Here is a 72089-nt window from a genome sequence, read left to right on the forward strand (position 1 = left end):
ATTCAGAGAAGATTCAAATATTATTCATAGATAGACTTGATCATAAACCCACAATTCATCGGTCTCAACAAACACACCGCAAAAAGAAGATTACATCGAATAGATCTCCACAAGAGAGGGGGAGAACATTGTATTGAGATCCAAAAAGAGAGAAGAAGCCATCTAGCTACTAGATATGGACCCGTAGGTCTGAAGTAAACTACTCACACTTCATCGAAGGGGCTTGGATGATGATGTAGTAGCCCTCCGTGATCGATGCCCCCTCCGGCAAAGCTCTAGAACAGACCCCAAGATGGGATCTCGTGGATACAGAAAGTTGCGGCGGTGGAATTAGGTTTTTGGCTCTGTCCCCGATCGTTTGGGGGTACATGGATATATATATATAGGAGGAAGAAGTACGTCGGTGAAGCTTCGAGGGGCCCATGAGGCAGGAGGGCGCGCCCTAGGGGGGCGCCCCCTACCCTCGTGACCACCTCGTGGCTTCCTTGACGGAGGGTCCAAGTCTCCTGGATCTTATCTAATGAGAAAATTACGTTTCCGAAGGTTTCATTCCGTTTAGACTCCGTTTGACATTCCTTTTCTTCGAAACCCTAAAACAGGCAAAAAAACAGCAATTCTGGGCTGGGCCTCCGGTTAATAGGTTAGTCCCAAAAATAATATAAAAGTGGAAAATAAAGCCCAATAATGTCTAAAACAGTAGATAATATAGCATGGAGCAATCAAAAATTATAGATACGTTGGAGACGTATCATACCGGAACCCCCCTCGGGAGAAATAGTGGGCCTTATGGGCCTTAGTGGAGAGAGAGAGGGCTGGCATAGGGCAGGTCATGCGTCCCTGCCCCTCTGGTCCGAATTGGACTAGGAGAGGGGGGGCGGCGCCCCCATTCCTTCTCCCTCCCCCTTCCTTTCCCCCTCCTAGTAGGAGTAGGAAAGAGGGGAGTCCTACTCCTACTAGGAGGAGGACTCCTCCTCCCGGCGCGCCTACAGGGGCCGGCCGGCCTCCCCCTTGCTCCTTTATATACGGGGGCAGGGGGCACCGCTGTACACACAAGTTGATCTGTTGATCTCTCCCAGCCGTGTGCGGTGCCCCCGTCCACCATAATCCACCTCGATCATATCATAGCGATGCTTAGGCGAAGCCCTGCATTGGTAGCATCATCATCACCGTCATCACGCCGTCGTGCTGACGAAAATCTCCCGTGAAGCTCTGCTGGATAGGAGTTCGTGGGACATCATCGAGTTGAACGTGTGCTGAACTCGGAGGTGCCGTGCGTCCGGTACTTGGATCGGTCGGATCGTGTACGACTACATCAACCGCGTTGTGCTAACGCTTCCGCTTTCGGTCTACGAGGGTACGTGGACACACTCTCCCCTCTCGTTGCTATGCACCACCATGATCATGTGTGTGCGTTGGAAAATTTTGAAATTACTGCGTTCCCCAACAGTGGCATCCGAACCAGGTTTATGCGTAGATGTTATATGCACGAGTAAAACACAAGTGAGTTGTGGACGATACAAGTCATACTACTTACCAGCATGTCACACTATGGTTCGGCGGTATGGTTGGATGAAGCGGCCCGGACCGACATTATGCGTACGCTTACGCGAGACTGGTTCTAGCGACGTGCTTTGCACACAGGTGGCTGGCGGGTGTCAGTTTCTCCAACTTTAGTTGAATCGAGTGTGGCTATGCCCGGTCCTTGAGAAGGTTAAAACAGCACCAACTTGACAAACTATCATTGTGGTTTTGATGCGTAGGTAAGAACGGTTCTTGCTCAGCCCGTAGCGGCCACGTAAAACTTGCAACAACAAAGTAGAGGACGTCTAACTTGTTTTTGCAGGGCATGTTGTGATGTGATATGGTCAAGGCATGATATAAATTGTTGTATGAGATGATCATGTTTTCTTAAAGTTATTGGCAACTGGCAGAAGCCTTATGGTTGTCTCTATATTGCATAAGATGCAAGTGCCATGTAATTGCTTTACTTTATCGCTATGCGATAGCAATAGTTGCAAAAGCAATAGTTGGCGAGACGACCATGTGACGACACATTGATAGAGATCAAGATGATGGAGATCATGGTGTCACGCCGGTGACGATAGAGATCATGACGGTACTTTGGAGATGGAGATCAAAGGCGCAAGATGATCATGGCCATATCATGTCACATATTTTGATTACATGTGATGTTTATCCTTTATGCATCTTATTTTGCTTAGTTCGGCGGTAGCATTATAAGATGATCTCTCACTAAATTTCAAGGTATAAGTGTTCTCCCTGAGTATGCACCGTTGCGACAGTTCGTCGTGCCGAGACACCACGTGATGATCGAGTGTGATAACCTCTACGTTCACATACAACGGGTGCAAGCCAGTTTTGCACACGCGGAATACTCAGGTTAAACTTGACGAACCTAGAATATGCAAATATGGCCTCGGGACACTGGAGACCGAAAGGTCGAGCGTGAATCATATAGTAGATATGATCAACATAGTGATGTTCACCATTGAAAACTACCCATCTCACGTGATGATCGGACATGGTTTAGTTGATTTGGATCACGTGATCACTTAGATGATTAGAGGGATGTCTATCTAAGTGGGAGTTCATTAATAATTTGATTAATTGAACTTTAATTTATCATGAACTTAGTCCTGATAGTATTTGCATAACTATGTTGTAGATCAATAGCTCGCGATGTAGCTCCCCATTTATTTTGATATGTTCCTAGAGAAAAACTATGTTGAAAGATGTTAGTAGCAATGATGCGGATTGGATCTGTGATCTGAGGATTATCCTCATTGCTGCACAGAAGAATTATGTCCTTGATGCACCGCTAGGTGACAGACCGATTGCAGGAGCAGATGCAGACGTTATGAACATTTGGCGAGCTCGATATGATGACTACTTGATAGTTTAGTGCACCATGCTTTACGGCTTAGAATCGGGGCTTCAAAGACGTTTTGAACTCCACGGAGCATATGAGATGTTCCAAGAGTTGAAATTAGTATTTCAAACTCATGCCCATGTCGAAAGGTATGAGACCTTTGGCAAGCACTTTGACTATAAGATGGAGGAGAATAGCTCAGCTAGTGAGCATGTGCTCAGAATGTCTGAGTACTACAATCACTTGAATCAAGTGGGAGTTAATCTTCCAGATAAGATAGTGATTGACAGAATTCTCTAGTCACTATCACCAAGTTACTGGAACTTCGTGATGAACTATAATATGCAAGGGATAACGAAAACGATTCCCAAGCTCTCCGTGATGCTGAAATCGACGAAGGTAGAAATCAAGAAAAGCATCAAGTGTTGATGGTTGACAAGACCACTAGTTTCAAGAAAAGGGCAAAGGGAAGAAGGGGAACTTCAAGAAGAATGGCAAGCAAGTTTCTGCTCAAGTGAAGAAACCCAAGTCTAGACCTAAGCCTGAGACTAAGTGCTTCTACTGCAAAGGGACTGGTCACTGGAAGCAAAACCGCCCCAAGTATTTGGCGGATAAGAAGGATGGCAAAGTAAACAAAGGTATATTTGATATACATGTTATTGATGTGTACTTTACTAGTGTTTATAGCAACCCCTCAGTATTTGATACTAGTTCAGTTGCTGAGATTAGTAACTCAAAACGGGAGTTGCAGAATGAACAGAGACTAGTTAAGGGTGAAGTGACGATGTGTGTTGGAAGTGGTTCCAAAATTGATATGATCATCATCGCACACTCCGTATACTTTCGGGATTAGTGTTGAACCTAAATAAATGTTATTTGGTGTTTGCATTAAGCAGGAATATGATTTGATCATGTTTATTGCAATACGGTTATTCATTTAAATTCAAAGAATAATTGTTGTTTTGTGTACATGAATAAAACCTTCAATGGTCATACACCCAAGGTGAATGGTTTATTGAATCTCTATCGTAGTGATACACATATTCATAATATTGAAGCCAAAAGATGCAAAGTTAATAATGATAGTGCAACTTATTTGTGGCACTGCCGTTTAGGTCATATTGGTGTAAAGCGCATGAAGAAAATCCATGTTGATGGGCTTTTGGAATCACTTGATGCTTGCAAACCATGCCTCACGGGCAAGATGACTAAGACTCCGTTCTCCGGAATAATGGAGCGAGCAACAGACTTGTTGGAAATAATACATACTGATGTATGCAGTCCGATGAGTGTTGAGGCTCGCGGCAGGTATCGTTATTTTCTGACTTTCACAGATTGAGTAAGATATGGGTATATCTGCTTGATGAAACATAAATCTGAAACATTTGAAAAGTTCAAATAATTTCAGAGTGAAGTGGAAAATCATCGTAACAAGAAAATAAAATTTCTACGATCTGATCATGGAGGAGAATATTTGAGTTACGAGTTTGGTCTTCATTTGAAACAATGCGGAATAGTTTCGCAACTCACGCCACCTGGAACACCAAAGCATAATGGTGTGTCCGAACATCGTAACCGTACTTTATTAGATATGGTGCAATCTATGATGTCTCTTACCGATTTACCACTATCATTTTGGGGTTATGCATTAGAGACAGCTGCATTCACATTAAATAGGGCACCATATAAATCCGTTGAGACGACGCCATATGAACTGTGGTTTGGCAAGAAACCAAAGTTGCCGTTTCTTAAAGTTTGGGGTTGCGATGCTTATGTGAAAAAGTTTCATCCTGGTAAGCTCAAACCTAAATCGGAGAAATGTGTGTTCATAGGATGCCAAAGGAGACAGTTGGGTACACCTTGTATCACAGATCCGAAGGCAAGACATTCGTTGCTAAGAATGGATCCTTTCTAGAGAAAGGGTTTCTCTCGAAAGAAGTGAGTGGGAGGAATGTAGAACTTGATGAGGTAATTGTACCTTCTCCCGAATTGGAAAGTAGTTCATCACAGAAATTAGTTCTAGTGATCTCTACTCCAATTAGTGAGGAAGCTAATGATGATGATCATGAAACTTCAGATCAAGTTACTACCGAACCTCATAGGACAACCAGAGTATGGTCCGCACCAGAGCGGTACAGTAATCCTTTCTGGAAGTCATGTTACTAGACCATGACGAACCTACGAACTATGAGGAAGCGATGATGAGCCCAGATTCCGCGAAATGGCTTGAGGCCATGAAATCTGAGATGGGATCCATGTATGAGAACAAATTATGGACTTTGATTGACTTGCCCGATGATCGGTGAGTCATTAAGAATAAATGGATCTTCAAGAGGAAGACGGACGCTGATATTAGTGTTACTATCTACAAAGCTCAAATTGTCGCAAACTGTTTTCGACAAGTTCAAGGTATTGACTACGTTGAGATTTTCTCACTCATATCGATGCTTAAAAGTTTGTCCGAATCATGTTAGTAGTTGCTGCATTTTATGAAATCTGGCAAATGGATGTCAAAACTGTATTCCTTAATGGATTTCTTAAAGAAGAGTTGTATATGATGCAACCGGAAGGTTTTGTCGATCCTAAAGGTGCTAACAAAGTGAGCAACCTCCAGCGATCCATCTATGGACTGGTGCAAGCATCTCGGAGTTGGAATATATGCTTTGATAAAGCAGTCAAAGCATATGGGTTTATGCAGACTTGCGGTGAAGCCTGTATTTACAAGAAAGTGAGTGGGAGCACTACAACATTTCTGATAAGTATATGTGAATGACATATTGTTGATCAGAAATAATGTAGAATTTTCTAGAAAGCATAAAGGAGTGTTTGAAAAGAATTTTTCAAAGAAAGACCTCGATGAAGCTGCTTACACATTGAGCATCAAGATCTATAGAGATAGATCAAGACGCTTGATAAGTTTTTTGAGTACATACCTTGACAAGATTTTGAAGTAGTTCAAAATGGAACAGTCAAAGAAGGAGTTCTTGCCTGTGTTGCAAGGTGTGAAGTTGAGACTCAAAACTCGACCACAGCAGAAAATAGAAAGAGAATGAAAAGTCATTCCCTATGCCTCAGTCATAGGTTCTATAAAGTATGATATGCTGTTTACCAGTCCTATTGTATACCTTAGCATCTTTCTGGAAAGGGAGTACAACAGTGATCTAGGAGTAGATCACTGGACAGTGGTCAAAATTATCCTTAGAGGACTAAGGAAATATTTCTCGGTTATGGAGGTGATAAAAGAGTCCGTCGTAAAGAGTTACGTTGATGCAAGCTTTTTACATCGATCTAGATGACTCTAAGTCTTGATCTGGATACATATTGAAAGTGGGAGCAATTAGCTAGAGTAGCTCAGTGCAGAACATTGTAGACATAGAAATTTGCGAAATACATACAAATCTGAATGTTGCAGACCCATAGGCTAAACTTCTCTCACAAGCAAAACATGATCACTCTTTGGGTGTTAATCACATAGCGATGTGAATTAGATTATTGACTCTAGTAAACCCTTTGGGTATTAGTCACATGGAGATGTGAACTAATCACATAAAGATGAGAACTAGATTATTAACTCTAGTGCAAGTGGGAGACTGAAGGAAATATGCCGTAGAGGCAATAATAAATTTATTATTTATTTCCTTATATCATGATAAATGTTTATTATTCATGCTAGAATTGTATTAACCCGAAACTTAGTACATGTGTGAATACATAGACAAACAGAGTGTCACTAGTTTGCCTCTACTTGACTAGCTCATTAATCAAAGACGGTTAAGTTTCCAAACCATAGACATGAGTTGTCATTTGATTAACAGGATCACATCATTAGGAGAATGATGTGATTGACTTGACCCATTCCATTAGCTTAGCACTTGATCGTTTAGTTTACTACTATTGCTTTCTTCATGACTTATACATGTTCCTATGACTATGAGGTTATGCAACTCCCGATTACCGGAGGAACACTTTCTGTGCTACCAAACTTCACAACGTAACTGGGTGATTATAAAGGTGCTCTACAGGTGTCTCCAATGGTACTTGTTGAGTTGGCATAGATCAAGATTAGGATTTGTCACTCCAATTGTCGGAGAGGTATCTCTGGGCCCACTCGGCAATGCACATCACTATAAGCCTTGCAAGCATTGTAACTAATGAGTTAGTTGCGGGATGATGTATTACGGAACGAGTAAAGAGACTTGCCAGTAATGATATTGAACTAGGTATTGATATACTGACGATCGAATCTCGGACAAGTAACATACCGATGACAAAGGGAACAACATATCTTGTTATGCGGTTTGACCGATAAAGATCTTCGTAGAATATGTGGGAGCCAATATGAGCATCTAGGTTACGCTATTGGTTATTGACCGGAGATGTGTCTCGGTCATGTCTACATAGTTCTCGAACCCGTAGGGCCCGCACGCTTAAAGTTCGGTGACGATCGGTATTATGAGTTTTTGTGTTTTGATGTACCGAAGGTAGTTCAGAGTCCCGGATATGATCACGAACATTACGAGGAGTCTCGAAATGGTCAAGATGTAAAGATCGATATATTGGACGACTATATTCAGACACGGGAAGTGTTCCGGGTAGTTTCAGAGAAAACCGGAGTGCCGCAGGGTTATCGGAACCCCCCCGAGAGAAATAGTGGGCCTTATGGGCCTTAGTGGAGAGAGAGAGGGCTGGCCTAGGGCAGGTCGCGCGCCCCTCCCCCTCTGGTCCGAATTGGACTAGGAGAGGGGGGGGCGCCCCCATTCCTTCTCCCTCCCCCCTTCCTTCCCCCCTCCTAGTAGGAGTAGGAAAGAGGGGAGTCCTACTCCTCCTAGGAGGAGGACTCCTCCTGGCGCGCCTACAGGGGCCGACCGGCCTCCCCCCTTGCTCCTTTATATACTGGGGCAGGGGGCACCACTGTACACACAAGTTGATCTGTTGATCTCTCCCAGCCGTGTGCGGTGCCCCCCTCCACCATAATCCACCTCGATCATATCCTAGCGGTGCTTAAGCGAAGCCCTGCGTCGGTAGCATCATCATCACCATCATCACGCCATCGTGTTGACGAAACTCTCCCATGAAGCTCTGCTGGATCAGAGTTCGTGGGACGTCATCGAGCTGAACGTGGGCTGAACTCGAAGCCGCCGTGCGTTCGATACTTGGATCGGTCGGATTGTGAAGACGTATGACTACATCAACCATGTTGTGCTAATGCTTCCGCTTTCGGTCTACGAGGGTACGTGGACACACTCTCCCCTCTCGTTGCTATGCATCACCATGATCCTGTGTGTGTAGGAAATTTTTGAAATTATTGCTTTCCCCAATACTTATGTGTGATAGACTATATCATATCACGGGGTTTGGATGCACCGGCGAAGTTTGCACCAACTCTCGAGGTGACAAAGGGCAATGCACGGTACCGAATAGGCTAGCAATGATGGAAGGGTGAGAGTGCGTATAATCCATGGACTCAACATTAGTCATAAAGAACTCACATACTTATTGCAAAAATCTACAAGTCATCAAACCCAAAGCACTACGTGCATGCTCCTAGGGGGATAGATTGTTAGGAAAAGACCATTGCTCGTCCCCGACCACCACTCATAAGGAAAGCAATCAAAGAACACCTCATGCTTCAAAATTGTCACACAACGGTTACCATACGTGCATGCTACGGGACTTGCCAACCTCAACACAAGTATTTCTCAATTTCACAATTACTCAACTAGCACGACTCTAATATTACCATCTTTATATCTCAAAACAATTATCAAGTATTAACCTATTCAATACACTTTATGAAAGTTTTTATTATACCCATCTTGGATGCCTATCATACTAGGACTAATTTTATAGCCAAAGTAAATTACCATGCTGTTCTAAGAGACTCTCAAAATAATATAAGTGAAGCATGAGAGATCAATAATTTCTATAAAATAAAACCACCACCGTGCTCTACAAAGATATAAGTGAAGCACTAGAGCAAAATTATATAGCTCAAAAGATATAAGTGAAGTACATAGAGTATTCTAATAAATTCCAATTCATGTGTGTCTCTCCAAAAGGTGTGTACAGAAAGGATGATTGTGGTAAACTAAAAATCAAAGACTCAAATCATACAAGACGCTCCAAGCAAAACACATATCATGTGGTGAATAAAAATATAGCCTCAAATAAAGTTACCGATAGACGAAGACGAAAGAGGGGATGCCTCCCGAGGCATCCCCAAGCTTAGGCTTTTGGTTGTCCTTGGATTTTACGTTGGGATGCCTTGGGCATCCCCAAGCTTAGGCTCTTGCCACTCCATGTTCCAAAATCCATCAAATCTTTACCCAAAAACTTGAAAACTTCACAACACAAAACTCAACAGAAAATCTCATGAGCTCCGTTAGTATAAGAAAACAAACCACCACTTTAAGGTACTGTAATGAACTCATTCTTTATTTATATTGGTGTTAAACCTACTGTATTACAACTCTCTATGGTTCATATCCCCCGATACTAGCCATAGATTCATCAAAATAAGCAAACAACACACGAAAAATAGAATCTGTCAAAAACAGAACAGTCTGTAGCTATCTGAAGGTTTCGAATACTTCTGTAACTCCAAAAATTCTGAAAAATTAGGAAGCCCTAAATAATTTGTATATTGATCTACTGTAGTTGGAATTGGTATTTTATCGCTCTCTGGTAAAAAATGAAAATTATACTCGTGAGCGCATACTTTCTAGTTTTTCAGCAAGATCAAACAACAATCATCCAAGAAGATCCTAAAGGCTTTACTTGGCACAAACACTAAATTAAACTTAAAAACACAATCATAACATAGGATAGATGATTTATTTATTACTAAACAGGAACAAAAATTAAGTAACAACAATAAAATTGGGTTGCCTCCCAACAAGCGCTATCGTTTAACGCCCCTAGCTAGGCATAAAAGCAAGAATAGATTTAGGTATTATCATCTTTGGTATGCAATCCATATGTGGCTCTCATAATAGATTCATAAGGTAATTTAATTTTCTTTCTAGGAAAGTGTTCCATACATTTCCTTAGCGGAAATTGGAATCTAATATTTTCTTCTTTCATGTCAATAATTGCACTAATCGTTCTAAGTAAGGTCTACCAAGAATAATAGGACATGTAGGATTGCAATCTATATCAAGAACAATGAAATCTACGGGCACATAATTCCTATTTGCAATAATAAGAACATCATTAATTCTTCCCATAGGTTTCTTAATGGTAGAATCCGCAAGGTGCAAATTTAAAGAACAATCATCAAATTCACGGAAACCTAGCACATCACACAAAGTGTTTGGAATTGTGGAAACACTAGCACCCAAATCACATAAAGCATAGCATTCATAATATTTAATCTTAATTTTAATAGTAGGTTACCACTCATCATAAAGTTTTCTAGGGATAGAGACTTCTAGTTCAAGCTTTTCTTCATAAGATTGCATTAAAGCATCAACGATATGTTTAGTAAAGGCCTCATTTTGATCATAAGCATGAGGAAAATTTAACATGGATTGCAACAAGGAAATACTATCTATCAAAGAGCAATATCATAATTAAATTCGTTGAAATCCAAAATGGTGGGTTCATTGCTATGTAAAGTTTTGACCTCTTCAATCTCATTTTTATCAACTTTTGCATCAACATCTAAAAACTCCGAATCGTTGGGACGCCTTCTAACTAAAGTTGACTCATCTCCAGTCCCATCTTTATCAAGATTCATATTGGCAAACAAAGATTTACTAGGAGACACACCAATCACTTTTAGATCTTCATCATTATTATCATGAAAACTAGAAGAACACGCTTTCACAAAGCAAACTTTTTTAGCATGCATCCTAGCAGTTCTTTCTTTACACTCATCAATGAAAATTCTCATGGCTTTGAGAGACTCATTGATGTCATGCTTAGGTGGAATAGATCTAAGTTTCAAAGAATCAACATCAAGAGAAATTCTATCCACGTTCCTAGCCAACTCATCAATTTTACGCAATTTTTCTTCAATCAAAGTATTGAAATTCTTTTGCGAATTCATAAATTCCTTAACACTAGTCTCAAAATAAGAGGGCATCTTATTAAAATTTTCATAAGAGTTGTTGTAGGAATTGCCATAATTATTAGAGGAATTACTAGGATACGACCTAGAATTAAAATTTCCTCTATACGCGTTGTTGCTGAAATTGTTCCCACCAACAAAATTCACATCCATAGATTCATTATTATTCTCAATCAAAGTAGACAAAGGCATATCATTAGGATCAGAAGAAACACTCTTATTAGAAAACAATTTCATAAGTTCATCCATCTTTCCACTCAAAACATTAATCTCTTCAATAGCATGAACTTTTTTACTAGTGGATCTTTTGGTGTGCCATTGAGAATAATTAACCATAATATTGTCTAAGAGTTAGTAGCTTCTCCTAAAGTGATTTCCATAAAAGTACCTCCCGCGGCCGAATCTAAAAGATTTCTAGAAGTAAAATTCAATCTAGCATAAAAATTCTGTATAATCATCCATAAATTCAAACCATGTGTAGGGCAATTACGTATCATTAATTTTATCCTCTCCCAAGCTTGTGCAACATGATCATGATCAAGTTTCTTAATATTCATAATATCGTTTCTAAGAGAGATGGTCTTAGCGGGAGGAAAATACTTAGAGATAAAAGCATCTTTGCACTTATTCCATGAATCAATACTATTTTTAGGCAAAGAAGAAAACCAAGTTTTAGCACGATCTCTAAGTGAAAACGGAAATAGCTTCAATTTAACAATATCATTATCCACATCTTTCTTCTTTTGCACATCGCACAAATCAACAAAGTTGTTTAGATGGGTAGCGGCATCTTCACTGGGAAGGCCGGAAAATTGTTCTTTCATGACAAGATTCAACAAAGTAGCATTAATTTCACAAGATTCGGCATCGGTAATAGGAGCAATCGGGGTTCTAATAAAATCATTGTTGTTTGTATTGGAGAAGTCACATAATTTAGTATTATCTTGAGCCATCGTGACAAACAATCAATCCAACACACAAGCAAACAAGAAGCAAGTGAAAAGAGGCGAACGAAAAAGGGCGAATAGAACGACAAAGGTGAAGTGGGGGAGAGGAAAATGAGAGGCGAATGGCAAATAATGTAATGCGAGGGATAAGAGTTTGTGATGCGTACTTGGTATGTCTTGACTTGAGCATAGATCTCCCCGGCAACGGCGCCAGAAATCCTTCTTGCTACCTCTTGAGCATGTGTTGGTTTTCCCTTGAAGAGGAAAGGGTGATGCAGCAAAGTACCGTAAGTATTTCCCTCAGTTTCTGAGAACCAAGGTATCAATCCAGTAGGAGACTACATGCAAGTCGCCTAGTACCTACACAAACAATCAAGAACCTTGCAACCAACGCGATAAAAGGGTTGTCAATCCCTTCACGACCACTTGCAAAAGTGAGATCTGATAAAGATAATAAGATAAATATTTTTGTTATTTTTATTGTATAGATTGGAAAATAAAGATTGCAAAATAGTAAACGAGATGCGATAATAAAACAGATGCAATATAATAAGAAAGGGACCCGGGGGCCATAGGTTTCACTAGTGGCTTCTCTCATGATAGCAAATATTACAATGGGTGAACAAATTACTGCCGAGCAATTCATAGAAAAGCGCATAGTTATGAGAATATCTAGGCATGATCATGAACACAGGCATCACGTCCGTGTCAAGTAGACCGAAACGATTCTGCATCTACTACTATTACTCCACACATCGACTGCTATCCAGCATGCATCTAGAGTATTAAGTTCATAAGAACAGAGTAACACATTAGGCAAGATGACATGATGTAGAGGGATAAACTCAAGCAATATGATATAGACCCCATCTTTTTATCCTTGATGGCAACAATACAATACGTGCCTTGCTGCCCCTACTGTCACTGGGAAAGGACACCACAAGATTGAACCCAAAGCTAAGCACTTATCCCATTACAAGAAATATCAATATAGTAGGCCAAACTAAACAGATAATTCGAAGAGACTTGCAAAGATATCAAATCATGCATATAATAATTCAAAGAAGAATCAAATATTGTTCATAGATAAGCTTGATCATAAACCCATAATTCATCGGATCTCGGCAAACACACCGCAAAAAGGTATTACATCGAATAGATCTCCAAGAACATCGAGGAGAACTTTGTATTGAGAACCAAAGAGAGAGAAGAAGCCATCTAGCTCATAACTATGGACCCGAAGATCTGTGGTAAACTACTCACACATCATCGGAGAGGCTATGGTGTTGATGTAGAAGCCCTCCATGATTGAATCCCCCTCCGAAAGATCGCCGGAAAAGGCCCCCAGATGGGATCTCACGGGTACAGAAGGTTGCGGCGGTGGAAAAGTGGTTTCGTGGCTTCCCTGGATGCTTTCAGGGTATAAGAGTATATATAGGCGAAAGAAGTAGGTCGGTGGAGCTCCATGGGGACCACGAGGATGGGGGGCGCGCCTACCCCCTGGGCGCGCCCTCCTGACTCGTGGAAGCTTCGCGGACTTCCAGACTTGTACTCCAAGTCTCCTGGGTGACGTTTGTTCCAAGAAAGATCCTCGCGAAGGTTTCGTTCTGTTTGGATTACGTTTGATATTCCTTTTCTGCGAAACACTGAAATAGGCAAAAAACAGCAATTTGCACTGGGCCTTCGGTTAATAGGTTAGTCTCAAAAATAATCTAAAAGTGCATATTAAAGCCCATTAAACATCCAAAACAGATAATATAATAGCATGGAACAATCAAAAATTATAGGTACGTTGGAGACGTATCACGGAGCCTTTTGGCAAGTCCACATACTCAACCATCATATAGCCCTCTACAATTGCTAACACTCACCACATACACATGAGCAAAAAGTTTCAATTGGATGATACGTCTCCAACGTATCTATAATTTTTGATTGCTCCATGCTATATTATCTACTGTTTTGGACATTGTTGGGCTTTATTATACACTTTTATATTATTTTTGGGACTAACCTACTAACCGGAGGCCCAACCCAGAATTGTTTTTTTTGCCTATTTTAGGGTTTCGAAGAAAAGGAATATCAAACGGAGCCAACACCCTAATTCCACCGCTGTAACTTTATGTATCCACGAGATCCCATCTTAGGGCCTGTTTCGGAGCTCCGCCGGAGGGGAAATCGATCATGGAGGGCTTCTACATCAACACCATAGCCTCTCCGATGAAGTGTGAGTAGTTTACCTCAGACCTACGGGTCCATAGTTATTAGCTAGATGGCTTCTTCTCTCTTTTTGGATCTCAATACAAAGTTCTCCCCCTCTCTTGTGGAGATCTATTCGATGTAATCTTCTTTTGCGGTGTGTTTGTTGAGACCAATGAATTGTGGGTTTATGATCAAGTTTATCTATGAACAATATTTGAATCTCCTCTGAATTCTTTTATGTATGATTGGCTATCTTTGCAAGTCTCTTCGAATTATCAGTTTGGTTTGGCCTACTAGATTGATCTTTCTTGCAATGGGAGACGTGCTTAGTTTTGGGTTCAATCTTACGATGTCCTTTCCCAGTGACAGTAGGGGCAGCAAGGCACGTATTGTATTGTTGCCATCGAGGATAACAAGATGGGGTATTTATCATATTGCATGAATTTATCCCTCTACATCATGTCATCTTGCTTAAAGCGTTACTCTATTCTCTTGAACTTAATACTCTAGATGCATGCTGGATAGCGGTCGATGTGTGGAGTAATAGTAGTAGATGCAGGAAGGAGTCGGTCTACTTGTCTTGGACATGATGCCTATATACATGATCATACCTAGATATTCTCATAACTATACTCAATTCTGTCAATTGCTCAACAGTAATTCGTTCACCCACCGTAAAATACTTATGCTCTTGAGAGAATCCACTAGTGAAACCTATGGCCCCCGAGTCTATCTTCATCATATTAATCTTCCAACACTTAGTTATTTTCATTGCCTTTTATTTTACTTTGCATATTTATCATAAAAATACCAAAAAATATTATCTTATCATATCTATCAGATCTCACTCTCGTAAGTGACCGTGTAGGGATTCACAACCCCTTATCGCGTTGGTTGCGAGGATTTATTTATTTTGTGTAGGTGTGAGGGACTCGCGTGTAGCCTCCTACTGGATTGATACCTTGGTTCTAAAAAACTGAGGGAAATACTTACGCTACTTTGCTGCACCACACTTTCCTCTTCAAGGGAAAACCAACGCAACTGCTCAAGAGGTAGCATTGGACACATAGAAAGATAGGGGCTTATAGTTTCACCTCCCAACGTATTCACCTCAATGGTGATGTCAACAATAATAAGTCATGCTCACCCATATCCAGCTGGATATATGTGCCTAGATCTTTCCTCGTCACATGGTGCTTGCCAAAAGAGAAAATAAAAAGGAATACAGAGAGATACTTTGACTCTTGCATAAAAGTAAATACATAAAAGTAAAAGATAGGCCCTTCGCAGAGGGAAGCAGAGGTTGCCATGCACTTTTTGGTTGTATGCTCAATCTCTTAGTGCAAAAGAATGTCGCGTTATATTGCCCCTTATGATAGCAACCTTTATTATGCATTCTGTCACTTTTATTATTTGCCATCACAAGTGTTGGGGAACGTAGTAATAATTCAAAAAAATTCCTACGTGTCACCAAGATCAATCTAGGATATGCTAGCAACGAGAGAGAGGGAGTGCATCTTCATACCCTTGAAGATCGCTAAGCGGAAGCGTTACAAGAACGCGGTTGATGGAGTCGTACTCGCGGCGATTCAAATTGCGGAAGATCTGATCCAAGTGCCGAACAAATGGTGCCTCCACGTTCAACACATGTACAGCCCAGGGACGTCTCCTTCTTCTTGATCCAGCAAGGGGAGAGGAGAAGTTGAGGGAGAACTCCGGCATCACGATGGCGTGGTGGTGGAGCTCGTGGTTCTCCAGCAGAGCTTCGCCAAGCACTATGGAGGAGGATGAGGTGTTGGAGGGGGAAGGGCTGCGCCAGGGGCTGAGGTGCGGCTGCCCTCCCATCCCCCACTATTTATAGGGTGAAGGGGAGAGGGGGCCGCCCCCCTAGATGCATCTAGAGGGGGGTGGCGGCCAAGGGGGGAGACTTGCCCCCCCAAGCAGGTGGGAGGCGCCCCCACCTCCTAAGGTTTCCAACCCTAGGCGCCTTGGGCCCTTGGGGGCGCACCAGCCCACTAAGGGGCTAGTCCCCACCCATATTCAGCCCACTAAGCCCTCTGGGGCAGGTGTACCTACCCGGTGGACCCCCGGACACCTTTCGGTGGTCCCGGTACAATACCGATAACTCCCGAAACCTTTCGGCGACTGAAACTGGATTTCCCATATATAAATCTTCACCTCCGGACCATTCCAGAACTCCTCGTGACGTCCGATATATCATCCGTGACTCCGAACAACTTTCGGTAACCACATACAATTTCCCACTACAACTCTAGTGTCATCGAACCTTAAGTGTGTAGACCCTATGGGTTCGGGAGCCATGCAGACATGGCCGAGACATCTCTCCGGCCAATAACCAATAGAAGGATTTGGATACCCATATTGGCTCCCACATGTTCCACGATGATATCATCGGATGAACCACGATGTCGGGGATTCAATCAATCCCGTATACAATTCCCTTTCTATCGGTATGCTACTTGCCCGAGATTCGATCGTCGGTATCCCCATACCTTGTTCAATCTCGTTACCGGCAAGTATCTTTACTCATTCCATAATGCATGACCCTGTGGCTAACTCCTTAGTAACATTGAGCTCATTATGATGATGCATTACCGAGTGGTCCCAGAGATACCTCTCCGTCATACGGAGTGACAATCCCAGTATCGATGCGTGCCAACCCAACAGACACTTTCGGAGATACCTGTAGTGCACCTTTATAGTCACCCAGTTACGTTGTGACATTTGATACACGCAAAGCATTCCTACTGCATCCGGGAGTTGCACAATCTCATGGTCTAAGGAAATGATACTTGACATTAGAAAAGCTCTAGCAAATGAACTACACGATCTTGTGCTATGCTTAGGATTGGGTCTTGTCCATCACATCATTCTCCTAATGATGTGATCCCGTTATAAACGACACCCAATGTCCATGGTCAGGAAACCACAACCATCTATTGATCAATGAGCCAGGCAACTAGAGGCTCACTAGGGATATGTTGTGGTCTATGTATTCACACATGTATTACAGTTTCCGATGAATACAATTATAGAATGAACAATATACAATTATCATGAGCAAGGAAATATAATAATAACCATTTTATTATTGCCTCTAAGGCATATTTCCAACAGTCTCCCACTTGCACTAGAGTCAATAATCTAGTTACATTGTGATGAATCGAACACCCATAGAGTTCTGGTGCTGATCATGTTTTGCTCGTGAAAGAGGTTTAGTCAACGGATCTGCGACATTCAGATCCGTATGTACTTTACAAATATCTATTTCTCCATCTTGAATATATTCACAAATGGAGTTGAAGCGACGCTTGATGTGCTTGGTCTTCTTGTGAAACCTGGGCTCCTTGGCAATGCCAGTAGCTCCAGTGTTGTCATATAAGAGAGTCATCAGGCCCGACGCATTGGGAATTACTCCTAGGTCGGTGATAAACTCCTTCATCCAGACTCCTTCCTGTGCTGCTTACGAAGCAACTATGTACTCCGCTTCACATGTAGACCCCGCCACGACGCTCTGCTTGCAACTTCACCAGTTGACTGCCCCACCATTCAAAATGTACATGTATCCAGTTTGTGACTTGGAGTCATCCAAATCTATGTCAAAGCTAGCGTCAACGTAACCCTTTATGTTTGTATTAGGGATGCCCAGTCCCGAAATGCAAAAATGATTTTACTTTATGTTGTCAAATAATCAATTCCTTGGAAAGTGTTGGTATGAAGGGCACCCGTGGATACGGTTAGCCATGGAAAGTGAAAGTATGGTGGAAAAAGGAATAAACTTTATTTTCTGTTTGGGAACCGCCTATGATATATCTATGCATGGAAAGTATTGGGAACTCTAAGTCATTTTCGTTGGTGGGATGGATACACCTCCCAAAATGTTTTTATCTCTAAGTTTTTCGCTTTAAGCTCTGGCACCTCTACAAATCCCTACTTCCCTCTGCGAAGGGCCTTTCTTTTACTTTATGCAATTTTTATTTTGAGTCTCCATCTTCTCTTATAAAAGCACTAACTAGGAGGCAATATGATCGTACTTAAGTATTGTGTATAGCTAATATTCGAATGTGTTTCATTGAATGGATCAATGGTTGAGCATGACGGGCTAGGGATAACTGATTTTTAGCGTTGATATTTTGAAAGACATGGTTGCTTGTTGATATGCTTGAGTATCTAAATTATCATGTCAAAACTAGACTATTTCTTTGAATAACTAGAAGTCCAAATGTCCATGCTATAAAGAAAAGAAATATGATATGACATGTTAGGCAGCATTCCACATCAAAAATTCTGTTTTTATCACTTACCTACTCGAGGACGAGTAGGAGTTAAGCTTGGGGATGTTGATACGCTCCAACGTATCTATAATTTTTTATTGTTCCATGCTGTTATATTATCAATCTTGGATGTTTTATAATCATTTTATATCATTTTTTGGTACTAAGCTATTGACATAGTGCCAAGTGCCAGTTGCCATGTTTTTTACATAGCAGAAAATCAATATCAGACGGAGTCCAAATGCCCCGAAACTTTACGGAGACTTTTTATGGGCCAGAAGGAACACAATGGGCTCTGGCTGTGCTTAGGGGGTGCCTCGAGAGGGGCACAACCCACCAGGGCGCGCCAGGAGGCCCAGGCGCGCCCTGGTGGGTTGTGCCCACCTCGGGTGCCCCCCGGACTGCCTCTTTGCTCTATAAATACCCTAATATTTCCAGAACCCTAGGAGAGTTGACGAAATATTCATCCAGCTGCCGCAGAGTCCAGAACCACCAGATCCAATCTAGACACCATCTCGGATGGGGTTCACCACCTCCATTGGTGCCTCTCCGATGATGCGTGAGTAGTTCTTTGTAGACCTTCAGGTCCGTAGTTAGTAGCTAGATGTCTTCCTCTCTCTCTTTTGATTCTCAATACAATGGTCTCTTGGAGATCCATATGATGTAACTCTTTTGCAGTGTGTTTGTTGGGATCCGATGAACTTTGAGTTTATGATCAGATCTATCTTTTTATATCCATGAAAGTATTTGAGTTTCTTTGATCTATTTTATGCATGATTGCTTATAGCCTCGTATTTCTTCTCTGACATTTGGGTTTTGGTTGACCAACTTGATCTATTTATCTTGCAATGGGAAGATGTGCTTTGTAGTGGGTTCAATCTTACGGTGCTTGATCCCAGTGACAGAAAGAGAAACAACACGTATGTATCGTTGCTACTAAGGATAAAACGATGGAGTCTATCTCTACATAGATAGATCTTGTCTACATGATGCCATCGTTCTTATTGTATTACTTCGTTTCTCCATGAACTTAATACACTAGATGCATGTTGGATAGCGGTCGATGTGTGAAGTAATAGTAGTAGATGCAGGCAGGAGTTGGTCTACTAATCTTGGACGTGATGCCTATATAATGATCATTGCCTGGATATCGTCATGAGTATTTGAAGTTCTATCAATTGCCCAACAGTAATTTGTTCACCCACCGTTTGCTATTTTTCTCGAGAGAAGCCACTAGTGAAACCTACGGCTCTCGGGTCTTCTTCCTCATATATTTGCCTTTGCGATCTATTTTTCCTTACTTTTATTTTCAGATCTATTAAACAAAAACCCAAAAATACTTTGCTGTAATTTATTCTTATTTATTTATTTGGCGTTCGATCTATCAATCTACTACAAATTTACCTCACGTCTGTTTGCCTATCTTGAGGCGCGGTACTCCGGAAGGGATTGACAACCCCTTTAACACGTCGGGTTACGAGAAGTTGTTATTTGTGTGCAGGTGTTGTTTACGTTGTGTTGCTTGGTTCTCCTACTGGTTCGATAACCTTGGTTTCATATCTGAGGGGAATACCTACCGCCGTTGTGCTGCATCATCCCTTCCTCTTTGGGGAAATACCGACGTAGCTTCAAGCGACATCAAGGAACTCCGAAGTTATTACGTTGGATTATATCCAAACGTCGAAAAACTTGACAGATCCCTTCATAAAGGGTCTATCACGTAATGTAATAGATAATGCATCGATGAGATGGGTTTGAGACCCACCGCATGAGTTGTCCATAGTGGTAACCCACTCTATGTGATCGGAGATCCCGTGAAGTAGAAGTGGGAGATAAACTGTTGGCCAGCTGGAAGGAGAGTATCCCTATATTAATTATCCCACTCCGTGAAGATGCAATACTCTCCTGAACTGCATGGCAGGTTGATATTTATCTTAATGTGTTCCGACTGGCTTATTTGAGTAAGCAGAGATGTTGTCCTGCAGAGTATTTCCTGAGGAACACACATATATGAATTTGACAGTTAACGTCACAGTCTATGAGAATTGGGTGTTATCTAATAAATTTATGAAAGACCCTGGAGTATGACGTATACACTCCACCTACGGGGAAGCCTTGCGGCATCCCAGTATCGGTCAAGAATTTGTGTGAAACTAGTCTCGCGAAAAACTTGTAGTTTAAGGCATAGTTCACTATTCAAGTTGTGATCTAGTGTAGCATAAATCTCTGAGTGGAAGTTCAACTTTATAGTATCCACTGAGCACTGGCATACAAACAATGTTTTGGAACTAAATGATGAGATGTGCCAATGAGACTTTGTGAGGGATTGTTGGAATTTTGCTAAGTAGGCCTTTGGCCCAAAGCCCAACTAAAATTCTGAAATTCTCTTGACTCATTCATGCACACGTGTGAGTGGAGTGAGTGAGACTTGCATCTCTTTACAAGGTGAGCTCTTCTACCACTTACAAGGTGAGCTCTTCTACCACTTGTATGAGCATGAGAAGAGGAGACCTACACGCGCGTTCCTCCTCCTCGCTCGCCTCGCCACACCACGCCACGCCTCGTCACGACGCGCCGCACCGTGGGTTGCGGGGTTTACTCCCATGACCTACCCGGCCCGCACTATATAGTCAGGCAGACGTTTACCCTAGCTGCCGCCACTTCGCATGGTTTCGCACCATCGTTCCAGATCATTGCGCCGTCACGCAAGTCTTCTCCATCCCTCCTTTCGGCGTGCACCACGAGAAGGAACAACAGGCCTCCGGAACCCCGCCTCTCGTGATCCTGGAGAGGGACGATCAGGTTTTTGGGGAGTGCACTCGCGCGACTGCTGGCAGCGACGACTTCACCAACGACGACTTCTTCCCCGACCTCGGCAATCTCATCCTCGACGACATGGGCGATAACGTCAACGCCGGCGGTGCTGCTCCCGCTGCACCGTATGTGATTCTATCCTTCTTGTTCGAGATCGTGGTAGAATTTATATTTCTAGTATGTGCCCTAAATGTGATTTGTTCATCTACTATGCTACTTCGCATGATTAGTTTAATCTCTGCTATTGATGTCATGATTTATTTTCTGCTTATTCGGATTAAATCTCGTAGTAATTTACTCATATTTTCAACAATATAAGAGAAGATAAACATCATTTTTATTTCTCAGTATTCCAACCCGTATTCATCCTTTGTGGCGTTACTAATTGTATTGTACGTGCTTTTACTTTTTTGTGCATGGATAGGTTAGTGGCGGATCCACCATTAGAGCGAGCAGTGGCGGCTGCCCCATGTCTCCGGCAACAGAGCATGCTACCTCCCTTGCATGTCGACCAGCGGGCGCAGCATCATCGAGCTCCATTGTTCGACGTCGCCCCGGCAAATTTTGATCTCTGGGCCCGTCATGGGTTGGGTGACAACAGGGAGATTGATGTTTGTTTAGTGAACGAATACAAAGTGAAATCACCATTGTTAGTGCTTTCGTGCTAGTACTTTCATGCTACTAGTACTGATGCAATCTCGTTAAATTGAAAAAAAATGTGAACAAATAGTGACAAAAGGACTGCAATTAATAGCGTTTAATTTAATATATGATAAAACAAAAGCAAGACATCAAGAATCATAGAAATTTTTATGCCCTGGTGATGTGCTCATCCTCCATCACCCCTTTCTGAAAAGGAACAAACCAGTGCTAGAATAAGAACTAATTAAAGCTGGAGGTTCTGCTAAAAGCCGGGAAGTGCCAATATATAAGCGGTCGATCCTTGTGTAGGAGAACAATAAAAAGGTGGTTAGGCAACTGGTTCAAGTTGCAACAAATCTAGAGCTTGGCTCCTTTGAGTGCTTATGTGGCTAATCGGGTGGCCGAGCAAAAGCAGGCGCATGGTGGCTGGCATGGTCCCCTGATATTGTAAGAGATCTCATATTATAACGAGCAGCACCGCCGGCCTCATGGGCTCGAGCTCTCCATATTCTATGTGATTTCCCCCCTTCTCGGAGCCATTGGTGTTCTGGTTACTACTACTGGTAAGCAAACCGTTTAGAATATGAGTGATTTGGCTTGTAGAACTCAGTCGGCTCCTTGTCTTGTTGCGGTTACATGCATTGTGCATGACTCTAAACAACGCGTGCATGGTAGCATTGGCAACTGGAAATTTGGAATGCTTGCATTGCTTGATCTTTTACCAATGCTGTTGAATTAGCGTGCAAATTGCAGGTTAAAAACTTGTTGTAATATGTAGTGGGGGTTTAGTCAAACGTGTTGTATCAACCATGTCATATAGAAAGGGATTTCATCAAGGTCAAACACTCGATGGAGGGTATCTCTCTGAAATTTAACTTCAACATGTATAAATCCACAACGTGGTGAGTTGCAGGGACTATGGAGACAAACCTCCTTGGAAACGGGGTGATTTTTTGCCTTTGTCGAAGTCAAGGACTAGCCATGCAAATAGAAAGAACGCCAAGGTTGCATACACACGTGCATTTTTTCGATGGACTTGTGAGCAAAATGCACCATTATAGCAGAATACAGTGCCTGTACATTATACAGAAGACATGTCCTTGTCTTTTATTTTATTTATTTATTTATTTTGAGGGGGAGGACATATCCCTGTCGATTGGTCATTTTCACACCAAATACATTGCGCCAATTTTTCTTCTTCCACAAAAAATACATAATGAAGTCGAGCACATTAAAGAGACCGGCCCCGGTACCGACATACAAACACCAACCAGGTTGCAGTTTTTCTTAGATTTTAAGGAGCAACTAGCGAAGCAGCGCTGCTTCGGAAGCCTCCCAAAGAGTCACTTAGGGGTGGCTGAGAGCGCGCCACTTGGCACGCTCCCTTCATTTCTCTTTCGCACGCGTTATCGACTTTTTAGATAGTTTTTTTTTGAGGTTTTTTCGGCTTTTAGGTTTTTCATTTTTCCCCGTTCTTTCCTAACTTTGAAAAAAAAAAGTCAAAAGGAATTGCGAGGAAAACACGTATTTTTGCTTCCGCGGGAGGCATGGTCGTGCCTCTCGGAAACGAAGAAAACGTGTTTTTTTTACTTTTGCCAGAGGCACCGAGTTGCTTCCGCAAGAAGCACGACTGTGTCTTTTGGAAACGAAAAAAAAATGTATTTTTTCTTCCGCGAGAGGCATGATTTTGCTTCCGTGAGAGGCATGGTCATTCCTCTCGTAAACGGGAAAAACATTTTTTTTTCTTTCTTTCATGAGAGGCACGGGTTTGCTTTCGTGAGAGGCATGATCGTGCCTCTCAGAAACTGTTCTCTTCTTCTTTTCCTTTCGTGAGAGGCACGGGTTTACTTCTCGTGGAGGTACAGATTTGCTTCCGATACAGGCACTATCATGCCTCGTTTAGAAAGGAAAAAGCATGCTCTCGATTAGGATTATTCGTCCTGTTTCTTTCATGCAAAAATAGTTCCTCAAAAGCTATCACCATGGGATTAGTTTTAAAGATCTCGACTCGAGGAATCTGACGGAAAAAATGGTTTGAGATTTGGACGCACAATTTAAGAGATAAAATATTTTGAATAAACGGATTTCCGAGAAAGGGAAAACTCTCAGGTTACGACAAGTGGCACACCGTGAGAGTGACCTTTGCATGCTCCTTAAGAGCAAGTATAATAAGATGACATAGACGGGATATAAGACTTACAATAATAAATTTGTGCTTAGTTGGAAGAGAGAGAAGAGAAGAGAGAAGACAAACGGGCTACAACTAACAACCGGTTATAGCACGTGCTTCTAGAGATTTTATGAGTGTGAAATGGGTCATGTATCAAAGAAATAGTATTTATTTACATCTAACTATTATATTTGTCGGCTATAAACTTAACAATAGGACATAGCAACCCTTATATAGCCAGCAGTCGGTTGTACTATTAACGATGCTTTAATTAGTTTTTTTTGAGAAACACGATGCTTTAATTAGTGATTTCGCATCACCTTGCACGCGTTCGTTTGGGCCGGTTACAGTTTTCATGGGCGTCTCCTTCGTTGGGCACTTGGGCCACTTGATTTTTACAGTCGCCGTTTACCTGGACGAAACGAGTTGGGACAGCGGGCCGGCATGGGCTGCGACGTTGTGGTGGGTTTGCAGCAACTAGCGTGTCATGCTAGGCGAGATCGAGAGTGGCAGCTATGTCTTGATAAATGATGATCTCTTAAAACAGGTTTTCGCCCGTTTTATAAAGAAAGTGAAATGTTTACAATCAGCAAGCCGATCAAAACTTCGGCCGGCCGTCTCGCTGCTATGCGTGTTGGAGTTGCGCACACATGCCAGGTCATGCTGGCCAAGCTGCATCGCTTTTTTTTTCTTTCCTTATCTCTTATCTTGCAACCTCATCCACTTGTTCCTTTATCTGACTTGCGTCTCTGATTTCTCCACCGAGCTCGCCTCCTCTTCTTTCTTCAGACCTCCCCGTCTCCTCCGCGTCGGCGCACCTACAACAGTACAGCTCATCACCATGGCAGCGCTGCTACATCACCACACCCCCATCTAGTGCTAGTATGCGGGAAACCAACAATGTGCGGCGTTGAACTCCTCCAGTGGGATTTTTTGCTTCAGTCGGCGATGATGGTGGTTGGCGGCAATGGCGGTGGCGGAGAATAATAAGTTGCAATTTTTTTGATTTGTTTTTGCTGGAATTATGTTTGATTTTTGCTGGAACCTAATTGCATTTTTGCCGCAACAGGGAGATGATAGTGCTCGGCGGCGACGGCATGGCCGCTATGAATTGTTTTTGCTGGAATCAATCTTTGCTCTTGCTACATGGGAGAAGACTATGTGATGGGAATCAGCTGTATCCAGTGAAATTTTTTGCTACATCCGTCATCAATTTTTCTTGGAACCAACACGAGCGTCGGCTATGACCGTCGCGCGGCGGAGCTACAACTAGGAGAAATGCTACAACCGGTGCTTCAATTTGCTATTGTTGGCGTTTTTTTGTTGGAATCAGTCGAAAGTAGGCGCGGAGGAGCTGCATCCAACGACATAATTTGCTATATCCCACATCAATTTTTGCTGGAGCAGGTTGCGGCACAATACATCAATGGCCTGAGATACAGGAACTGTTTGTACCGATGCTACAACCATGCTTTTTTTTGCTAGAGCCGGCTGCGGTGTGCTACAACTATGGTTGCGCGGGTAGCGCGTGGTACTGGAAGTGGGGACAGCCAGTTGCTGGCAACGATGATGGCCGGAGTTGGGTATGCTGCAGTGACAGCCGGGCGGGGGGGGGGGGGGGGGGGGCGTGCTGCGCGAGGTATTTTTTTCTGCAAGAGGCACAACCGCCGTGCTGATCTGGCGGCAAGTTCGGTAACATGCACCGGATGAGCTAAACATCCCCACACTACAACCTGGCATATCTAAGCTCCACGTCAACACCCTCAAAAGGGAAAATGACGTATAGCATCGGCGCCGCCGAGTCCACCGGACAAAGGTCTTCATCTGGAGCCCTGGCACGACGAGAAAAACCATAACGACTTCTTTAGAAAGAGCACAGCACCCACGGATGTCGCCAGCGTTGGCGCCAACGTACAGAGCTTTCGCTCAGCCACTCAACCTTGTCACTATGAGGCCGCTAGGAGGAGCACGACGATGTCAGCTCCCCATATCCGGATCAGGACGCCACCCTCCGGGAGAGAGAGAGAGAGAGAGAGAGAGAGAGAGAGAGAGCACATCTGGGCTACCCGTCGCACCATCTTCCGTTGCCCCCACAACCCGGGAGGTGAGCCACCATCAGCGCAATGCTGCCCGACAACGAGCGAGCAAGCATGTGAACCGCCATCCGAGGCCGCCGCCCCGGCATCCCTGTCGCCAGATACAGTTGGTCGCGCACCTCACGCCGCACACAACCACGATAGGAAGAGCAACACCAGTCTGTCAACTCCTAGCCCCGCATCAGTCCCTGAGTCTGGGTAGGCGCCTCCACCGTAGGAGGCACCCACACCTGCGTCCCACGCCAATACCTAATGGACTGGGAGGACACAACTCTGAGACTGCCGACGGCCGTCGGCGAGCCTACCCCATGCCCATGGCCAGGCAAGCTCACACGACCCCATGTCCGTGGTCACTAGCGCCGATCAATACTAGTAACACGACCACCACCATTGAGTACCATACCCGCGAAGGGAGCCTGCACATCCCCGCGAGCACATCCCTGGCCACACCCAACCTCTCCTACCCGAAGCAAGAGCTCCGATCCGCGCTGGGCCCCGACTAGACCTGCCTGAGCACAAACTCTAGATCTAGTACATTCCCGAAACACGTGCGGCTGGCACCATCGGCGCTTGCCCAGCCCCACACACCGTCGAAACAGATCCAGGAGAAGAGGGCCGACACCGCCGCCCCGCGCCGCCTGAAGAGACCTGGCCGCCGCGCTACATGCAGCCCCTCCATGTGCGCTCTGCCGCCTTGCCCAGGTGTCGCCCAGGATGAGCTCGGACGCGGGGCAGAGCACCACCACCGCCCACGTCATCTGCCACCGGAAGGGGAGCAGAGTCCACCGGCTAGCACCGCCGCGGCCCGCGCCGCCTGCCAGCCAGATCGGTCGCCGCGTCGAGGCGCGCACCTCCGCCTGCAGCCGTCCATGCCACGACACGCCCGCCAGGAGGCTGCACGCCGCCACACCGCGGCACCCCGCGCCCGCACACAATGGGCAAGCCCACGCGGCCCCAACGCGCCGGAGGAAAGGAGCCCTTGCAGCGGCGAGGGAGGGGGAGCCTACGACGGGATCTGGAAGCCCTCCCGGACCACCTCGCGGGTGGCGGCGCGGGAGAGCGTAGGGTTTTGGTGAAAAAACACGATGAACACAAAGCAAACTATTCTTTCGCCTCGGTGAATTGTGATGGTTAATCCAATCTAAGCTAAGAGCATCTCCAACTCTAACCTGTATATCTGTAGCGTAAATGTTCATTTTTACGTCCGAACACTAATACAGAAGCATGCAATCCAACGCTAGCCGCAACCGCTGGCCTTTATTTTCTCAATCGAACACTTGGTGCGCGGCGGGGCGACCCGGGCAGGGCACGAGCCGGCGCTGCCCGGCCAGCTCAAGAAGCGGCGGGCGCGACCAACACATGAGTCGGGCGCGGGCGCCGTTGACTCCGGCAGCGGTCAGCTCGTGGGCCAGATGTCAGGCGGGGGCAGAGCTTGACAGCGTGACGACGGCGAGGTGATGCTCCCTATTCCCTAAGGAGACCGATCTTCACGGCGCCACCGAGGAGAAGGCCGCGCAGCTGGGGCAGCCACGGGCGCGGAGCTTGATAACGTGACGACGTACGGCGAGGTGTAGCCGCCGCACACGCTTTTCGTTGGCATCACCGGTGCGTAGCTCGCCTACCGGGGCGTGTCTGCGCCGTCGCCGGCCGGACCTTCTCGCACCACTCGTACTCCGGGAAGTGGCGCGCGGTCAGGCGCGATGCGATCAAACATGTGCGAGCGTGTGCCGACTGCCGAGTCCTCACGTGTGCCCCCCGAACAACCAGCAACCTGCCTCTGCATGCTACTTTTGAAAACAATTCGGCGTGCTTAGATGTCGTAACGTGTCAAGAATCTGGCGCCCGGTGGACCTCCCGATACTAGCAAGTGTGCTCTTTGTTTACGGGCCTCCGAGGCTGCCTAGAACGATTCTCTCGCCCTCGGAGCGTGCAATGTGCCCACATGCATGGTTGCAACTTGCGAGCATCAACCATACCAAAATGTAATCGCCCAGCCAACAATTTCGTTGTTCTTTATCGAAAAAATAATTTCGTTGTTTTGCTAAGAGTAGTATATTGCGTGGTGCTTTTGGTTGCGAGTGAAGTTTGGACCTTTGGCCGGTTTGTTAACTCCAAAGTCCACTTTGATAAGTGCTCCGATGGCGCTTTTAGGTGCGAGCAAAGTGTAGTCGTGCAATGTTGCGGATTCCGATGGTGGTGTGCCCTCCGTACTAATCACACGGGCTTTGCCCCGGTCTTGCTTCTAACCCGTCCAGTCCAATCAAAGGGTACTTTTCAGCTAAATCGCAGTGATGGATTGTTGCTGAGAAATTATGTGCTATTCTCACTCGTCTGTATCCTGATACGAAGTATTTTCAAGTGAACTCGTGGAACGCCTGAAGTGACATGTATGTATTCTTTTGCAGAAAATCGACATATATGTGTATATATATGCCAGCCAGGCTGCTAGCTTAACAACACTGCAATGATTCGCAAAAAAATAAATTAAAATAAAATAATAACACTGCAGTGGACATGAATCATACGGTTATATACAGTGTAGAATAATGCGAATAATACGGCTAGATGATACGGCCCTCCTGTGCGTATACAACGACCATGAGCTTCGGCATGTTCGTTGAGTGAAAAAAAAAAACACTAAATCCAGTCTGGACATGAAGGTGACACATGAGAGGGAATAATGGTTGGATTTCTTCAACTCTGGTGGTACAGTTACTCGTTGCAAACCTGTCTCCCTGTAAATTCGTCATGCATGTGACACGGAACTAGTAAGTGAATTAAAAAAATAATAGTATTTCAACATCAGACCGGACACAATCGCCATGGATGGGAGCCTCGGTGATCTTATTTCTTCCATGCCAAAATTTTGGACTACATGGGGATCGCACACAAGGAAGAAAGCATGTTAATCACACATATAATGAGCGTTTCCAGACGAGACGATCTTCTTTTGCCTCCAAGAACTGTATTCCAATATGGAATATAACCAGCTCCCTCAAGCTGCTCATATCACGTCGGTCCGCATACATCCACAATCCTGAAGCCTATATGGACGGAGGAGTGTCGAGCACAGTAGGCCATTTGATCCATGGACGCTTCTACCGAGCCCAGACGGGCACTCTGTGCGGGCTCTGCCGCTGCGACTGCTGCTCCGTCGTCGTCGCGGCCGCGGACTTCTTGGATCTCTTCTCCGCCGCCTCGTCGGTGTCGATCTGCTGCTGCCGGCACTCCTCGCTGCAGAACGGGGTGTCGCCTCTGCGCCAGCAAAGAATCACGTTTACACATGCCACCATCGCAGTCAAACCCCAGCGCATGACGGCGTAAGATGTTTACCTGTACATGAAGATGTCCTTGTTTCCAGCGATTGTCCGCCCGCACCGGAAGCAGGCGTCGAGGTAGTGGTGGCCGAGCTCGCCGGCGTCGTCACGGGACCCGCGCCGGGGCCTCGGCGACGGCGAGCTCCGGTTGCGGGGGGAGGAGTGCACGACGGGGAGGAACCCTCTGTGGACAATTTCAGAGGTCTCCAGGGAGCTGGGGAAGTAGTAGAAGTCCTCCATTTCCAGGCTCGGTTGGTGTCCGTCTAGCTCCCTCCTTGTTGCTCGGTTGGTTGGGAGGAAGGAGGAAGGAGGTGGTGGAGTTTGGCGGGGAGAGGAGCGCGGGTTATAAAGGGCCGCATGGCAGGGGAAGTGTGTGCTTTTCGTTTTGGACCCTGGGTTTCGTGCGGGATCCCGGCGTGATCCTGACATCCTGTACGGCTGCATAGTTGGAGTAGTTCTTTTTTTCTTTCTTTCTTTCTTTGCGTATATCAAACACCTAGATGCACGTACGCCTATCCTGTGGCGGAGACACTACATTACTTGCCATGCACATGCACATAATTTAGTGTGTTTAAACTGAAAAACATAAAAGCATGAAATCATCCGGACATCTTCAACACCGACACACAAACCTCTGGCACGCGTCCGGACCGTGCTGTCCTGACAGCGGAAGCCATCCAAGGCGGGCTAGTATCGGTCCGTGGAGCGGTCCGAACGTGATTTCTCCCGCAAGCGGAGACAAACATGGAGGCTTTACGGAAGTCCAGACCGGTCCCACGCCCGTTTTCTGACCGCAGACCCACCAAAAACCCCTCTCCTCTCCCACGCATTTTCTATCGGCGTTGTTCCAGAGTGTCAGCGCCCGCATTCATGCCCGGCCAGGCGAACACGACTGCTCACTGGCATCGTCATTGAAGCGGCACGCCGGCCGAGAGAGCGTCTACACCGCTTCCTGGTGCGCGCGACTGCCACGCGTTCAAACGACACGAGGCCGTAGTTCATCTGTCTGCCGCCCACATTGATGGCATTCAGTTGCCGAGGCGTCTCCTCCGGCGCCACCCGCCTGCCCCTCTGCCGCCCACCATTGCTATAAAAGCCGGTGCCCCGGTCATAGCTGCAGTCATCCACCTTTGATCCCTCTCCGCACCACTCCCACCATGGATACCTCCCCTGCCAAAGCTCTTTGGGACGGGATGATGTCAGAACAGAAGAAGGATATGGCCGCCATTACTGCAGGCTGGCTGGTAGGCAGACAATGAAGGACGACGACGTCCCAATGGAGGACACTTCGACGATGAAACGACGCCACTATCCTCCTCCTCTGAGCCACCTTCCTCCTCCTCTGTGCTCCCGTCGCCGGTGCATTGCACCATAACCATCGGCGAGGCCCGTGTCCATTACATGGACATGGTGTGGGAGGAGCAGGAGGAGCAGTTTCGGGAAGCGCAGGCCGATGCCTCCCACAACCACCACCTCCTCCAGGAGCATCTCACCGCCGGCAGAGCGGTCGCGCCAGACGCGAATATGGCGGAGCAGGAGGCACTGCTCGAATCCTACTGCTCTGCCTAGCCCGCTGGGGGTACCGGCAGCAGGTGGCGGACGTGGCGGCCGCTGGCAGTGCGAAGATGAGGCAGGCGAGGTGGTGTTTGCCGAGACCGACGGCAAGGAGGAGGAAATCGCCGAGTCCGTGCCCCGCCACGACGACCATGAAGCTCGCACATCACCGACAGTTAGGAAGAGTAGTGCACGGAAGGTCACCGCTCAAGATGGCAACGGGGACGAAACCCACCGGGTTTTGCTTGTCCAAACCCATCCCCACGAGAAAATCGCAAACCCGTCCCCGTCCCCATCAACGTGCGCGGGGTTAAATTCTTGCCCATCCCCTAAACCCATCGGGTTTTAGAAACCCACGGGAACCCATCCCCACGAGCAGTCAGCAACATTTGGAAGAAAAACAGGAGCATATTACAGCAGCAGGCGACGGCTGGGGGACCTAGGTTTAGGATTAGGTGTCGTGTTGTGCGGGAGAGAGAGAGTCCTAAAGAGCGAGCAACACTGCAGAGACCGAGCGAGGGGTTGGTCTGTACTCCAGGGCCTCGACACTGTGGGGCTCGGCTGCTCAGGCACTGTGGCTTTGGGCCACTTGAGTCAAGATGGATCGGTACGTGCTAAATAATGTATTTTGACGGGTTTTGTCGGGTTTCGGGTTCGGGTAGTACTCAAATGGGTTTAAACCCGCGAAACATGCCGGGTTTTATAATGTACCCACGAGCAGCCCCGCGGGGATAGAAAGTCGCTCATCCCCGTCCCCTAATAGGGTAAAAACCCGCGGGGATGCGGGTTTCGGGGCCTCGTTGCCATCTTGAGTCACCGCTGCTCTGGTCCGAGGAAGGGCACCGCTCCTCCCCTCCCATTTACGCCAAGTTTGGTGGGCTGAACATCATCGGCCGATTAGCCGCTTGGCGTCGACATGGAGGCGGACAACTTCGCTTCCCGTGGCTCCGGAGGCAGAGGTTACAGAGTCAGAGCTGGAAAGCGCCGAGGCGGAGATGAAAAATGCGAAGCTTCAGTTCTCTTGGTTCACGGTGGGGCACGGGGAACGGGCGCCAACGATCATTTAGACATAGCCGGACGAGCTCCGCTTAGTTGATGTAAATGTAATGAAATCCATCATGTTTAGATGAAATTCGTCATGTTTAAATGAAATCTGTCATGTTTATATGAAATCCGGCCGTGTTTATATGAAATCCGGTCGTGTTTGATCGAATTTTGTCTGGTACCTATCCACGGAAGGATGTTGGGGAAATTTCCGGGTTGCCGTTAAAGATGCCCTAATACCACAATACATTATGTACAATATGTTATAGTATAAGTGAACTTTGCGTAAAAAATATTATACGCACTAACATTCTTTTTTGAGGAACTGGCAGATCATCTGCCTATATATTGAGCAGGAGTAAAACAAATACAAAGGTCCTTACATGGGAAGAGAAATAAAGAACTAGTCTAGCCTAATCAGGTTCAGGTTCAGGAGAATTCTGCGTGTCACTAGTCCAATGAAAGGAGAGCATTGGCTGGAGGATGTCTTGCTTGATCAGGTTAAGCAGCTAAATCATCATTTGGAGTATGAGGCATTGTGGTTTGATTTTCTTTTAACGTTCAAAGAACCATCTCGATCTTAATTTTCGCCAACAGCACCCGGGCAAGATGGAGATGGTGCGAAAGGCCGACCATTGCGCTTCATTGCAAAATCTACCAAGAAACTAGCATGAACACCAAATAGATCACTAATGCCTCACATTTGTGATGATGGCTAACTGCCAATGTTTCCACAACATTGTGGGTTCCTCACATGGTAGGAGTTCAAGACCCGAACCCGTTCCTCCATATTCCCAAGATGTGCATCGAGTTAAGGCAACTAAAGGGTAGGTGAGCCTCCTAATCATGAACTTGCTTGCATATGGGCATAAACCACATTTTGGACACCTTGGCTATCAACCCCTATACCCCTCTTAGGGATGAGGAGCCAAGCAAAATTACTTTTAACAGGACCCAAGCCTTTAGCATGGTGTGGTACAATGTGGTATCCATGTTACCGAGGAATTGAGTGAAATATGTTGAATCTGCTAATAGTCCCATAGTGCCATGGCCCTTGAGCAGATGGATCCACTAGTGTCATGGGCCAACTAAAGCTGATTAACCCATGATTAACCCGCTACATAAGTCGAGTTTTCATTTGATGTGCTCGACCGTTAATCCACTGTACATTCCGATGTTGGTGACTTAGGCTGTGTCCTACATATAACGCACCATTTCTTCTCAAACATCTTAAAAATAAGGGACATGATATTTCTATGTTCAGCTTGGAGTTATGCAGCCCGGTTGCTGTTATCTTGGTTTATTCTCGTTAGAGCATGTATATTGGTTGATAAAATTGTATTTTTATCTATATTCCATGTCATTTTTAGAGAATACAGAACATGTTATATAATGGATTAACTTTTAGTATATTATCTCTAGCAATCAATGTTTACATGCTCATAAAATTATGGGGTGATTTAAATTGAACTAAGAATGTGTAGCTAAGAGAGGACATCTTGTACAACTAAGAAAATGTCAATATTTCTTAATTATGATATTATCTCTTATATAAGAGATGATAAATATCATTTTATTTCATTTCTGAGTATTCCAACCCAAATCCATCCTATGTGGCGTTACTAATTGTATTGTATGTGCTATTTGCTTTTTTGTGCGTGAGTAGGTCAGTGGCGAATTCACCATTAGGGCAAGCAGGGGCCTCCCTTGCACATTGACCAGCGGGCGCGGCATCATCAAGCTCCATTGTTATCCGTCACCCCGGCAAATTTTGATCTCTGGGCCCGCCATGGGCTGGGTGACAATAGGGATACTGTTTGAGTGTTTGTTTAGTGGACGAATACAAAGTGAGCTCAGCATTGTTAGTGCTTTCGTGCTAGTACTTTCATGCTAGTACTGATGCTATCTCGTTAAATGAAAAAAATGTGAACGAATAATGAGAAAAGGACTGAAATTAATAGCGCGTAACTTAATATGATAAAACAAAAAATAAGACATCAAGAATCATAGAAATTTTATGCCTTGGTGATGTGTTCATCCTCCATCACCCCTTTCTGAAAAGGGACAAACCAATGATGGAACAAGAACTAAATAAAGCTGGAGGTTCTACTAAAAGCCGGGAAGTGCCAATATATAAGAGGCCGATCCTTGTATGAGAACAATAAAAATTAAGGTGGTTAGGCAACTGGTTCAAGTTGCAACAAATCTAGAGCTTGGCTCCTTTGAGTGCTTATGTGGCTAATCGGGTGGCCGAGCAAAAGCAGGCGCATATATGGTGGCATGGTCCGCCGATACTATAAGAGATCTCATATTATAACGAGCAGCACAGCCGGCCTCATGGGCTCGAGCTCTTCATATTCTATGCGATTCCCCCCTTCTCGGAGCCATTGGTGTTTTGATTACTATTGCTGGCAGCAAACCGTTGAAGTACGTTTAGTATATGAGCATTTTGGCTTCTGGAACTCAGTCGGCTCCTTGTCCTGTTGCAGTTAGGTACATTGCGCATGCCTCCAAACAACGCGTACGTGGTAGCATTGGCAATTGGCACGCTTGCATTGCTTGATCTTTTACCAATGCTGTTGAATTAGTGTTCAAATTGCAGGTTTAAAACTTGCTGTAATATGTCAGTGGGGGTTTAGTCAAACGTGTTGTGTCAACCATATCATATAGAAAGGATTTCATCAAGGTCAAACACTCGGGGGGTAGCTCTCTGAAATTTACTTCTAGTACATGTATAGATCCACAACTTGGTGAATTACAGGGGACCATATGACTGACCTCCTTGGAAACGGGGTGATTTTTTGCCTTTGCCGTACGCATGCAAGGATTAGCCATGCAAATAGTAAGAACGCCAAGGTTGCATACACAAGTACATTTTTTTTATGGACTTGTGAGCAAAATGCACCATTATTGTATCACTGTTCACTAGTACCCCTATATAATCTAATGAATACAGTGCTTGTACATTATACAAAGGACATGTCCTTGTCTTTTATTTTATTTATTTGTTTCGAGGGGGAGGACATGTCCCTGTCGATTGGTCATTTTCATGGCACCAAATACTGAAATACATTGCGGTGCCTTCTCAAACTTAATAATGCTCACTCACTATACAAATACTACTCCTACATAATGAGGTTTTTTTTGCGTGTATCCTACATAATGAGGTTGAGCACATTATTCAGAGAGAAACCGGGCCGCGGTACCGGCATACAAACACACACCAGCTTGCAGCTTTTCGTAGATTTTGGGCGCGTTTGGATTCCCTCCGCTCCGTGGCTCCGCGCCGAAGCAGAGTGGCAATCCAGTTTTAATTTGCGGAGCTGGTAAAACGCTGCTCCGCGCGCTCCGCTCCGCGGAGAGCTGCAGAACAGGCGCTTCATTTCATCAGCTTGCACGCGCTTGTTCGGCCGGCTACAGTGTTCATCTACGTCTCCGTCATTGGGCCACTTGATTTTTACAGTTGCCGTTTACCTGGACGAAACGAGTTGGGACAGCCGGCCGGCATGGGCTGCGACGTTGTGGTGGGACTTGGTTAGATTGGCTACAGATTGCAGCAGGTAGCGTGTCATGCTAGCCGAGACCGAGAGCAGCAGCTGTGTCTTTGTGAATGGTGATGGCCAATCCAATCCAATCTAAGCTAAGGCCGAATATATGTATCATCAATGAACACACAGCCTATAACCTAGACGCGCGAGCAAAACATGTGCTCCATGTCTTGCCACGATGCAAGATAACGGGACAATCCCTACATAGTTCGGCCCTAGACATCTGGAGCGCGCGTACAGCCCCTGTTTTCCTCTTCCCTCCTAGGATGGTCCGGTTACTTTTGTTAGGGTACGTACGTACGTAGCCGTTTTGCTCCATAACCAACCATATCCTCTCGAAGCCTCGAACTAGCTAGCTGCACCTCCGTGGCAAGGTTATCAATTCCATGTCATCACTTTGATCTCTGCAACGATCGTGCTGGAACCATGCATGAACCTTCCGTCCGTCCTCGACCTCGAGCAAGCCCGCAGCCGTGTAACGATCGAGGTCACTTCAGCAAGTCTCGAACTGTCTTTTCCCAAGTGCGGAGTTGGAGACAGCCACATCACATGGTTAGGCTCGTTCCGTCGTCACCCGATGCGTTGTCTTCTCCCTTTTCGCGTCTAATCTTCTCTAAGTTAAAAGCACGTACGAAGTGTACCCCTCTCTTTCATTCTCTTCGCCTTTCCCTTGTCGGGAACCCGGCGGTGCGTTGCCAGGTAGTAGTAGTAGTACCGCCGTGCGATTCGCATACGGAGACCCATCAGGTCGACGCTTCGGGCGCGCTTGATTGCGTGGGTTACGGTTAGGTGCTCGCCGGCATTGGATTGACAGCGAGCCTGTACGAATCTGCAACCTTGATGCACAAACCGACGAGGGAGTGCGGCCGCGCGCGTGCTGCTAACGTCTGCGTGTCTCCAGATGAGCGGGTTACCGACTGCGCGAGGACGACACGAACAGGCAGCGTACCTAGAAGCCTTTAATATGCGCAGGGACACGCTCACGCATGCCTTTATCAGAGTTTCCGGCGCTCTTGTGTTCCGCCAACCACAGCGCGACAGCTTACCGCTTTTCAGAGAACCAAACGTTTCGTCAAATCTGTAAATCATCTAGCGACGGATATAATCACTGAAGCGAGCCCAAGACGCACCGTCTTCATAGCCTCTCTCACATTGGAGTCAAACAAATCTTATTATAGTAGACAGTTCAAAAATTGTCGTGCTAAACCTCGAAAGGATCTGGTACGGAGTGTGGGTAGTTGGCGTCGAGCGGTGGCAGTGTGCTGGCGTTGGACGCGATAGCACAGAGGCAGGGGCTGGTGGCAGATGCGCTGGTACGAAGCGCCGACGCAGTGGGCTTCGCGTTGTAGCCACCACGACGGCGGCACTGGATCTAGTTGATCCGTCGTCACGGCGGTTGCCCCGCCGGTAGGGTTGCTTCGTCGCCATGGAAGGCTGTCTACCTCGGATGGTGGGGCACGAGGCTAGGAGGGCCGGCGTGTCACCTCGCCTTGGTCTGAGGGGACGCCGCCTTGAGTTTGCTGCCGATCTGTTTTGGCGCCTGGCAGGGCTCTGTAGCTAGATTTGGGGGCACAGCCACAGGCTGGTGCTGCCATCTCCCGCGCTACGTAGTCCCGGCCAGTGTGTTGGTGGCCACCTCGCCCAACCTTAGGCTGGAGGCGTGTTGCCTGAGGGACCCGCGCCTACCCAAATCTGGGGCAGGGCGGGGGCTGTTGAGCCAGAGGCGAGGCCCTAGCCAGGGGTACCATGGTCGTCGTCGTCCACTCGTGCTCGGAGTCCTCGTCGCCATGCTGTCCTTCCTGGGTCGGTCTCGTGTTGGCAGGACGGAAGGCTCTGGCGGGGACTGTGGTGTGCTATATCTTGCGGGCGTATTCATGTCGGTCGGCGGTGGTTTGGGGTCTCATGGCCGCCGGGGCGACAGCCTCGAGTGGTGGTCTGCCTGATTGGCTTCTACAGCAGGCATCTGGCGGCGGTGATGGGTACATGTTCTAGGCCGTGTGGATGGTAGGAGATTTAGCGTGGGTGACCATGGTGTCGGCAGTGCCTTGGCGGCGGTGATTCACATATCGGGGCTCTGAAGGCCTTGTTTGGTGACAACATCTCTTCCCTCGGGGTGGGTTGGTGCTTGAGATTCTTTGGTGTGACTCGGTTGAGAGGCTCCGGGCTAAAGCCATGTGCTCCGGCGCCAGTGGCGGGGATGCCCGAGGGTGTCGCATCCCTCTTGGGGGCGTTACTGCGGGTACCTCTCTCCGAGTCAGAGCTTCAGGTGAAAACCCTTAACCATTCCTTCACTCCCTACGGCGATGATGCGCAACGCCGCCTCCCTCCTAAGGGCGTCATCGTGGATCCCATGTATATCGGAGCGCCACGTTCTCTCTGCTGGGCATTTTCGGATCCTGGCGTGAAGTTTCTTTGACTCTAGTGTGGGTGGTCGCTCTTGTCCCCTATTCCTTTACACGGTCCTAGTTGGTGCCTTTCCCGTTCCGCGTTTGTCCACATGAAAGCTCGAGCTCCACGGACTGGAGCGGAAGGGTAGGGGGGCCTCTCCGGCGGCAGACTGGCATGAGTGGCACAATGAGGTCCGACGATTTTCCCTAGTGGCGAGTTCAATCTCCTTGTCGGAAGTCTAGGTTCTTTGTGTTTTGGTGCGGAGGCTCCTGTTTTCATGTTTCTTTTTTGATCTTCTTTGTAAGAGGTTCGCCTCATCACTATGTACCGGTTTGGCTGTGTGCCTTTATTTATAAAGCATGGCGGAAGCCTTTTTGGATAAAGGATCAGCGTATCAGAACAACAATCATTGCTAATGAAGGGAAGCGTATGTCAGAAGGATCCAACACAATGGCGGTGCTGGGGGTCTTCCTGGGACTTCCCTGGAATACCAAGAATTTCGCGTCAAAAAATTACTACATATAATATGTATACGCTATACGGTAGAATGTGGAAATAGACCACGACAGCTGACCACATGACCAGACACGAGCGACTCGGCGTCTGGTTACATGCGCGAGCAGCAGCTCCAGGCCTCCCTCCCCCGATTCTTTTTTTGACAACCCCTCCCTCCCCCGACAGCTCGAAGCCCGATCCAATCGATCTCCTTCCCTAACCTAGCTACTAGCTCCCTCCCTCGATTCAGCCTCCCCTAGATCCGGCTCCGGCGGCCAGGCCGGCCCTCTTCAGCCTCCCTCACCCCTCGGACCGCGGTCCCTCCCCTCCGTGCTCCGACCTCCCCTCTCTGGCCCCCCTCCCCTACTGGCATGTCCTCGCCCATTCGCCCTCCGGCTTCCACGACGGCGTGGCTCCGCCACTGGGCTCCGCCAGGCGCCAGTCCGCCTTCGACCTCTCCTGCTCCCCAGACCCCAGCCCAAGTAGGCGCCCATCTGTGGCAGCGGGTGAGGGAGTCCTGGACTAAGGGGTCCTCGGGCGTCCGGCCTGTTAGCCATGGGTCGGACTGATGGGCTATGAAGATACGAAGACCGAAACTACACTCGTGTCTGGATGGGACTCTCCTTGGCGTGGAAGGCAAGCTTGGTGACTAAATATGTAGATTCCTTTCTTTATAACAGACCTTGTGTAACCCTAGATCCTCCCGGTGTCTATATAAACCGGAGGACTTAGTCTGGAGGATATACATTATCATAGCCATACAAGTTAGACCTCTAGGGTTTAGCCATTACGATCTCGTGGTAGATCAACCCTTGTAATACTCATATTCATAAAGATCAATCAAGCAGGACGTAGGGTATTACCTCCATAGAGAGGGCCCGAACCTGGGTAAAACATTGTGTCCCATGTCTCCTGTTACCATCGACCTTATACGCACAGTTCGGGACCCCCTACCCGAGATCCACCGGTTTTGACACCGACATTGGTGCTTTCATTTAGAATTCCACTATGACGTCGACGACAGGATCGATGTATCGCCTTGTTATCAAGGATAATATCACCACCGGAGGAATGCTGGCTCTAGGCCAAACCCTCCGGCTGGGCGGCTTTATCATGACCGCCCGTTCGGTCGTTAAGCTGACAATGACCACTCGGGTCATCGAAAACCCCCTTCGTATCGACTCCGAACACTCCAAGCAGATGGATCCGGTGGAGCTTTCGTCCTTAAACAAGCTCCTAGATCGCATCGCCGCCCTGGGGGTCGCTACAGACTACGATCTAATTGGGCTTAAACCCGATCAGAGAGAAATCAAATCTCCACCGATCACCCACCAGATAGCGGTAGTCGAGCAGCGAGTCGACAACTCTTCCTCCATACTAAGGACAGACTATGTCCGGATCTCCGGTCTCGAAGAGCCGGACACCTACCCGCGAGGAGATGCATCCTGCCCTCCGAACATAGAATCGGACGACGGGCCTAAGAAATTAGTGGACATCCCGAAGCCCGATCTGTTATGTTCGGAAGACCTTCAGACTCCGGATCCAAAACTGGGTCAGGGTTCAGATTTAAATCCACCCACCCACCCGAATACAAGCGCTCTCATGAGCATACAACAACAGTCTAAGGAAACGGTCCACCACTTCTGGGCCAGATTCCTTCTTATCAAAAACAAGATTAAAGATTGCCGCGACGAGGAAGCGATCTCGGTGTTCCGCAACAATTGCAGGGACGAAGGAATCCTCAACGCCATCAACCGCCATCGCATCCTACACTTTGCTGACTTGGCAACTATCGTACAGAAGTATAGCACAATGGAAAGCGTCTGGAAAACTCAAGCAGCCCATTGGGAATCATCGGTCCCCACTCAACCCCTTATTCAGGCAAAAAGGGCGCACCCTTGCAACACGCCCGGTTCAATAGTAAAGAAATACAGGTCCAGTACGGGGCGCGGAACAGTTCTGGAAGGATGGCTCGATGGGCCATGCAAAATACACGCAACACCGGATAACATACCAACACATAGCCTTAGAGCATGTTGGATACTCCGGCAAGTGGCCAAGAGCGGCGAGGATATCCTCACCAAGAATAACCCAGAACAACACCCCCAGAGGACAACGACCCCAAAGTACTGACGGTCTTCGAGACATTCGCCTCAAACAATAGGCGCAAAAGAGCACTACGCAGACTCGCCGAAGTCTGTCAAATAGCAGCATTAAACCCTTGGAACGACACGGCTATAACTTCTAATGCCGGTGATGAACCAAAATACAGGACAGTCCGAGCACCAGCCGCCTTGGTCCTCAGTCCAATCATGGACGGCTTTCGGCTCACCAAGGTCCTCATGGATGACGGCAGCGGACTAAACCTCATCTATGAGGATACAATACAAAAAATGGAAATAGACTGGAGCCGCATCGAGCAAAGCAACACGACCTTCTGGGGAATCATTCCCAGTCGGGAGGCACGGTGTGCGGGAAAAATCACACTCGACGTGGTATTCGGCACACTGGAGAACTATCGGTCCGAAGAAATAACCTTCCAAGTGGCCCCTTTCAACAGCAGATATCACGCCCTCTTAGGGCGAGATGCATTTACGTGCATCCAAGAGGTACCCCATTATGGATACATGAAGCTTAAGATGCCTAGGCCCAACGGTATAATCACTCTAGTTAGTGATCCAGACATAGCACTCCGCGCCGAGAATAAAACCGCATCCTTGGCCCTCGAGGCATTATCTGAAGCCCTCGCAGCCGAAGAATTAACCGCGCTGCGCTCCACGGTGGACAGGGATGATGTGGTCCTAGACAAATGACCCAAATCCACCTCATTCAAACCAGCAGAAGAAATAGTAAAATTCCAAGTCCATCCAACGGACCCCAAGAAAACAACATCCATCAGAGCACAACTAGACCCAACGGTTGACGCCGCGCCATGAGAGTTCCTGCGCGAGAATTGGGATATATTCGCCTGGCACCCTTCTGATATGCCAGGAATCCCACGCGAGTTGGCCGAACACAACCTCAATATATTGAAGGGATATAAACCGGTCAAGTAAACACTGCAGTGCTTTTCCGAACCCAAACGTCAAGCTACGGGGGAGGAGCTAGCCAAGCTAATCGAGGCAGGATTCATTAGAGAAATAAAACATCCGGACTAGCTGGGAAACCTCGTGATGGTTCCAAAGAAAGACAAGGCCTGGCGCTTGTGCATCGATTTCAAAGACCTCAACGTCGGCGAACCCATGTTGTTATACATATCGGCAACACATCAGGTGGTGAGCGCCGTACTCGTCGTTGAACGAGAACAGGACGGACAGAAATTCCCGCTTCAGAAGCCAGTATACTACGTATCCACTGTCCTTACTCCATGCAAATCCCGGTACCCCCATTATCAAAATATAGCATACGCGGTCTTCATGGCATCCTAAAGCTACGACACTACTTCAAGGAGTGTTCGATCATGGTGGCTTCCGAAGTACCACTCAACGACATAATAAACAACCACGATGCCATGAGCCAGATTTCCAAATGGGTCATTGAGCTCCTCCCATTTGACATTACATATAAACCACGTCGAGCTATTAAATCCCAAGTACTGGCTGACTTCGTCGCCGAATGGACAGAGGACAAACTCCCTAAAGAGTATGACACATACTCTAATTGGGTTATGTATTTCGATGGCTCCAAAATGCTGGCAGAACTAGGAGCGGGCGTCGTTTTAACGTCCCCTACTGGAGACATCGTTCAGTACGTACTCCAAATACTATACACAGACTCCAATAACGCAGCCAAATACGAGGACTTATTGCATGGTCTCCGGATGGCTGTCTCCATGGGCATACAGCGCCAGGAAGTGCATGGGGACTCAAACCTCGCAGTATCTCAAATAAATGGAGACTTCGATGCCAAAGACCCGAAGATGGCAGCTTATCGTAATGCCATCCAAAATATGTCGGCTCGGTTCGAGGGACTCGAGTTCCATCATGTGGCCCGAGAGAGTAATCAAGTGGCGGACGTTCTCGCTCGCATAGGCGCTAAGCGCGAACCCGTCCCACCCAATATTTTTCTGGAAAGGCTTTTTAAGCCATCCGTGGTGTGGCGGGGGGAGGGCGGTCATTGCCCCATGGACCGAACCATTCCTGGCCTACCTTAATAAGAAGGAGCTTCTCGAGGATCAGAATGAGGCCCGCTGCATTGTCCGACGTTCGAAGCCCTACAAGGTTCATGATGGAGAACTCTATAGGAAAAGCGCTACCGGAGTTATTCGAAGATGTATCTCCGAGGAAGAGGGGCGGCATCTCTTGGCGGAAATTCACGCCGGACTCGGTGGTCACCACGCCGCAGCTCGGGCCCTTGTTAGCAAGGCCTTTCGTACAGGGTTTTATTGGCCGACGGCCTGAGCAGATGCACAGGACCTTGTCCAACGTTGCGTCGGATACCAACTCTTCGCCAACCAAAGCCATATGCCCCCATTGCCTTACAAACAATCCCCATCACTTGGCCTTTTGTGGTCTGGGGACTCGATATGGTCGGACCCCTTAAAGGAGGAAGCCATAAGAGAAAGTATCTGCTGGTCATGGTGGATAAATTCACTAAGTGGATAGAGGCCAAACTAGTCAAAAAGGCCGAGGCGGGGCCGGTAATAGATTTCATATCCGGCGTGGTACACCATTAAGGTGTTCCACACAGCATCATCACCGATAATGGCTCTAATTTCACAGCCGATGAAGTGAAAACTTGGTGTGCTAATCTGGGCATTAAGCTCGATTATGCCTCTGTCTATCACCCGCGGACAAACGGTCAAGTCGAACGAGCTAATGGTCTTATTATGAGCGGCATCAAACCTAGACTAGTGCGGTCTTTGAAAGAATCAGACAAGCACTGGGTGGAGGAACTTGACTCCGTACTCTGGGGGCTGCGGACCACGCCCAACCGCACTACTGGATATACACCTTTCTTCATGGTGTACGGTGCGGAAGCAGTGTTACCCTGCGACATTATTCATGACTCACCTCGAGTGCGCATGTAAGAAGAGAGAGAGGCCGAGCTTGATTGACAGGACAACTTAGATTCCCTGGAGGAGGAACGCGACGTCGCAAAAGTCCGTTCCGCATTTTATCAACAGCAGGCTCGCAGGTATCAAAGCAGAGAAGTGCGGGCCAAGACTTATAACGTTGGTGAACTCGTTCTATGCTTGCCGGAGAAGAAAAAGGATAAACTCAAGCCCAAGTGGGAGGGTCCCTTCATCATTGACGAAGTTCTCACCGGAGGAGCGTACCGCCTGCGTGATGCGTCAGACAATCACTTGGAGCCAAACCCTTGGAATGCGGCCAGACTCCGACGATTCTATGCCTATCACCGAACTCTGTGTTCGTCTCCTTCCTCCTGTTATTAACGTTATTTTGTTTCTCTCCTTTCGTTTTGCTCTTTAGCCCTACGGCTTTAGTACGGCTAAACCGTTCTCCCATGATGCGTACATCTCCAAATATGTACGTCCATTATACCTGGGGGCTTCTTGTACAGAAGCTTGCTATTATTCTTTGAGCATCAACCTCACCACATATGCGTTCTTCCCATATGTACCTTTTGTTTGCCATTATATGCATCGATATGACTTAAGTTTTGGCCAAGCTGGGTTGCCTGGCTCCTGTGCTTATGCCCTAAGTTCCCGTTAGTTCGGCTAGGGCATAAAGGGAGCACCTCAGCGATTGTTATTGCCGGGTCATCCGGATGTGTACCTCAGACTGCATGAAGCCGAAAGCTAGCGTTCTTAAGGGAATATTCGGTCGGTGAATTAAAGACGTTTCCACATTCACTCCATTGTGAAACCCCATAAGTTACTTACTCTATGATTTCTTCAATCATAGTTCGGACATGCACATTAAACGCATGCACACCCAGGGAAAGGAACCCTTAACGGAACTATTCTCTCTGGAAGATGTTTCTTACATAATGTAATATAACATAACTAGCCGGATACACATTGTCTATTCAAGCAACTATGACCCCTACGCCTGGTTCCCATGCATACCCCGGTATATTCTACCGCTAGTGCATTCGGAAACACTCCGCACCTTCGGGTCTAGAGGTCGAAGCAAAAAGGTCGACCATGACAATTGTTTTTATAATCCAGCTAGAATCACATATGTCAGGGAAAGTAGATAGTCACTACGACTCAAAAATTTCCTCCTCTATGCCATCCAACAGGCGGTCTAATTTACAATCCTACTGGGAATATCTGGCGGCTACTTCTACTTGTTCATATACTAAACTAACAGAAATTTCTTCCCCATTTGACCCTAGTGGTCCGACCCGGGCCATGTGATTCGGATCCAGCTTGGTATACCGCGTTTTTACCATGGCCCAGGCCTCTCGCGCACCCTCTCGGCAGGCCGAGATCTTCCACAGTCGGATACGCCGCCAGGCTCCCTTGAAGAGCTCTACAAGCTTCTCCATACTCCCTGGAGGGGAGGCGGATGGCCATAAGGCCTTGGCTACACTCTGCATTGCCTGCTGAGCTTGCTCGTGTAACTGCGACAGCCCTTGCAGAAGATCACTTGATGATCCGGACGCCTCCTCTTCGGGACGGCCCGTCAACATACCTGCAATCATAGCTATATCAGCTAATTGTACCCCCAAACTGTTACAAGGTAAATTCGGCCACATACTGAATATGCCGCCTCACAGCTTTTTGTTCTCCTTCACGGAGTCGGCTAGCTGAGCTCACACATCTTTCGGTTCTTCACCCAGTTTGATATTTGAATCTTGGAGTTTGTTTTTCTCCTCTCTGACTCGGGTCAGAACACGCTCGCCCGTGACATGTTGTCTCTTCGCCTCTTTTTCGCTCGTTTGAGCGGCCTTCGGTTCCTCTCCCAGTTGGTCCGGTGACCCTGTTATGAGACAAGCAGCAGTTGCAATACAACTGGCGTATAATTTTTTGTTTCTCGATGGAGGGAAATATTACCACAGGACGCCTTCTTGAACTTTTCCAGTTTGGTGGTAGCAGCAGTTAGCTGTGTCCGGCACTGCTCCAGCTCTTGGGCTAGCAGGTCATTCTTCTCCGTAAGAACCTGGTTATACAGCGATCCTTAAAACATTTGTCCTAACTGCTTCAAGTCTCGGGGGCTACGGGCACATGGTTATCAAATTTGGACAAGGTAAACTTACCTACACATCTTTCAAATGTTGCTCGGTGGCTCGGTTAAGCCCATCTCTAGCAGCTCGGATGTATGCATCAGCCGAGCTGAAGGCACTGAACGCCTCTTTTGAGAAGCGGGGATTTCGTAAAACAGCCCTTTGGCGCTGGTGATTCATGGCGCTCTCTGTCGGTGTCAAAACCGGCGGATCTCGGGTAGGGGGTCCCGAACTGTGCGTCTATGGTTGATGGTAACAGGAGACAGGGGACACGAAGTTTTACCCAGGTTCGGGCCCTCTTGATGGAGGTAATACCCTACGTCCTGCTTGATTGATATTGATGAATATGAGTATTACAAGAGTTGATCTACCACGAGATCGTAATGGCTAAACCCTAGAAGTCTAGCCTGTATCACTAAGGTATTGAGTATATCCTTTCCGGACTACACCCGCCGGTTTATATAGACACCGGGGGGATCTAGGGTTCCATAGAGTCGGTTACATAAGATGGAATCTTCATTGTTGTTCGCCAAGGTTGGCTTCCATGCCAAGGAGAGTCCTACATGGACATGGGTACAGTCTTCGGTCTTCATACCTTCACAACCCATCAGTCCGGCCCATAGATAACATGCTGGATGCCCGAGGACCCCTTAGTCCAGGACTCCCTCAGTAGCCCCTGAACCAGGCTTCAATGACAAGGTATCCGCGCGTAATGTTGTCTTTGGCATTGCAAGGTGAGTTCCTCCTTCCGAACTCCCGAATAGTCTCTAGACGAATTGATCGTGTCCAGACCTGTAACACACACCGTACAAAACCGCAGAGAGAATATAATAACACACAAGTACAATTTGTTGACAACTTTAGTAATGCGACGTCACGCCTGTCTGGTCATAATTTCGAACCGTTTTTCGCCCCATGTTTCGAGACGCGGTTGTCTTTGGCACATCTTGTCAAAGCAGAGATCATGTCTCCTCATTACGTGATTCTCATTAATACGAGCGTGGGTAACCCAACCGCCCCACGAGAAAGATTCCTTAAGAATAGGCAGGTTCTTAGGCTTAGGAGGAGGCGTTCAATACCGGAGGCCTTTATAAAGGAACCAAGGGTCGTATTTTTTACGCCAAACTTCTCCTCAGCCTTCCCAACCCCGAGTTCCGGCACCCAAGGTTCGACTCCATTGCTTTTAGCCTTCCCATCATGTCCGGATCCAGCTCCCAAGGCTGATGGGTGGTTTCCTCTGTTACAGAGGAGGATATCACAAAGCTTCGGGCAGCCAGATATCTGACCACAGAGATCCACCACCGGCTTCCTGCTCAAGGACAAGTCATTCCGACCCCCAGATCCGGTGAGAGGGTTGTGTTCATCCCCCACTTCCTCCGGGGGTTAGGGTTTGCTCTTCACCCCTACGTCCGGGGGCTAATGTTTTATTACGGACTGGATTTTCACGACCTTCCCCCGGACTCGATTCTCCATGTCTCAGCGTTTATCATTATATGTGAGGCCTTCCTTCGAATCCCCCCACACTTTGGTTTATGGCTCAAGACCTGTAGTGTAAAACCGAAGATAGTCGACGGGGAACATGCGGAGTGCGTCGGTGCTACAATTAGCCAACTCGCCAACACTCCCTAGCCAAAAGGTTCTTTTACCGAGACTTCCAACTACTGGCAACGGGAGTGGTTTTACATTACAGAGCCCCACAGTACTAAGTGGGTTGCTGCACCCACCTTGCGTCCTGGCCCACCGTCACAGCTTGCATCATGGGTCAACAAGGGACTGGACTGGGGATTGATTGATGAAGTGCGGACTTTACAGAGCCGCATCTGAACCGTCCTCGAGAGAGGCATCGATCTTGTCAGCGTGATCCAAGTGATGTTAGTCCGCCGAATCCTGCCCTACCAGCGCAGGTCTCGCTGCATGTGGGAGTTTAACCCAGAAGGTCCACGAACCCTCCAACACCTTTTCGGCACCACACACGAAGGGATGTGGAAATTATTTTTTGGGAAGCGTAAACATTGGCCGGACACTGCCGAGGACGCCGGCCTTAACTGCAATCGTCCGGATACTCTGATAAGCACTCGGCTTTCGAATACTTTTGTAATTATGCATACTGCAACATGGTACTAAGCAAGCTATCTTCTTCCAGGGCTGGATAAAGAAAGCGGAACTGATTATGTGTTCGGCCCCTCTGCCCGAGGGCCCAGCAAATCCTGTTCTAACACGGATGCTGGCCCCAGCACCATACCCGATGCCTGTGAAGGAGGGCGAGGCGGAGAGTGAGAAGACCAAAGACGGCCCCAATTCCCAAGGAATATCGGACTTTGTGTCGGAGAAATCAAGATCCCCTCATCCCAAGACAAAAGAGAAGGGGGGGGGGCGTCTCCTTCCCTCCTAGGGGGAAGAGGGCTGCCTCGGAAGACTGGGAGGAGCAAGCTCCTAAGTGAGGTAAAATGCCTCTGGAGGGCGGCTCAGACCTGGAGGGCGTCAAAGCACAGTCTCGTGACGAGGACAAGTCTCCGGCCAAATCGTAAGTAAACAAGGCTGCTTTAAACATATCACATTCTTTTCTTGTGATGTCTGGAATATATATATATATGTATATATATAGGGATTGACTATTCGTCATCCTGGTTGAGGAATAGTTATTCTTCACCCCCGCTATTTTACCATCAATGCACCATAATTTTACGTTCCGTAAATTTTATCTTTTTTCCAACGTAAAAAGAGACCGTAAGAAAATATATAATCATTGTAAAAAATATTTTATATTACGTAAAATTACAAACGTAAAAACATAGTGTAAAATACACATAAACTGCAAATTATCTTGTCTTATAACTTATATTTTTATTTTCTTATGCCAAATTTGACGTAGTGAATCAATAGAAATGTAATTATTTGAATTCTAAACATAACTTAATTATGAAATGATCGTAAGATTACCTGGGGTAAAGAATAACTTATTCTGCACCCTAGGTGATGAATAATATCACTATATATATAGGACAACACTATTCTAACTCCAAGATTAGAATAGTTATTTGGATCACGGCGCACCCTATATAGGCGCTGACGGAGATGTTCCTGAGATTCAGAAAAAAGGCAGACCCCGTCCACTTCTTCTCCCACCCACGTCCACCGCCCCCGCGCCCGAAACCGGCCACCGCGCCGCCCCCGCCCCCGAAACCAGCCGCCGCGCCGCCCCGGCCCCCGGATCCGGCCGCCGCGCCGCCTCCTCCCCCCGGATCCGGCCTCCACGACGCCTCCTCCCCCGGATCCAGTCCCACCGCCACCTATTGCCACCACATGCCACCGCCACGCCGGATCCCGCCGCCTGGCCGTCCGCTGGGCCGCCCTCCACCACCGCCCGTCAGGCCGCGGAGCACCCTCCCCGCAACCCCTACGCCGCCGCTCCCTACTACCCCTAGCTCAGGGTGTGCCGCCCCCGCTACCCCTTGCTCTCTGTGCCGCCGCCCTGGCACTACCTCCGGCGCCGCCGCCGCCCCAACCTCTGGCGCTGCTGCTGCCCCAACATCCGGCGCCATCTCTCCCCCGCCCCAAACTCCCTTCCCCTGGATCCACAGTGGCGACGGACTCCCTCGGATCCACGGCGATGGCGGCGGACAACCTTCCCCTGGATCCACCGCCGCGACGCCCTCCCTCCCGAACTCTGCCGGCAAACCACCAGCCATCAACCTCCCACAAGCATCTCCTTTCCTTTGCTCCAACCGGGCCACCGCTGCTGCACCACCCGCCCAGACACCGTAGCTCCTCCTCCATGAATACATCGCGGATGGCCACCTGCTCAACGACGGCGCCAACCTAACTCTGACCATGGCGACAGCCGACAGACGCCAATGTTGCAAGTATTGCTGCTACATCTCTTCCCTAACCTCTCTCCCTCCATCTCCCTGACCTCTCTTTCTTCACAAATATCTTCTCTACTGGAGGATTTGAACTTCTCCAAATTTGCACTAAAAGTAACTACCAAATTGTTTCTGTATTTTGCTTATGAAAGAATTGACTTGATGTCTGAACTGTAGGCCTGTCTTCTTTGACCGGAAGACACTCTAGTTTAGCAAGCATCAACGACGCAAAAAGAGAGAGGAAGAAAAATGGATGTCAGGCTCATCTCTGGAGTGTTTGCAATCCTTTTCATGCCAGGTGTTTATGTAAATGAACCAGCATGCTCATGCATGCCTATGGAAGTTGAAAGGAAACAAATGTTCCAGGATCACTATCAGCATATATTTTCTAAATGTCAACCTGGAGAAAACGCGATGGCCATTTGTGTATATGTCTCAAACAAAAAAGTGTGTTTTTTGTAGCATTTTACCCTGTCTTGTTGCATCCTCTCTCTTTGGTTACAGGAGAAGTTCATATACAGCGACAACAACAAAGTTCATGTTAGAAAAATTGAAGTCCATCTATATGGAAGTTCATAATTGTTGTGTGTATGCAGGCGAGCACAAAAAAACTTGTAGCTGATAAATTTTCCTTTTGTTTAACTGCAGCAATCTTTCTTTATGCCTGCTCTTTCTGAAGTGATTAAATGATGCTTGTTTATGGTTCACGTCGGTGCTTGATGTTGGAAATATATTACAGTGCGCGAATGTGAAGGTCAATTTGAAATAATCGAGCAGTCCGATGAGTATAAAAACCTTGTATTTCCCTGTTTCTCAAAAGTGATGGTTTACGGGATCCAACTATTAAACATTGCAAAACATGTTGCTAGCAGTGTTTCAATTGTTATGTGTGCATTTTAATTTGCTGGAATTTTTTGTATGACATACATGATCGAGTTCAGAGCACACTTGTGTTCATGCATGCAAAAAATGGTTGTGTGTGTCTTCGTGCTATGGGTAGTTCTTTTTTCTTTTTGCGTATAAAAATAAGGAAGTTCAAAGAAAAAAATGCAAAAGTTCAAAAAATATGTGAAAGAAAAGATTGTTTAATCTACCAGCAAAAAGAAAAATGTAAATCCGTATAAGAAGTTCAATATATATATATAAGTTTGGTGTATGTTTTATCATGTAGGAAGCTAATTTTTTTAAAAATAGAGTAGTTAAAAATTCATTATTTTTTTCATTATTTTCCATTACAAATGATAACACCAAAGAAGTCCATATTGAAAAAAACCAAGAAGTTCAATTTAAAAAAGTAGAATAATTCAATGTATATGAAAAATCCAAATTCTCCTCGTTAATAAAATAATAAACCAAGAAGTTCAATTTCAAAAAATGGAGCAGCTCAATATTTATTAAAAAAAACTCATAATTTTCCCGTTACTAATGAATAAAACCAAGAATTCCGGTTCAAAATAACGAAAAAGTTCGTCATTTATTACAAAAGCTCCTATTTTTCATATGTCTAAAAATACACAAAGAGGTTCAAAAATTGAAAAAATGGAACGGTTTCGATGTCTATAAAAATTCAGATTTTTTCCGTTGCTAAAAGGTAGCGTCATTTTTTTGGGAGCAATTCCATTTTAAAAAAGGAAATCAATAATTTCATATTACAAACCGGAATAGTTTGATGTATACAACAAACTCAAATTCTTTTTTGTTTCCATGCAAAATTAACGTATGAAGTTCAATGTGAAAATAGCGGGAAGTTCAACTACTACACATAATGTGTTTCAGAAGAGAATAAAAGAATACAAAACTAAAAGCCTAAAAAGTCTGTTGCAAGAAGTTCACGTGCTCCACCTGCACGGTTCAAAAAATATATTACGAGACGTCCGTCGTTAATTTACATGTTGTTTCAAAAGGCAAAAAAAACAACGTTGTTTTGCCATTTTAAAAACTGCTCTCAAACGAGAACGAATTTGTAACACATGTCTACATGAAAAACTTGCTGCGATTCATAAGCATTCCACCATGTATATTATGTGTCACATTTCGATGAACAGTTTAAAATTTTCATGTATACCAATTAAAACACGTTTTGATGTATTCAAAAAAAATCTTACCTGTTGAAAGAAGTTCAAGGTGAAAACAACGAGAAGTTCAACTACTGCAAGGAATGCATTTCGAATGAGAATAAAAGTATAGAAAGTTAGAAGCTTAAAAGGTTTGTTGAAAGAAGTTCAAGTGCTCTGTCTGGGGAAGTTCAAAAATTATTGCGAGAGAGGTTCATCTTGTATTTCCATGTTCGATTTTTTCCATATAAAAATCGAATACAATTCTTTACTCAAAAATATAAAAAGGTGAAGTTCAAATTGAAATAACATAGAAGTTCGGAGTTTATTAAAACCTAGGATTTACCTTTTCAAAAAATAAAAAGCACAACACCATTTTTTGCACTTTTGAAAACAATCTCATAAACGTAAAAATGGTTGCTAGAAGTTCAAGTGCTCGGCGAGGGAAAGTTCAAAAATTCTTGCGAGAGAGGTTCACTGTGTATTTAGATGTCCAAAATACATAAAAATATGTTGTTTTTTGTGTTTTAACATAATTCTCTCAAACTAGAGAGAAGTTCAAAGTGATAACAATCGGAAGTTCACGTACTACATGGTGTGTATTTCATATAAGAAAAATACAATAAAGTGAAACAAAGTGAAGTTCAAACAGACATGCCCAAGAAGTTCAACTACTTCACGCAGTGCAAAAAACAGCACATCAAAAAATAGAGTGAAGTTCAAAGAGACATGCCCGAGAAGTTTAATTACTTCACGCAGTGCGTTTCCATTCACGATGAAGGCAGAAATCATGATCTCGTCGTTTTCTAATTTACTTCAAAACGCCAGGAATATCATTTGTGTAAGTTCAAGTTCTCGGTCAGAGAATGTTAAAAAAATATTGTGAGATAGGTTTATACAAAAGAAATACCATTTGTTTAACGCTAACGAATGAATGAGAAAATTACAAACGAAAATATGTCACAGAAGTTCAACGTGAAAACAGCAGGAAGTTCAACTACTACGATGAATGAATTTCACAAGAAAAACTTTTAAAACCGTCGCGAGTATGAAAAAATGATCAACACGGGGAAGTTGCGTGTTTACAGAAGCTTTCCATTGGTATATCACTTGTTCAATTCCGATGAGTGGACGGAGAGCTACGAGCAGTGGATTGAGAGCTACAAGAAAAAAAAATCACGTGAAAAACAGAGTGAAGTTCAAGTAAACATGCCGAGAAGTTCAAGTTCTTTATGCGGTGCATTTCCGAAGAATCTGTTTTGCGATAAAGGCAGAACGAATGATCTCGCCGTTTTCAAAATTACTTGAAAACGGCTAGGAATTAGAGAAAACCATCAACATGAAAAAGTTTCGCATTTTCCGTAGCTTTTCAGTGGTATATTATTTGCCCCATTCCGATAATGTTTGTAGAAATTACGGCGAAAATACTTTTTTATCCATTTTCAAAACTGACATAAAATAGTAAGGAATTGGGAGAAGCAATATATACCAAAAAGTTTCGCATTTCCTTAAGCTTTCCAACGCCATATCATTTGCTACATTTGGACGTACGGTTAACAAATTAGCTTGAAAATACACACTCGGTGTAACTTGGACCGTTTTATAAATCACTTTTAAACCGTTTAAAATTAGAAAAAACTTTCAACATGAAAGAGTAGCGCAATTTCATAAGCTTTCCAACTCCATATCATTTGCCTCAATTGGATTAGCCGTTTAGAAATGACATCGAAAATACGAACACGGCTGTTCGGTTTGTGAAATTTTACGATTTTTCAAATTACTCTTTAACCGTAGGGAATTAGAGAAAACTTTTAACATGTGGAAGGAGCGGTTTTGCAGCAGTTTTCCAACGCCATATTACTTGCCTCATTCCGATAAACGGTTTAGAAATGCGATCGAAATTACGATTCACGTTTTGTGTGTGAAGAAAAAACGGTTTTCAAAACTGCTCTTAAACCGCTTACATTTTGCAAAAAATTTAACTTCGGTCATGATACTCGTGTCCATAGCTTTCCAACGGTATATAGCAAGCCCTATTTGGGCAATGTTGCGGGAAGTTCAACCTAGCACAGGAGGAAGTTCAGGTCGAACAACTCAGGCAGTAAAATCGCAAAAAACACGAGTTCTTCATGACCCGAGTGCAAAATCCGCCTATGAGCGAGATTCCTATCTAAAACGAGTATTTAGTTGCTAAAAATCGTTTGAAGATTACACTTACATCACATGGAACAGGACTAACCAGAAAAACTCGCGGTAGAAGGCACGGTTGCGAAGATAGCCCGAAGGTCGGGTACGTACAGAGAGAAGTTCAGGCGCGTTACTCAGGCAGTTCAGGTTATGATCAGAATATTATTCTGATCCCGTGATCAGAATAGTGTTTATATATATATATATGTTTGCAGCTCAGCACGTAGTCCCCTTCCACAATCCTCTTCCTCGGGGGACCTTCTCCCAAAGATGATGGAAAGCGAGACGCCCCCACCGAACTCTCCGTCCAATAGGGCAGACGACTTTGAAGTGTCGTCGCGGAGGGTCTCCACCGACCAACAAGTGGTGCAAGGCAGGATGGAGATGTTACGCGAAGGTGATACTTCGGCGGCCCAGGGCTCGGGGGACAACAATGAAGACCCCGAACAATCCGGAATGCAGCCGAATACAAATAAATGAATCCCTTCGAAGGGTGACCGTACTCTCGCGGCTGCCTACGGAGACCCAGAGGCGCCGGATATCTTGACGAACATGCTGCGGCAGGCATCCATTTCAGAGGAACATCGTACCTTAATGGGTACGGTGGTTGAAAAGATCCTATCCGCGAAGAGCGGATTGAATGAGGCTTTTGCGAGACTGCTAAGAGGCTTCGAGGTTTGTAATGTAACATGTGCAATTGTGTTTTATTCAGAAAATACACCTGTGTATAGACAGTAGCCCCTAAGACTCAGGTTGGCTTCCCATGGGAGGCGAACGGAGGATCAAGAAATTTTGGAGGACTAATCTGATTAACTTTGAACACAGGCTGCTTCCCCCCTAATACTTCCCAGACTGCGGATATTGTCGAACTGCAACGGAAGCTTGATGTGGTCGGGGATGACATTACGTTGATCAATATGCGGCTTGACGAGTCGCAAGGTATGTATTCAGAGCAGTATCTGTATGTACATTTTTGTGATATAAGCATGAAGCTGAAAGCTGTACCTGACTGCAGATGGTGCTGCCGCCGTAGAAATTCTTCGGGCGGAGCTAACCCGGGCCAAGGAGCAGGACCGGTGTAGTAATGCGGCTGCCGAGAAGGCATCGGCTGAGTTACAGGCCGAACGGGCTACTCGGCGTCAAGACGAGGAGAAAATATCCATGATGGCGCTCGAGCTCAAAAGTGCTGCCAACTGTTGTGAGCTTCTTGAGAAGGAGAAGGAAGCCAAAACGGCTGAAATTGAAAAGGCCTTACGAGAAGCAAGAGAAGCGCGGTCTGAATCCAGAGCGGCCCGTGAGGAGATCTGGCAAGCTGGGGAGATTGCGGCTGGTAAGCTATTTTTGCTACAGGCTAAGTTCAGCGATCCGAACTATGCTCAGCTTAACCAATTGTGGAGTTCTCCGAACGAGTTTTTAGACTTGCCGAAGAGTTCTTCCGATGCAGCGCAGTATTATCAGGCGCGAGAGGGGTACGCAACGGAGAAGCTTTTCTGGTCACAATTCGGTGCCTCGAAGCGCCTCCTGTTGCTGAATGAGCAGATGTCCCAGTGGGCCGAGCTTCATAGAATATCCGACGCTGCTATGAAGAACTTCATAATCTGGTTATGGCCAACTGAGCCTATTCCGAACAGTTAATTTGGCTTGGTGCAGTTGCTTGTTAACGCCGTGCCACGTATCGATGCTGTGAAGCGATCGGTGTGCATCGAAGGTGCGCGGATGGCTTTTGCCCGGGTCAAGACATTCTGGGGGAATATGAAGGCCGTCAACGTTGCGGTGAAGAGTCCGCCCAAGGGCACGGACCGCCACGAACCGGAGCATTATTTTGAAGATGTCCTAGTAGCCGCCCTCTTGATAGAGGGTTAATGCTCGAAAGACATAATGTTCGACTGAGGTGTATAAGAATTGCGCGAGACAATTTTACAGTGAATCTATTTGTATATTTTGCTCAAAAGCTTGTGTTCCTCCTGTGCGGCCGTTTTGATATAATCTGAAAGATTTCCAGTCGTCGGCTTCAGCCCCCTTGTAGGAAGTACAGGGGTGTTCGCAAAAGCATGTGATCACTCTTGACCCAACTTCTTGGTCCGTGAAGGAGGTGTCAATGCGGCGAACCAGGCAACCAGACTATAGGGCATTAACACTTTCACTTAGCCATAGGAGTTTTATGGTGGGTCTACGACATAGCCCCAAGTATGTATGCAGCTTATTCATATGATGCGTTTACATAATTGACCGGAAAAGAGGTCCTTCGTGTGACATGGAGGAATCGCTAGAGACTCCGATAAGTCATCGAGTGGTTGACCAGCTCTCGCCGCATCATGACAGTCAGTTTTTGGCTTTCTCTACTGAGGTGTGTCACCAGGTGAACCGGTAGCACAATCGCAGTAGTTCTCCCTTTACTACCCTAGCCGATGGAGCGGAACGTAGGCTAGTAAAACAGGAGTCGGGCAACCCAACTATTGACCCAAGACATGATTAGGAGCTGATATAAGGCCAAACTCGCGACGCCGAAGTATGCTATGAAAGCTATTCGGACTTTGTTGGCAACTCATTTGTTCCCGTGCCGAGCCCCTGGCAAGTAAGCCGGGGTATATTTGTGAAACAACCATGGGAGACGTATTCATTTGCGGAAAGACGCGGGTAATTAGTTCGGATAGTGTGAACCGGGACCTGAGCGATATGCCAATGAGTAATTGATATATATATATATGTATGCCACGACCCTGGTCATTTGATATGCCCTGGGTCGAAGGCAGAGAAAAAAGGCATGTTACAGGCTCTAAAAAAAGAGTGCGGTCAACAAAAGTTTATTTTGGATCCCCTGTCGCACGTCTGCGCCGCCTGTCCTCAGCGAGGGGAATCCTTGAAGGAAGTAGCCTCATAGGTGAGTGTATGAATCCGAACTCCGATGGAGTCGGTCTTAGGTGTTTCTCCTTTGCGCTACCTGCTTTGAAAAAGTATTGAAGAATGCAAAAAGAAGGAAAGTATATAAAAAATGTTACCGGAGTGTTTGCAGACTTATCCGTATTGTGCTTCCGCTGATGCCCATGGTGTTTTAAGTGCATAGTTATGTATGCTCGGTATAGCTTTATCGTGTGTATGAGATGGGTGGCGGAAGCCGAACTACTATTTCTATTCAGGATTTGATCGATCTTCAGGGGAAATTGCTTCTGGCCCTCTGCATTTAGCTGGTGAACCATTCCGTCGTCCCTATTGCCAGGCGGCCCCCTTCCCTTGTGTTCGGTGTTGAGCTTGCCGGCCTGCTTGAGGACCCAATAGCTTCTGTTGGTATGATTAGCTCGTTTATTGGGGTGGCCGTGAATCTGGCAGGGTCGGTCTAGTATCCTGTCTAGGTTGGATGGTCCGTCTCTGTTCGCCTTGAATGGCTTTTTTCGTTGACCGGGCTTGGGATTGTTGAATCCAGCGTTCACCGATGTGTTGCGTGATCTTTCATTATCATTGCGACTGTTGTATTTGCTTCGTCGTGGCTTGACATTGCTATCTTGGATTTCGGAAGTGCCCGAGTCGCTGGTGCTATTGCTTCTACGAGCGAACCAACTGTCTTCTCCCGCGCAAAAACGGGTCATTAGAGCGGTAAGGGCCGTCATGGATCTAGGTCCTTCTTGACCGAGGTGGCGTGCAAGCCATTCATCCAGATGCTGTGTTTGAAGGCCGCAAGGGCTTCCGCGTCCGGGCATTCGATGATTTGGTTCTTTTTAACTAAGAACCTGGTCCAGAGCTTCCTTCCTGACTCTCCGGGCTGCTGAACAATGTTACTTAGGTCATCGGCATCCGGTGGCCAGACATATGTTCCTTGGAAGTTTTTGCGAAAGGCGTCCTCCAAGACCTCCCAGCTGCCAATAGAATTTTTTGGCAAACTGTTTAACCAGCACCGAGCTAGTCCTTTGAGTTTTAGTGGTAGGTATTTGATGGCGTGAAGGTCATCTCTGCAGGCCAGGTGGATATGGAGGAGGAAGTCCTCAATCCATATTGCGGGATCCGTTGTTCCATCATATGATTCGATATTCATGGGTTTGAACCCGTCTGGGAATTCATGCTGCATTACTTCATTTGTGAAGCACAAAGGGTGTGCGGGTGCCTCTATCTTGGGCCACGCTGCGGCGTACCTCTGACGGAGTCCATTTGCTGTTTTCGGCCCAGGTGTGGCTAGGTTTGTCACGTCCGAATAGGTGGCCGTCATCACGTGTCGAGGTGTGTCTTTGCAATCTGTAGATTGCTCTTGGTTGTCCTGTTTTACTACCCCAGCCCTGTTGAAGGTTGTATGTACAACCTTGTGTTGTTTTGTTCTTGCCTTTACAGCAAGGTGGGGCGGTCTGTTGCTCGGCTTGAGTTGCCGCTTGAACCGGACCAAGTTTGGTTGGCCTGCCGCATTGTGCGATGATCTTACGGGCTCGAGCGTCTTATCGTCGCCCTGGGGTAGCGACCTATGCTTCGGGTAGCTTTTAGCTGGGACACCAAGGCCGTGTTTTTCGGCGGCTAGGACTTCGGTCCATCTATCATTAAGCAGATCTTGGTCAGCTTGAAGCTGCTGCTGCTTCTTCTTCAAGCTCCTTGCAGTGGCTATTAGTTGGCGCTTGAAGCGCTCCTGCTCACGAGGTTCCTCAGGTACGATGAAATCCTCGGCGCTGAGGCTCACCTCATCCTCAGAGAGCGGAAGGTAATTGTCTTCCTACGAATCTTCGTGAGTGGCCTGTTTACCGGGGCTATCCTGCCAATCGTCCCGTTCATCTTGTTCGTTAGTTGTATCAAAGGGGTCTTTGTTGTCTCCGGCGTCATTGTCCATGGCGTCAATATTCTCGGAGCCGTAATCAAGTGTCTTGGTCAAATCCTCGACTGTTGCTATGAAGTGGGTGGCGGGTGGGAAGCGAAATTCTCCATCGTCAGCCCCTAGTTTGAGCTGGATATAGTTCGTCTAGGAGTCCTCCGCCAAGGACGGTTTTTTTAATGAGTTTAGCACATCGCCCAAAGGCGAGTGCTGGAAGATGTCTGCGGCACTGAATTTGAAGATCGATAAACGATCAAGCTCGGCGTCCGCGAGCTCGCGCGGTTCGAAACCTGCGGCCGGAGACGAGTCCGGCATTCCGGTGGCATAGGCCTCGTGTGAGACTAGGTCCGTTTATAGCGCCAGCACCGTGGAATCTGCGGCCTCCGAGGTGGGGTTAATCCTTCCGTCTTTGGATGGTGCGGCCTGCTCTGGCTCTAGAGCTAGAGCGGTTACAGGAGCGATCTCCTGGATGCGACCCGATGACAGATTTAGGTCATGATCATCGGGGTGACCGGGAGCGGCCACCGCGGTATCGAATCCGGCAAAGATCATGTCTCCACGGATGTCCGCGACGTAGTTCAAGCTCCCAAATTTCACCTAATGGCCAGGGGCATAGCTTCCGATTTGCTCCAGATGGCCAAACGAGTTGGCACGCAGTGCGAAGCCACCGAATACGAAGATCTGCCCGGGGAGGAAAGTTTCTCTGCAGGAAGTGTCAGCATTGACGATTGAAGGGGCCATCAAACCTTTCAGCGACAACACAAAGGAACTATCAATGAATGCACCAATGTCGGTGTCAAAATCGGCGGATCTCGGGTAGGGGGTCCCGAACTATGCGTCTACGGTTGATGGTAACAGGAGACAGGGGACACGATGTTTACCCAGGTTCGGGCCCTCTCTATGGAGGTAATACCCTACTTCCTGCTTGATTGATCTTGATGAATATGAGTATTACAAGAGTTGATCTACCATGAGATCGAGATGGCTAAACCCTAAAAGCCTAGCCTGTATGACTATGGTAATGATTATTTGGGGTTATCTACAGACCTAGCCAGTGATTCATGGCGCTCTCTATCGGTGTTAAAACCGGCGGATCTCGGGTAGGGGGTCCCGAACTGTGCGTCTACGGTTGATGGTAACAGGAGACAGGGGACACGAAGTTTTACCCAGGTTCGGGCCCTCTTGATGGAGGTAATACCCTACGTCCTACTTGATTGATATTGATGAATATGAGTATTACAAGAGTTGATCTACCACGAGATCGCAATGGCTAAACCCTAGAAGTCTAGCCTGTATCACTAAGGTATTGAGTATATCCTTTTCAGACCGCACCCTCCCGTTTGTATAGACACCGGGGGGATCTAGGGTTACATAGAGTCGGTCACATAACATGGAATCTTCATTGTTGTTCGCCAAGGTTGCCTTCCACGCCAAGGAGAGTCCTACCCGGACACGGGTACAGTCTTCGGTCTTCATACCTTCACAGCCCATCAGTCCGGCCCATAGATAACAGGCCGGATGCCCGAGGACCCCTTAGTCCAGGACTCCCTCACTCTCCACTTCCGAATTGGTAACGGACATAACTCGGCAGAAGGACAGTCCGGCGTCGCTCCCATATCGGGCCCCGTCTCTTCGGCTGGGACCGAATCCTTGTGATCCGGAGAATGACTGGTCGGGTCCCCGAACACAGTCCGTCGAACCTTTTCCCTGATACAAAATGAATATATAAGTCTCAGTTGGACGCGACTGCTAAAAAGAACATAGTTGCAAACCCATACCTCTTCAAGGAAGGCCCGACCGTATCTCTGTTTGCCTTCCTCTTTGAAGGCCTGCCCAACGTGGGAGCCGCTCTCTGGGGAGATGCCCCGGGGCAGCACGACGCGCCAAACGCCTCCCCTTCTGAGCACAGGATGGTGAAGTGAGTGAGGAAGAATGAGAAAACCCTCTCGGACAAAGTGTCTCCTGATTACTTACGTGCGAAATAGGAAGGAGGCCGGGGCAATCGGCAATGATGGGTACATCCATGCCGTCATAACTCGTCTGATAGAGAACTACATCTTTGAGCTCCACGAATATGTCCGGATCGTCCTCATATCCGGGGTCAAGATCCCGATTGTGATTCTCCGCTGAGGGGCAAGGTCATGGATCCCCTCGACAACCTTTCGCCATTCCTGTCATGAATGAATAAGATATCTCTCTTCAGAAATAATTCAGGGAGAGGGGTCGAATAGTGGAGTTAGTGCTTACCCAGCTAGGAGAATTGTACATGGAAAATCCGTCTCGATTTTGGAGACGGGCGAACTCCTCCCGCTCCCCTTTATACAGTTCGGCCAATATTTTGGCTAGAGCGGTGGGTTTCTTTGGGCCCTTCCGACCGTAGTGGGAGGCGTCGTCTTCCCCATTGAAATGCCACATGGGTAGCCCTCTATATTGTAGTGGCTGGACCCCCCGTGTTATGGAGACCGCAATTACCTCGACTATTGACAATCCGGACTGGGCGAGCATCTTGATCTTGCCCAGCAGCAGACTGATCTCTGCGCTATCCTCTTCCTCGAGGCTCCGAGGACGCCAACTATGGTGTTTCTTCAACGGAGCACTTGAAAATTCAGGGAGGCCCATCCGGACTGGGCCGGGAAGTGTGACATCGTCAATATAAAACCATTCAGAGGTCCACTCTTCGGAAGCTTTCTTCGGTGTGCCGGATAGGTATCCGGTGTCAGTAATGCGCCATATTTCGGCCCCGCCCACTTCAAATATCGATCCCTCGTGGTTGCGTGGGACAAGACAAAACAGCCTTCTCCACAGATCAAAATGGGCCTCACAACCCAGGAATGATTCACATAAAGCGACGTAGCCCGCAATGTGCAAGATGGAGGCTGGGGTAAAATTGTGTAGCTGGAGGCCATAATACTCCAGAAGCCCTTGGAGGAATGGGTGAATTGGAAATCCCATGCCCCTCAGCAGATAGGGGACAAAGCACACTCGTTCCCCCATGGAAGGATTGGGGAAATCCTCCGCCTGGGTTTTGCCGTTGAAGGAAGCCAACCCTGCTCGAACACGGACCAGATCCACTGGGGGGAGAAATCCCTGTGTTTGCAACTTCGCCAATCGACTGTGGTATACGGAGCACCTCTCCCACTCACCTTTCTCCGGGTTGGAATGGGAAGAGGAGCTGGGAATGCTGGCCATGTTGGAATGGTCTTTCCTAGCAATCTCTGAGGATTTTCTTCGTATGATGCCGAATGGATCTGAGACCCAATCTCTTTAAATAGACACTCTTTCTTGCATGGCCAGGTTGTTATTTGCAAAAGGATACCCTGACTGTCTGCATTCGCCCGACGCGTGGCAGCTGAAGTCATCGATGCACAGAAGCCGAGGGCGCGGCCTTGAATTAAAAACCGAATATGTTACTTGGAAGTTATCGGAGCAGGAACCCGCCTTGCAATGCCGAAGACAATCTGCGCGCTGAACACCTGGTCACTGAAGCCTGGCTCGGGGGCTACTGAGGGAGTCTTGGACTAAGGGGTCCTCGGGCATCTGGCATGTTAGTCATGGGCCGGACTGATGGGCTGTGAAGATACGAAGACCGAAGACTACACCCGTGTCCGGATGGGACTCTCCTTGGCGTGGAAGGAAAGCTTGGTGACTAAATATGTAGATTCCTTTCTTTGTAACCAACCTTGTGTAACCCTAGATCCTCCCGGTGTCTATATAAACCAGAGGACTTAGTCCGAAGAATACATTATCATAGCCATACAAGTTAGACCTCTAGGGTTTAGCCATTACGATCTCGTGGTAGATCAACTCTTGTAATTCTCATATTCATCAAGATCAATCAAGTAGGACGCAGGGTATTACCTCCATAGAGAGGGCCCAAACCTGGGTAAAACATTGTGTCCCATGTCTCCTGTTACCTTCGACCTTAGACGCATAGTTCGGGACCCCCTACTCAAGATCCATCGGTTTTGACACCGACATCGGGCCAGCACCCTTCCGCTCACCTCTGCCCCCGGTCTATTGAAGGTATTGTTTCCCTCTGTTTTATAAACAAATATATTGCTTTTTTAGTGATTGCTTGTAAACTAAAATTGAATTACTTGTTTGTCCAGTTTTCACCAGTCCATGACACATTGCCACTGATTTTACTTTGTTTATGTGATTGTGATGTAGATGAGAAAGAAGGATGTTAGCTTATTTGAATTGTGGGACCAATATTCAAAGGCAAGAAAATTTTCTTCTACATCCACACCAAGTCCTCTTTTCGTTGAGGTTGAGAGCAATCTGTAGCTAGCACTAGTGCAAACACATGATGAAGCTCGACAACTGGAGAGGGAGAGAGGCTCCCCGACCCCAATTGTAGAATATGATGAAGCGGTTGATGAAGATGATGAATCAGTGCCCCTATTCGAAGTAGATTTGGCAGCTCTGGAACATGATCCCGGCAAGCGAGTTCCCATATCTTCGTATAATGTCAATGACCACGATAGAGTTAGAAGGAGATACATTGACTTGGTAGCTTGTCAACCAAATGATCATAAGTTTGAGATCAGAGATTTTAGTGGACATCCCCATCGCTTTTTCCCTACTTCGTTTAAGGATTATAAGTGGCTTGAGTATAGTGTGAAAGTAGAGGTTGCTTTTTTGCTTTGTTTGTTACTTGTTCAAGGATAAAACAAGAAGTCCCGGAGGAGATGCATTTATGAATGGTGGGTTTAACAATTGGAACATGAAAGCAAGACTGAAGAAGCATATTGGTACTATTAGTAGTGCTCATGCTGAAGCTCAAGAAAAATATGACATGTTCACTACACCTACAACATCAATATGGGAGTCCATTGCTTCGAACACCACATAGTACAAGGTTCTATATAAGCTCCGTGTGACATGGACACTCAAGTGTTTGAGATTCCTATTGCACCAAGGTTTGGCATTTAGAGGGCATGATGGAAGTGATGACTCGCTAAATAAAGGAAATTTCTTTGAGCTTTTAAATTGGCTAGCAGGAAACTTTGAAGATGTTGACCAGGTCATTCTAAGAATGCTCCACAAAACTGTAAGATGACTTGCCATGATATACAACAAGAGTTGATCAAATGTTGTGCCCAGCTGACTACTAAACTAGTCATTGAAGATCTTGATGGTGAACATTTTGCAATACTTGCAGATGAGTCTAGTGATGTGTACCAGAATGAACAACTAGCTGTTTGCTTGCGTTATGTGGATAAGAAAGGAAGGACAGTTGTGAGATTTCTTGGTCTTGCCCATGTTGAAGACACTTCCTCTTTGACACTTAAAGCTGCAATTGAGGACATGCTTATGACACATACAATTTGAGCTTTGCAATGGTCCGCTGGTAACGATATGATGGGGCTAGTAATATGAAAGGTAATGCTAATGGCCTGAAGAAACTAATTACGGATGAGTCTCCTTATGCCTATTATGTCCATTGTTTTTCCCATCAATTATAATTAACTCTTTGTTGCTGTTGCAAAGAAGAGTGGTGATTGTAATTGGTTCTTTCAACACCTGGCATGTTTGCTAAACATTCTAGGCTATTCTTGTAAGAAGATGAGAATGCTTCAAATAGCTCAAGTTGAGGAACTTATTGCTGCATTAGAGTTGGAAGAAGTAGAAACCGGGACAGAGATTGATCAAGAAATGGGTATTGGAAGGCCATGTGATACTCGTTGGGGCTCTCACTACAAGACTATTAACCATGCTATCTCTATGTATCCCGCAATAAGGCGTGTTCTCATCAAGATTGCAGAAGAGTATAACTGCACAGAGGCAGTAGCAGCAATGACTACGTTGACATCATTTCGAACATTTGAATTTGTTTTCATGGCACACTTGATGCAAGAAATATTTGAATACACAGATGACTTGAGTAGAGCTTTGCAAAATAAAGATCAAGATACTGTTAATGCTATGGAGATTGTTCATATCACAAAACTACACTTGCAATGCTTGCGAGAAGATGAAGAGTGGGATGATTTTCTTCAAAATGTCACTTCTTTTTGTGTAAAGCACAAGATCAAAGTTGTTGACACGAAGGGCCCTTACTATCATCCTGGGAGACCAAGAAGAGGGTTCTTTAATGGCACAAGGAATTACCATCGCTTCATGGTTGAAATGTTTGTGGGTGTCATTGATAGGCAACTTCAAGAGCTTGATGCAAGATTTGATGAGGTAAACACTGAACTACTTACTTGCATGGCAGCATTTAGTCCACATGATTCATTTGCTGATTATGATAAAGAGAAGTTGGTTAGGCTTGCTAGAAAGTTTTATGCTAAGGATTTCACAAATGATGAATTGTCAAGACTTCTATGGCAATTAATCATGTACATTTCTCATGTGTGTATGGATAAAAGGTTTAGAAATTTGAAGAATCTATGCAATCTTTCAGTTTTGATGGTTGAGACAAGAAAGAATGAATAATATTATATTGTTTACAAACTTCTTAAGTTGGTGTTCGTTCTTCTGGTAGCCACTGCTAGAGTTTAGAGGGTATTTTCTTCAATGAAATACATGAAGAATTCGCTAAGAAAAAAATGGGTGATGAATATTTGAACAATTGCTTGGTTACGTTTGTTGATAGAGAATTCTTCAAGCAAGTTAAAGATGAGGATGTCATCGATCTCTTCCAAAAAGGGGATCGCAAAGTTATATTGTAATTTTCTTTGTTGTTTGTAATCATTCTTAATTGTAACAGATACTGCCACAATGATATTTTGCTACTATCATCAATGTATGGTCATTGCGTAATTGATGTTGCCATCTTTTACTGTACATCCACTACAAAAAAATACACTTCCGTGATGATACGTGTTTGTCACAGTAGGTCGCGTTTTTTATCATGCATGTACATCCATGACAAATTTATGACAGAATCAAGATAGTCATACCTGTGTTGTCGTAGAAGTGTTCCATGAAATTACCAAAATTATCATCGCGGAAGTGTCCACTTCCATGACGATAAATCATGCGTCACAGAAGTGCTTTCGTCAAGGGTGACCGACACGTGGCATCCACCGTAACGGAACGCCGTTAAGCTATCGGGTCGGGTTTTGGATCGATAACCCGTTAACAACCCCGACCAATGGGGATTTTCCATGTGTAAAATCATCATTGGCTGGAGGAAACACGTGTCGGCTCATCATCGGGACAGATGTCATCCACTCATTGGACAGAAGGCGCCTATGATACGTTGACACGTGGCACGGCCCAACAGAGGCCCATTCCTGTGAAAAGGCCGGCCTGTTTGACTTGGTCAAAAGGTGGCGGGCCGGCCCATGGAAAGCCTGTTAACGGCCTGTTCGCATATAGCCCATTTATAGCCCGCTAACCCAAGGCCCGTTACGCCCTCTCCGAACTAGGCCCAGTAGCGTCATTTGGGCCATCCAATATGATTCCAGCCCATTTTCACTTCTGGCCCATGTATGGCCCATGACGTCTTTCGACCCATATGAGGCCCTATGTAACTCTTGGCCTATTAACGGCCCGTGGTGAAACTGGCCCGTAATGAACAGTGTATCACTTTACACCCATTAACGGCCCGTGGTGAAACTGGCCCGTAATGAACAGTGTATCACTTTATACCCATTAACGGCCCATTATTCCGTTGGGCCATTTCCAGCCCATGTTATCTTTCGACCTTCTCAGAGCCCATTTATTCTTGGGCTCATTTCCAGCATTCGTTTACTTACGGCTCGTTACTGTCATTTTCTGCTTGTGGGCCAAATTCAGCCCGTGGTTACAGTCGACCCGTTTGTGGTCCGTTAATACATTGGTCCGTTTTCATAGCGTCATCAAATACGGCCTATTAACGATGGCCCGTTATGGTCGGCCCATGAACGGACGATTCCAACTCTAGCCCGTTTACGGCCATAATGCGGCCTGTTATTGGCCCATGTTTGGCCATCGATCATACTGCCCATATAAGGCCCATTGATGATACGACCCGTAGAAGGCCCATTGTTTCTACGGCCCGTAGAAGGCCCATTGTTTCTATGGCCCGTAGAAGGCCCACTGTTTCTACGGCCCGTAGGAGGCCCAGTGTCACTACAGTAAATATTAGCCCATGGTTATTGTGGCCTAGTTTTAAAAAATAGGTTATTGCATCCACTAGCAAACCGCGGAAAAAGAACTGCAATGACAAGAAGCAAACAAATAAACAAGACAACAAGGAAATAAATAAGCAAGCAACTTACGCTAGGCTATCACGGCTATCACACATATTACATCCACTGGGCATCAAAGTTCGCCACCAGTGCAAATAAACGCGCCGACAAAAGAATATACAAAACTGAGAGCACTTCAGAAGGCACTAGGCCTGGCCAGGTCGCCCCCCCAAACAGCTGAAGAAGCTGAGTAGACCTCAGTTGTGTCAACGATAGATGCATCAACACTAGATTTAAGGCATGATGGTGCGCACGACAGTCCCTGACATCTTCATTGCATCTTTGACTTCAAGTCGGAGCTGAGATGAAGCAAGCCTTTCCGCTTTAAGTTGAGACTGACGAAGTCGAACTGATTGAGGCAGCGACTGCACAAAGGTTGTCTCACACCTGCTGGTGAGTAGCTTCAACTCACTGTCTTCATCAAGACAGGACCTTGGGGTCATCTCGCTGTCCTCAAGATGGTTTGGCTCACTATCTTCCCTAAAGTTCTGCCTGGCGTAAGAGATACGAGTCTGAAAGAGAAACAAGGAGACACGTAACAGGTTTCACAACTATATAAGCAAATAAATGGATCTGCTCTGTATAAGGAACATGTTTTTACAACTACAATTTGAAACTGGTAGTTGTTGCAAACATCCAATCAGATGTAAACAGCAAAGCAAACAACAGTGGTGGGAATGATGCCTATCCAAATCTATACTAGAACAAAGTTTGAAGGCTTGAGAAGGATGAACTTACATTACATGTTAACACGGGCTGGACAAAGCCCTTCTCCATGTTGATGGAAGGACAATTCAATAAATTCCCCAAAGAAAATTCTTTATAAGCGTTGCCATTATTCTACATTTTGCAAAGAGTAAATATAGATCAAATAATATTGGAAGAAACACAGGATAATGAAGCTTAGGTGCAGACTGATGATACATAATCAAATAGCAATTAATTAAGTACAACGTTACAAGGCAAAAGGGAGAGAGGTACTGACAAGAGCAATGCATATCCCATTATTGTTTTGTGATCGTATGATCCTTTGAGCAAGGAGATTCATCTGAAATTAGTTTTCATACAAGAGAGAAGGTAAGGCACAAGCAGAAATTTAGGAGTTCAAATTTTGAATTGATATCACAGACAGTACCTGACGCTGGGCTCCCAGCAGTTCTAATAGGGGTTTGGCCACTGGAGTAGGGGTAAAGTGTGGTACAGTTGGGCCTGTGTTTTCTGTGGCTGCTGATCTATATGATTTAACAGGTATCACTACATTTTCCAAATACCTAGTTTGTACTCCTTGAGGATCTGCACTCACCCTCTTCCTTTTGGACATCTATTACGAAAGAACAACATTTGACTGGAAAAACATAGTGTGACGACACATGGAATAGGTACAGAAAATGGATAGGTATGGCATATACTCATATATCATGCTTAAACTAAGCAGATGGTGTAACAAAGTAGAAGTAATGCAAGAGGTCAGAAGCAAAATATGTGCGACCAATACAACTTTGCAAAGTTAGAGCAAGCACCTCGATGGGTGAATAAGATAGGCCATCCTCCACCATGCCAAGTTTGTTAGGCAGTGGATCATTCCGCAATATTCCTCTCGTGCGCGCATTCTCATATTCATTTTGGTAATGTTCAATATCTGACATGCATGAAAATATAAAAACAAGTGAGATTTTCTTTGTAATGCAGAAGTGATTCTAATCCAATACTGCCTCCCTGTAAACCCCTTTTTGCTATCTCTGCAATTCTTTTAAAAGATGCCATGCATGCTGTAATTTGTTGTGTGCATTAATATAATGTGGCCTACTACTCAAAATATGAGAGCTCCAGAAGTGATGACACTTCACAGATGATAGCTTCAACGTATAGTAAAGAAGAACAAGTCGACCTGACCTGACAGATTCAAAATATACTAAGGTAGAACAACTCGACCTGACCAGTCGACCGCAAGAGAAGAGTATCATCTTAAAGAAGAGCAGAAGAGCAAGCAGATTGAAGATATTACAAGTCTTTTAATACAATGTCGGTTGGCCACCCATGATGAACCAGAGAGCACAGAGAAATACTATTCTTTCCGGTCTCTCCATATGTGGCTCACATGCATTTCGAAACTAAAGTAGGAACATTTAGCTAACCAATTAAACATCTCTTAGTTTTACTAATATCAGCAACAATATCAGATATGAATTTGTACAACTAAGCTTGTTTAGCTCGATGGGTGGAGCAGTGCTATTACGACACGAACCACGTAGGCTGATTGTGGTCATCATAAAATGGGGAAAACATAAGCATGATGAGTACAGTGTTGACCGTGGCAGTGGGATGGCAGATCTGAAGCTGCAAACCGCGCAATGGGTAGTTAGCAACCGATGTTTGCTTTGAAATAACAACTAAGATTTGGTATGGACAAGAAAGTACGGTCAACAAGTGACAAAGAAATGCAATTATGCTGTCTCTCTATATGTCGCGACATGCATTTGGAAACTCAAGTGGGACCTTTAGCTAACCAATTAAATGTGTCGGTTAACTAATATCAGTATCATATCACAATCATATTTGAACAACTAAGCTTTCGAATTCTAAGTGTTGTGTTGTTTAGCTTGAAGGGTGGAGTAATGCTAGTACGACAGAAAGCACCTACGCAGATCATAGTAGAGTAGATAAAAGGGGAAAACCCTAAGCATCGAGAGAAAAATCAGGAAAGTGGAACTAGCTGGACCAGTGGGTGGCGCACATGCTTTTCGAAACGAATATAGGAACATTAGGTGACCAATTAAACGTTCTCTGTTTTAGTGATATGAGCATCATATCAGATTCGTATTTCAACACGTAAGCTTTGGGTTGAGGTCTTGAGGAGCAGTGCTAGCACGACACGAAGCACCTACGATGATGGTAGTGAATATAAAGGGGGGAAACCATAAGCTTTACGAGTATAGTGCCCGTGCCATGGCGGATTTGAAGGTGCAAACCGCACAAAGCTACTTCGCAACCAATGTTTGCTTCCAACTAGCCACTACGATTTGGTACGGACAAGAAAAGTACAGTAAACAAATTACGATCTATTTTCTGGGTGAGATCAATAACTTAAGCACATATGGAAGAGTACCACCTCTCTTGCGACGCCGTGTAGGCCTATGCTGATACGTTGAGGGTGCTGCGGGTGCGATGGCTGTCGGTGGCGGGGAAGAAGACTTTAGACGGCAGACGGCCGGGTCGGGGGATATATCCTATTGTCGTGGATGAGGCGGTCGTAGGAGCGGCGGCGTCAAGGTGGACGACGGTGCCGATGAAGCGAGAGGAGGCGATGAAAGGATCCTGGTCCAACGCCGTGGATGAGAGACGTCCATCTCTTGTAGTGGACGATGGGGTAGGGGTAGCGGCTCCGGCAAGGTGGAGGATGGGGTGGCGGACGGAGGAGGCTGGCCGCAGTGCGGAGGTTGTCGTGCCGCCGACGGTGTATGAATGAGGAAATGGAGCGGAGGGGGATCTCAAACTTTGGGACACGCTTCTCTAAAATGGGGGAAAGTTACGAACTTATCCCCCGTTTAAAATTTCGGACATCGCGTCGGTTGGGGATAGGACGGTAATCTCGCATCTCCCAAATATTTGCCGGTAACTATTTTGGGCGAGGAGAGGGTGTTTTGCCGCCCACGGTTGGCACCCACGGTGTATGAACGAGGCTGGCAGGTAGGGCGGTTGTGTCACGTCTGATGGAAGTTACACATCTGCCCCTATTTAAAATATTAGCCTACATCGATTTCGGGCGAGGAGAGGGTGTTTTGCCGCCCACGGTTGGCGCCCATGGTGTATGAACGGGGCTGACAGGTAGGGTGGTTGTGTCACGTCTGATGGAAGTTACACATCTGACCCTATTTAAAATATAAGCCTACATCGATTTCGGACGAGGAGAGTTTGTTTTGCCGCCCACCGTGTATGAATGGGGAAATGGAGGAAGAGACGCATGTCTTTCGGACGATCTTGAATCAAATGTGTTTTGCCGCCCACGTTTGGCGCCCACCATGTCTGAATGGGCTTAGAGGCCGTCGTGTCATGTCTGATTGAAGTTACTAGTCTACCTGAGGGAGTCCTGGATTAGGGGGTCTCCGGACAGCCGGACTATATCCTTTGTCCAGACTGTTGGACTATGAGGATACAAGATTGAAGACTTCGTCTCGTGTCCGGATGGGACTCTACTTGGCATGGAAGGTAAGCTAGCCAGTACGGATATGGATATCTCCTCCTTTGTAACCGACCTTGTGTAACCCTAACCCTCTTCGGTGTCTATATAAACCGGAGGGTTTTAGTCCATAGGACGAACAACAATCATACCATAGGCTAGCTTTTAGGGTTTAGCCTCTCTGATCTCGTGGTAGATCTACTCTTGTACTACCCATATGATCAATATTAATCAAGCAGGACGTAGGGTTTTACCTCCATCAAGAGGGCCCAAACCTGGGTAAAACATTGTGTCCCCTGCCTCCTGTTACCATCCAGCCTAGACGCATAGTTCGGGACCCCCTACCCGAGATCCACCGGTTTTGACACCGACATTGGTGCTTTCATTGAGAGTTCCTCTATGTCGTCGCCGTTAGGCTTGATGGCTCCTACAATCATCGATGGCGATGCAGTCCAGGGTGAGACTTTTCTCCCCGGACAGATCTTCGTATTCGGCGGCTTTGCACTGTGGGCCAATTCGCTTGGCCATCTGGAGTAGATTCAAAGTTACGCCCCTGGCCACCAGGTCAGGTTTGGAAGCTTAAACTACACGGATGATATCCGTGGAGATTTGATCTTCGACGGATTCAAGCCTCTGCCTTGTGCGCCACGCGGTCACGATGAGTATGACTTAGCTCTCCCATCGGACAGTGTTAAGGAGATCGCACCGGTAGCCGCTCCGACCCTCAATTCGGAGCCAGTTGCGCCTTCCGCGGACGGGTGGATGGACCCCGCCACGGGGCCTTACCCTCAGTGGCGATCGAGTCGAACATCGACCTTACCTTGCACGAGAGCTGTGTTGTTAAACTGCCGGATCCTTCTCCGGCCACAGACTCCGAACCGCCTGCGCCCGTTCCTATCGAATCCGATTGGGCGCCGATCATGGAGTTTACCTCCGCGGATATTTTTCAGCACTCTCCCTTTGGCGACATACTGAACTCATTAAGGTCTCTCTCCTTGTCAGGAGGATCCTGGCCGAACTATGTCCGGCAGGACTGGGATGCGGACGACGAAGAAATTCAAGGCCCACCCACCACCCACTTAGTAGCCACTGTCGATGACTTAACCGACATGCTCGACTTCGACTCCGAAGACATCGACGGTATGGACGACGATGCAAGAGGCGAAGAGGAACCACCGCCCACAGGGCACTGGACAGCCACCTCATCATACAATATATACATGGTGGATACACCC

At 46.4% G+C, this 72089-nt stretch overlaps 1 protein-coding gene and 1 long non-coding RNA gene across 2 annotated transcripts; one reads left to right on the plus strand and one right to left on the minus strand.

The window, feature by feature from the left end:
- The first annotated feature begins 24737 nt into the window (after window positions 1-24737).
- Window positions 24738-25452, plus strand: LOC125512360. The gene is made up of 2 exons (XR_007285331.1): window positions 24738-25021; window positions 25101-25452. It is a non-coding gene; the product is annotated as an uncharacterized LOC125512360 (long non-coding RNA).
- Window positions 25453-28952: 3500 nt separating this feature from the next.
- Window positions 28953-29749, minus strand: LOC125512361 (FCS-Like Zinc finger 1-like). The gene is made up of 2 exons (XM_048677456.1): window positions 29461-29749; window positions 28953-29382 (listed from the first exon to the last, which is right to left on the minus strand). The coding sequence occupies exons 1-2, from the start codon at window positions 29682-29684 to the stop codon at window positions 29226-29228; spliced, it is 381 nt and encodes a 126-aa protein (XP_048533413.1). The 5' UTR covers window positions 29685-29749; the 3' UTR covers window positions 28953-29225.
- Window positions 29750-72089: the final 42340 nt, after the last annotated feature.

Source organism: Triticum urartu, chromosome 6, assembly GCF_003073215.2.
Source record: "Triticum urartu cultivar G1812 chromosome 6, Tu2.1, whole genome shotgun sequence".
Classification (NCBI taxonomy): domain Eukaryota; kingdom Viridiplantae; phylum Streptophyta; class Magnoliopsida; order Poales; family Poaceae; genus Triticum; species Triticum urartu.

Coding starts and splice junctions, on each gene's coding strand:
- LOC125512361 (XM_048677456.1), bottom strand. CDS start 29,684: ATGGAGGACTTCTACTACTTCCCCAGCTCCCTGGAGACCTCTGAAATT. Junction 29,383..29,460: donor AAGGACATCTTCATGTACAG/GTAAACATCTTA, acceptor TTGCTGGCGCAG/AGGCGACACCCCGTTCTGCA.